Source organism: Theropithecus gelada, chromosome 7b (assembly GCF_003255815.1).
Source record: "Theropithecus gelada isolate Dixy chromosome 7b, Tgel_1.0, whole genome shotgun sequence".
Classification (NCBI taxonomy): Eukaryota; Metazoa; Chordata; class Mammalia; order Primates; family Cercopithecidae; genus Theropithecus; species Theropithecus gelada.
In genome coordinates this window covers 63,057,488-63,129,576 of record NC_037675.1, presented here as the reverse complement: position 1 = coordinate 63,129,576, position 72,089 = coordinate 63,057,488, and the positions used below count along the sequence as shown (strand labels likewise).

The window sequence follows — 72,089 nt, the reverse complement described above, 5'->3', positions numbered from 1 at the left end:
GTAGAACAAGACTGGGGAAGGGCAAATGATAGTGGCCTGGGTCAGGGTGGAGGCAGTGGAGATGGAGAGAGGAGTTTAGAAAGGAGGCGAAGCAGAGACGCATATTTGGGAAGAGACCGCAACAACCATCAGGGCACAATGAAACAGCAGGGAAAGTGCGTTGCCTGCGCACAGGGGAAGGTCCAGGAGTGATGGAGGCAACCTTCGGTGACTGCCGCTCTTCTCAGCACTTCCCAAGTGCAATATCTCCGGGAAGGAGGCAACTTTCTACACCACCTGCGGGCAGGGAGAGGCGGGTGGTGGACAAGAAACACCCACCAGAAGATAGTACCGAACTTCATGTTTCTCCAGAGCTCCGTGAAGGCCTCGAAGCGTACACTGTCCGTCTCCTGGAAGCGGCTGAGCAGCGCCTCGCAGTCCGTCTGCAGGCCGGGAGGAGTCCCCATGGCCCCCGAAGCCCGCACACCTCTAACCGACTAACCAGCGGTGGTCGCCCAGGAAACCAACCCCGAACGGCCCGCCCCCTACGGCGTGCGCACACGCGCTCCGTGTCGTATTATCCGGCACTTTTAGCTCCGCCTTTATCCGGGCTCTTGCTACCGGTCGTCTGCTTAATGCGCGTGCGTGAAAGCGTTCTGCTGTTTTGCTGTCTGAGATTGCTTTCACCCAGAGTGCTAAGATCCACCCTTCTATTGAAGAGGTTTAGTTGAAGAGGTTTACGTCTCAAGTGTTGTGTTTGCTCACGAGCGGTTTTAGGTCTTCATTTTCCGCTAGGTTATGTAACTTGACTTTACCCTTACTAGCACTCTCCTTTAAAGTGACCCTAGTGTGACATAAGTGAACTTTTGAGCTAGGAAAGAACAGTCCCAACCCCACCCACCCCCACGTGGGAAGAGAAGCTAAAGAAGGCTTGCTAGGAAACAAACTGAACTCATTCTCCTTCTGGTCATCGAGAACCCTAATACTCTGTACCCACATAATACGATGCTTAATGTGTGACCCTCTCTTTGTAAACCCTGGTATTCTGCAACCACTCTTGAAAAGAAGAGCTGTATTTCATACCCTCTTGTAAACAGCCACCCTCCCACGCCGCCACGCATTCACCCCTGTGCTACATAGTACTTAGAAAATACCTACTTCTTATATTATTATTTGGATGAATTGCCTTTTTGTGTACACGTTGCCACCTAGCTTCCTTCCTCCAGGAGTAACATTTTGAATTTTAGACCATTTCTCTGATTGAAAGGTATGCTATCATTCTTCAGGAGAGGTATCCTGATATTATAGAAAAACATTGGGCTTTCTGTCTGTAAATGGAGTATCAATTCACTTTACTTTCTGATCCTTGACCTGTTTTTTTGTTTGTTTTTTGGATTTGTTTGTTTTTTGTTTTAAGACGGAATTTCGCTCTTGTTGCCAGGCTGGAGTGCAATGGTGCGGTCTCGGCTCACTGCAACCTCTGCCTCCCGGGTTCAAGCGATTCTTTTGCCTCAGCCTCCCGACTAGCTGGGATTACAGGCATGCACCACTCCACTCGAATTTTTTTTTTTTTTTTTTTTTTTTTTGTATTTTTAGTAGAGACGGGTTTTCACCATGTTGGCCAGGCTGGTCTGGAACTGCTAACCTCAGGTGATCCACTCCCCTTGGCCTTCCAAAGTGTTGGGGTTACAGGCGTGAGCCACTACACCCTGCCCTCTTGACCTGTTTTTTAAATGTTATGTGATATTTTAGGTCACAGAAAAATGTATGTGATGTGTGAGATAAAAAGCATAGCAGTTATAAACACCTGTGCACCTTTCACCTGTGTAGGAACCAGAACATTACCAACACCTTCACATCAATCTGCGATTTCCTCCTCTGACCTATTCCTTTGCCTGTACCCTACTTTAATCACAACTATTGGTTGGGTGCGGTGGCTCACGCCTGAAATCCCAACACTTTGGGAGACAAAGGCAAGAGGATCGCTTGAGCCCAAGAGTTGGAGACCAGCCTGGGAAACATGGTGAAAATTAGCCGGGCATGGTGGTGCACAGCTGCAGTCCCAGCTACTCGGGAGGCTGAGGTGGGAGGATCACCTGAGCCTGGGAAGTGGTGGTTACAGGAGGCAGAGGTTGCAGTGAGCCACGATCATGCCACTGCACTCCATCCTGGGCTGCGGAATGAGACCGAATCTCAAAAAATAAAATAAATAACTACCTTGAATTTTGTTTCTCTTTCTCATTTATATATTTTATCACATATGTATGTATGTTTAAATGGTATATTTTTTAGTTGTGGTTGGTTTTGTGTTTTATGAAAATGGTATTGCAATTTATAATATGTGTTATTTGAATTGCTTTTAAAACTTGTTTCCAAGATTGACTCATATTATTACTCATAATTGTAGTTCATTTTTCAGTGCTAATATTCTATTGTGCAAAAATATACTGCTTATTCATTATTTCCTCAATGGAAATTTAAGTATATTCCAGATTTTGCTATCATAAACAATGCTACTTTGATCACTTGTATATGTCACCTTTATAGGGTTGTCAGATAAAATACAAGAGGCCCAATTAAATTTGACTTTCAGATCAACTAAAAAAATTATTCATTGTTTATCTAAATCTAAAATATAATTTAACTGGGCATATTATATTTTTGTTTGCTAAATATGGCAACTCTACTTGTACGTTGCAGGAATCTAGAGTATATACACCTAGAATTAGAATATATACCTACCATTATCATCACTGTTAAATTATAAGAGGTGCAAGTGTTCAACTTTATAATTTTAAATTGTTTTTTAGAATAGCTTGACTTGGCCAGGTGTGGTGGCTCACACCTGTAATCCCAGCACTTTGGGAGGCCAAGGCAGGCAGATCACTTGAGGTCAGAAGTTCAAGAACAGCCTGACCAACATGATGAAACCCCGTCTCTACTAAAAATACAAAAATTAGCCAGGCATGGTGGCATGCGCCTGTGGTCCTAGCTACTTGAGAGGCAGAGGTATGAGAATCGTTTCAACCTGGGAGGTGGAGGTTGCAGTGAGCCAAGATCGCACCACTGCACTCCAGCCTAGGTGACCGAAAGAGACCCTGTCTTAAAAAAAAAAAAAAAAGGGCCGGGCGCGGTGGCTCAAGCCTGTAATCCCAGCACTTTGGGAGGCCGAGACGGGCGGATCACGAGGTCAGGAGATCGAGACCATCCTGGCTAACACGGTGAAACCCCGTCTCTATTAAGAAATACAAAAAACTAGCCGGGCGAGGTGGCGGGCGCCTGTAGTCCCAGCTACTCGGGAGGCTGAGGCCGGAGAATGGCGTGAACCCGGGAGGCGGAGCTTGCAGTGAGCTGAGATCCGGCCACTGCAGTCCAGCCTGGGTGACAGAGCGAGACTCCGTCTCAAAAAAAAAAAAAAAAAAAAAAAAAAGAATAGGACTGATTTACACTTCACTAGCAGTGCATGAGATTTCCTACTTGAGCCGTATCATCTCACAAATTTGGCTTCTAATTGTGGTCTTAATACACATTTCTCTGATACTAATGTGGTTGTGTATCTTTTCAAATTCTGATTTTCTATTCATATTTCCTCTACTGTGACATGCTTGTTTATATATTTTGTCTGTTTTTCAATTGTGGCATTTGACTTTTTCATATTGATTTGTAGAAGCACCTTATATATTCTGGATACTAAACTGGTGTTTGTACTATGTGTTGTTTATTTCCTAGGTTGTTTTTATTTACTATCTTTATGGTGATTTTTTTATGTATAGAAATTCTTTTTTTTTAAATATAGTCAAATTTCAAAATCTTTTCTAATAAGGGCTCTTGTATCTTAAAGTTATAAGTGTTTTCCCTATATTTCATTATTAGTATAACTAATAAATCTTGAATGCTGAATGACTTAACACAAACTAAGCTTGTTTTTCTTTTACATTAAGTTCAATTAATGACAGGATGGGGTGAGGAGGGTTCTGCTTCAAGCAGTTACCTGCTGACCAAAGCTGATGAAAACTCTGCCATCTTCAGTGATTGACTTTCAAGGTCACCTTGAGCACCTTGAGTGACTTGGCTGGAATGTTTTAGGGAAGACATCGAGCCTGTGGACTGGAGAAGAACGAGAATGTGGAAGATTGCATGAGAGATTTTTATGGGCCAGGCCTGAAAATGGTATGCACTCAAAGTGTGGTTCACTGACAACTACTGGTCTGCAAACTGTTTATTACTTCTCCATCTCACAATAGTACAGAAATTAAGAATAAGTGCTGAGATGGTTTGGCTCTGTGTCCACACCCAAATCTCATCTCGAATTGTAATCCCCACATGTGGAGGGACGGACCTGTAATCTCCATGGTTTGAGGGAGGGAGGTGATGGAATCATGGAGGAGGTTTCTCCCATGCTGTTCTCATGATAGTAGTTCTCATGAGATGTGATGGTTTTATTCGTGTTTAACAGTTTCTCCTACACATACTCTCTCTCCCCTGCCACCATGTAAGATGAACGACTCTTCTGCCATGATTGTAAGCTTCTTGAGGCTCCTTAGCTATGTGGAACTGTGAGTCAATTAAACCTCTTTCCTTTATAAATTACCCAGTGTCAGGTGTATTTCTTTACAGCAGTGTGAAAACAGACTAATACAAATGCTTATTAACTTTATATAGAAATTTGATGGAATAATTTGATATGACTTTTTAGATTTTTAAAAATAATTTAATTTTATTAAAGTTTATAAAAGTACTGGTCCATGATAGATTGGGGGGAAATGGTTCATTACAACAGACAATTTGAGAAGCACTGTTATACACCATTTCAATCCACATTCTATTGGCCAGAATTCAGTCACATGGACTTATTCAGGTGCAAACGTGGCTGAGAAATGTCATCCCTAATTAGGCAACCTTTCCCCAACAATAGTTCCAATCTCTGGAAGAGGTGCACACGTCTTTGTTGGACCATGTATTAGCTCATTCCTGCTGCTATAACAAAATACCATATAATAGATAACTTATAAACAACAGAGATTTATTTCTCACAGTTCTGGGAGGCTGGGAAGTCTAAGATCCAGGTGCTGGCAGATTCCGTGCCTGGTGAGGGCTGCTCTCTGCTTTCAAGATAGCACTTGTTGCTGTGTCCTCACATGGCATAATAGCAGAAGGACAAAAGAGGCCTAGCTAGTTCCCTCCAGCCCTTTTATAAAATCACTAATCCCATTCATGAGTCCTCATGACTTAATTACCTGCTAAGACCCTACCTCTTAATGCTATCACAATGGCAATTAAGTTTCAACACATTAATTTTGGGAGACATTTAGACCAGAACAGACTGCCAACATGTCTGCTGCAATTTTATTCAGAAACTCTGAAAGTATTACCTTTCACTTTTAATTTACTCTCATCCATCTAAAAATTTATTTCTATGTATGGTATAAGGATCCTATTTCACTTTTTTCCATATGTATAACCATATGTATGTATATGTATTTTCCATATGCATAATTTTCCAGCATCTGTTATTGAATAGTCCATCCTTTCCCAAAATTCACTTCTGTTATATATCAAGTTGTATGGGTAATTGCAACCAGTACACAACTGTATGGCTTTGTATCTGTTATTAAAATACCAAATCATAGTGCAGTATTTCCATTACTGTTAGTAAAACAGTTACCACTCTAAGCCGCCTTACTATCCTCAACTCAAACACTTGGACTCCCCAGGCCACAAATCCCTTAACCTCCCAGCCTCTAAAACTGAAGTGGTTAAGCCTGGCACAGGAAGAGACCTTTAGTGCTGGCTCCAGCTTCAGTCTACCCCTAGGGTTGTTACCTACCTTCAAGGCTCCATTTAGATTTCAATTCTCTAACACCCACTCTAATTACTACAGCTTTTTAAGTGAATTTACTTAAGAAAGAAATTTCTCTTATTGTTCTTCAGGAATATCTTGACTATTCTTGAATTTTCACTTGTTCATATAAATTTTAAATTTGACTTGTCAAATTTCTCTAATAGCGCCATTGGGATGTCAGTTGAATTTGGGAAGGAATAACAGCTTTTTTTTTTCTTTTTTTTTTTTGAGATGGAGTTTCGCCTTTGTTGCCCAGGCAGGGGTACAATGGTGCGATCTCAGCTCACTGCAACCTCCACCTCCCGGGTTCAAGTGATTCTCCTACCTCCTCCCAAGTAGCTGGGATCACAGGCATGTGCCATCACACTCAGCTAATTTTGTATTTTTGGTAGAGATGAGGTTTCCCCATGTTGGTCAGACTGGTCTCAAACTCCTGACCTCAAGTGATCCACCCACTTCTGCCTCCCAAAGTGGTGGGATTGCAGGTGTTAGCCACTGAGCCCAGCTGGAATAATATCTTTATTGTATTATTTCTATCCATAAACGTTTAAGTCACCTGTAGCATCTTTACTGAAGTTTTATAATTTTTCTCCCTGAACTGTTTACTTGTCTTTTGTTAGATTTTTCTTATATGTCTTACGTTTTTGTGTAGCTACTGTGTTTAGTATCTTTGACTGCCTTACATTTTCTAACTGCTTTGCTTAACTCCAATATATAAAAATGCAATTGAATTATATATATTTATCTAGTATCCAGTCCCCTTGTTAAACTTTTATAATAATTTTTCTGTTGATTCTTTTAGGCTTTCTATATAGATGATATCTGCAGCTGTGAATAACAATAGTAATGATAGCTTGCTTTTTCCTTTCCAATCCTTATCGCTTTTATTTCTTTCCCTCTTACTTCATTTCCCAGGCTAAGACCTCCCATACTGTTAAAGATAAACCTGAGAGAATGGGTGTGTGTCTGTTCACTAATGTACCATCAGCACCTATAAGTACTTGCTACACAGTAGGTGCTCAATGAAGAATCTAGTGATGTTTTTATTTCAGTTATTTTACTTTTTAGCTCTAGCATTTCTATTTGGCTCTTTTAAAAATATTTTCTAGCTATTTGTATTCTGTATTTGATGAATTATTGTCACCACACATTCCTTTACATCTTTAAGCAGAGTTTCCTTTGATTCTTTGAATATATTTTTAATGACGGCTCTAAAGTCTTTATTAAAAAGTCAGCCATCGAGGCTCTCTGTTATGTAATTTGTCTTGCATCCTTTTTTCCTGTGTATGGATCAAATTTTCCTGTTTCTTTTCATATCTCATGCCTTTTTTTGTTAAAGATTTGATACTTTAGACAACTTATTGTATAATTATGGATATTGATTGCTTCCCCTTCTGGAGCTTATTGATTTTGTTTACTTATTTATTTATTTTACTCACTTGACTGGAGTATTTTAGTGAAGTCCAGTTCCCCAGCTCAGTGTGAAGCTTCTGATGTTGTTCCTCAGAGACTGCAGCCTTGACCTTCCTTACACTCTTCACCCTGGGATGATAGTGGTTTCACCGGTATTCTTTGTCTTTCCCTATCTCTCTGTTAAACTGTCTACCTTTTAGTAACCACTTAACTGTTAGAGTCCACTAATTGCTAACTGATTGCTCTATTGTTTTTGACAATGCTCTGGGGGATTAAATTACTCCATTGTCTAATCAGATTAAATTTAGGCTCCTTTGCAGAGGTAGTTTTTGAGTTCAGTCTTGAGGTTTGCTCTGATCCCAGGAAGACTCTTCTTAGCCATCTCTTCCCTAGCTTTCTCTGGTAAACTCTGGTCTGCAGTTTAGCTTGTTGCTTTTAGAAGGTACCAGCCTCCTCTTAATTGCTTACAACCAAAATATCCATTGTTTTCAAGAGCACATTTAGGTTCAATTTTTCCCCTACTCCGTTCCAAATAAAGTAATTTCTTCTGGGAAGAGCTTCAGAATTTTCTTTTCTTATGGATGTTTCTCCCCCTGAGCAAAATCTCTGAACCACTGCTCCAGCCAGAGCTGAGGATGGGGACAGTCACCTTCTCTCAGAGTGACTCTCCTGCTTTCTGAGCAAGGCTCTGCAAGGGGGAAGTAGCTTCCATTCATTCTTCTCAGCTTGCCTGTCCTAGCATGGAACTCACACCGTATATGTGAGTTGCAATAAGGGCAACTGGGGTTCCACTACTCTCAGTCTGCTGCACCTGGGATAGAGCCACTGCTCTATGAATGCAGTCTGAAAGAAGGAAAGGAGTCCCCAGTCTTTCCATTCTCCACTCATCTGGAATTTAGCCTTTGCAACAGAACATGAGAGTGGGCAGAAATGCCAGCAGCTTGTCCCTCCAGGGAGATACATGATATGGTTTGGATGTTTATCCCCTCCAAATCTCATGATAAAATGTGATTTCCAGTGTTGGAGGTAGGGCCTGGTGGGAGGTGATTGGATCATGGAGGTGAATCCCTCACAAATGGTTTAGCACCATCCCCTTGGTGGTGAGTTAGTTCTTGTTCAGTTAGTTCACACAAGATCTTGTTGTTTAAAAGAGTCTGGGACCTCCTCTTTCTCTCTCTTGCTCCCTCTCTCACCATGAGATGTGCTGGCTCCCCCTTCACCTTCTGCCATAATTGGAAGCTCCTGAGGCCTCACCAGAAGCCAAGCAGATGCTGGCACCATGCTTCCTATACAGGCTGCAGAACTATGAGCCAATTAAACCTCTTTTCTTTATAAATTACCAAGCCTCAGGTACTTCTTTACAGCAACGCACGGGTGGACTAACACAGAAAATTGGTACCAGGATTGAGGCATTGCTATAAAGACGTGGAAGTGGCTTTCAAACTGTTAACAAAAAGGTATCTAGAACAAATCTCAATCAATTTAGAAAGTTTATTTTGCCAAGGTTAGGGATGCACTGGTGACACAGCCTCAGGAGGTCCTGAAGACATGTTCTCAAGATTATTGGAGTACAGGTTGCTTTTGTACATTTTAGGGAGACATGAGACATCAATCAATATGTGTAAGATATACATTGGTTTGGTCCAATTAGGCAGGACAACTTTATTTTGAAGTTTTATTCCTAAATAAGACATTGTTCTCAGCTTGACTTTTCGCTTGGTTTAATGATTTTGTGGTTCTGAGATTTATTTTCCTTTCATAGAACTGAGTAATGGGCAGAGGCTGGAAGAGTTTGAAGGGCTCAGAAGAAGACAGGAAGATGAGGGAAAGCTTGGAATTTCTTAAAGACTGGTTAAATGGTTGTGACCAAAATGCTCATAGTCCTCTACGGGGATCTGGGGCAAGAAGCAGCCCCATCTTCTTGGCCACACTCACCTGAGTGGAGCTTTCCTCAAGGTGGGCAGGGTGGTAAAAGCAGCAAGTCATGACTCAAGTACCACTGACTGCCTATTGCTGTTCTTACCAAGATGTAGTAGATTCTTTTTTTATTTTTCTTTAATTTTTTATTTTTATTTATTTATTTATTTTCTTGAATAAACAGTTCTTCATTTGCTGTGTAACCTTTGGGCAGTTTCAGGAAACTTTAAATGGTTGTTTTTAAAGTGCTTCACCAGTTACAGTTGTTTCATGGGGAGTGAGGCCACAGAGCTCTTTATGCTGCCATTCTGCTAGGTATGCATTTAGAGGCATAACTCCTATCTTCAAGTTGCTCATCATTTAGTACAGAACAATTCACTTCAAGTACATAAGTACAGTTTTAGTGTGATTAATACTGTGCAAGAGTTAAGCACCACACAAAATGGGAACACTGAGGAGAATCTCCTAATCCAGTCCCTGAGAGGATAGGCTTTCTAAAGTAGAAATGAGTTGTGAAAAATGCGAGAAATTAAGGAGATGAAGATGAGATAAGAAGGGTGTTACAGAAAGAGAGAAAGCAAGTACAAAGGTACAAAGAGGGCAGAGGGCATGTTAGAAGGTTACATCACTGGGACACAGGACGCAAGGGAAAGAAGTTGGCAGAATTTGGACAAATAGGCAAGAGATCCCCAGGCCTGGAATGCCTTGAGTTGTAAGATTTTTCTCCCTGGATTTCTCAGTGCTCCCGAACAGTTTGACTAAAGGATAACTAGATTATCAATCTTAAAGAAGAAAATTTGGAAGAGATCTAGAGACTTCTCTTACTTGGAGCCATTTATTTACATTCCAAGGTGGTAAAGGAAAGTTAAAGACCTGCCCTTTCTCTCTCACTATGATTATATTATTTCTATATTTCAAATATTCTCAATGGGAACAGTATAATGAATGTAAAACAGTAGTTGTCCTTGGAGGTGGAGTGCCAGAGGACTTTACTTCTTACATAATTCATTTCTATATCATTATAATATTTTACAGGGAATATGATTACTTTTGTTAACAGGAAAAAAATTTTATTTAAAATTTAGTAGCTATTGGCCGGGCACAGTGGCTCACTCATGCCTGTAATTCCAGCACTTTGGGAGGCCAAGGCAGGTGGCTCACCAGAGGTCAGGAGTTTGAGACCAGCTTGGCCAACATAGTGAAACCCCATCTCTACTAAAAATACAAAAATTTGAGGCAGGAGAATCGCTTGAACCCGGGAGACAGAGGCTGCAGTGAGCTGAGATCGTGCCACAGTACTACACCCTGGGCGACAGAGCAAGACTCAATTTCAAAAAAACCCCACAAAAACCCAAAAACCAAAATAATGGCTATGCTTGTGTGTGCGTGTGTGTATGTAGAGGTGCCGCTGAAAAAAAAGATCATCCATGAGTTGATCCCTGTTAAAGCTTGCACTGTGGGTGACACTGTGATGACACACAGATGTCTCAGGAATGAACCACTTACTCTCCTAGCTGCTGGAAGTGCAGCAGAAGATGGTCTTCCGCTGTCAGCCCTTTTTGGGGATTGTCTCAGGTGAAGAAACCTGCCTTACTAAAGGTCATGTCTCCTGGGGGCAGCCCACATCAAGCGACTGATCAGTGTACGGGTGTAAAGGCCTCCACACTGCCTGTAACTTGGGACAAGTCTCAAGGGCTGCTGCGCTTCAGAGCTCCCCATGTGGCTGCTGAAGGCTTTGTTGGGACTGCACCTCAGCTGTTTCTTCCTCTGCCTACTTCTGCTCTTTCTCTTCCACATGTGTTGAAAAGCACTCCTCAATAAATACATGAAATCTCCATCTCACAGTCTACTTCCCAGAGAACACAAACTGTAAAGACACGTTGGCATCATTGTAGTCTCTTTACTTTTGTACTTTTGTACTTTTTTTACTTTTGTTCAAGTTTCCATAATTATAATTTAAGGAAAGCAAAGGACTGTGACAGACTATATGTGGTAGATAAGGGAATAGTGACAAGTGACCTCTAGGGTTCTAGTTTCAGACTGAATGGTGCCATTCATTGAGCAGGAGATGCAAGAGGAGAAGGCATTTGGAAGACAAATGAGGAGTTAATTTTTGACATGCCAAATTTGGGGTGCCTGCGGGGAGCACCCTGGGCTGGAGACAGAGATTATCAAGCTGGAGACAGCCATGAAAAGGAAAGGTAACAGTGGCTTGGAACATCTCAAAGGGCCAATAAAAATTCTATTTAGATTTCAACTGTGTTTGCACAAGTACAGTTGAATTTGTGAGTACCTCACAGAACTGCACTCTTGATAGGAGGCACCATATTCTAGAATATTCATATCACCTAGAGGTCTTAGAATAATATCTTGTACTCACTAAACACTATTCATTGATTGAATGGATCTTCCTGGAAGAGCTAGAAAATGGTTCTGTTCCCCACTTTGTTCCTCTGATCATAATTCTTCTCTAGTCTCTGTCACCTGACATCCTCTCTCACCTTGGATCATATGTGAGTTGTCTTTGTGCATGCAGAGTGGAAGGTTTTAGGACCAATCAAAGGTGAGTCAGATGGGAACCATGCGCTGAAAAAACTAAGAGTTTAGTACGAGGGATAAGACACACAAAAATTATAAGGTAAAAAAAAAAAAAGAGAGAAGTGAGAAAGCTAAAGAGGAAGTGATAAGGAAGTTCACAGGAGTGACAAATATTTGCAGTTGGGAAAACTCTAAGTAAGAGGCAAAGGCTGATGCAAAGCACCTCCCAGGCTGTATTGGCTCCTTTCTAATTTTCCGTATTTGTAGGTCACTTTCTTTAGGTTTTTGCTTTAATATTCTACCAGCAGATTAGGGAGTCAGGCAACAGTTTATAATGACTTCTGTCCAGCTTGTTTCTGTACCCCTATGAAAGATTTTGTCATAGCAGTTGTATGTAGAACTGTTTTAAAAATCCATTTCAAAGAGCAAATAATATTATCCAGTCATATTTGGAAAGGATCTCTACATAAAATAGGGTTTTTAATGTTAACATTTCAAAGATCTTTAAAATTAGATTTTACTTCACAGAATCCTAATCTACTTGTCTGGCTTCACACAGCGTTTCTCTACTTTGTAAAAAGCATGACCCTTTGTGGTAAGTATTACAGCCCCACTAGCCTGCTCTCATATATGGAGAATCGTCCATCTATAATGATTACGCATCCGTAGGACCAAAAGAATTATGGCATTCTCATTAAAGGGCACCTCCCTAATTAGACACAAACACACACACATATGATGAGTGAGGCTACAGATCAGTTTTTATTAGTAAAAAAGTATCTAAAACAGCTCAACTACTTTTGAAAAGTGTGCCTTCGCTTTCTATGAAATTCTATTTGAGGAAACTCATAAACAATGAATTTTCCTGAAGGAAACAAATGGAAATAAAATACAAAATGTAGTGAGCTGTGGATATGCAGAGGCGAAGTTATTTACTCTAAATACCTGGCTTTGTACTTTCCAATTCATTGTGCAATCTGAACATACCAATTATTACAGAGATTAAGACTCCAAGCTTTTTCCTTATTCTATACACTCACTCCCTTCTGTCCAACAAGATTATCTTCTCCCAAAGGATTCTCAATAGTTGGCATATGATAAAATCAAAAAAGTAAAAAGGCCAACCCCCACCTCTAAAAACCCCAAAATAAAAACAGCACCAAGTGGGATAGCTAAAGTTTCCAGATCCTTAACTAGGCATATCTCAACGTGCTTTATTTAAAATAAACTAACTCTTTGAATGCCTTAAGAGGAATATATTTAAATAAACACAGAACTCCTCTATTTTTGACTAGATGTCTAATTTTTTTAAAAAAGTATTATATAGCTAATCAGGGTTCAATCTGTTAGAACTCAACTTTTTCTATTCTATAAAGAAAAAATCTCATACCCCAAAGCATTTGCTTGGGAATTTCGGGAGAGAGCTCTGCAACACACCAAGTCCCATTCGCCCACGCCCCCCCATCTAAAAAACAAAGTTTGGGGAAGTACTAGGCTTCCGACTTTGACAAGTCCCAGAAGACAAAGCCCAGGGCTGACCCCCCGCGCCTGGCGCCGCCCGTTCGTAGGCCACCAGCGGCCAGGGCCTCCGGCATGCTCTCCCACACGTACGCGGAGCTGGCAGCAGCCACCCCACCGCGCACACGCAGCCACCTTGCTCGGCTGGCGCCCGGAGCCCGGGGTCGGAGCCGAGGGCGGGGTCCCGGACTGCGGTGCTGCGCCCAAGCACGTACTGAGGCGTGGCCTGCCGCGCGCCAGGCGGGGCTCGGGAATTTTCTCGGGTTGGCTGGGGTTTCGCATCCTCATCATGTAGCGCCAGCCGCACCAGGAACAGAAGGGTGCCGGTTCCCTTCCGCATGCTTGGTATTTTCCCCGCAGGGCTCTGACCGCTGCCGCTCTCAGGCACCTGTCTTTCCTCTCCGTCCCAGAATGGAGCCAAGACAAGGGAATAAAGGAAATTCAATAGTACACGGAGATCGGGTGTCTGGGCAGCGTCTTGGAAAAACTATCCACTACAGGTAAGAATAAAAAATGATGTCCAAACCTCTGAAAGGTGTGAACACATCAGATCTCCAGAACGCGTTCATAGGAAGGTTTATGGTAAAGTATAACTTTTATCCTACAGGGAGACTATTTCGTATCGAATTCCACTGATTTCACTAATTCTCTGTAAAATGATCTGGGACGACAGGTTCACCTCTATTTAAAGGAACGGAATACGAGCCAAGTGGTTAGTGGAAAACTTAAAAAAAAAAAAAGTAAAAGTTTTTCTTCTTTACATTTTTGTTGATTCCAGCTAGCAACACGTTTGCAAAGGTTTTATTTAACCAGATCTTAATGTTGAAAAAAAAGAAAAAAGGATTCTTTACTCTGCAACTTGTTTTAGGTATTGCTACTTGAAAATTTTTAACTTTTAGATTGAGTTTCTACAAAGCGAGTAATTTTAAGTTCATCTTTTCTGTACAGAGGTTTCTAGGAGGAAATCAAGATTTGGAATGGTAATCGTGAGGTTATAAAAACTTGTATCTATTATGCCATTAAGTCAAAATAGCTCTGGGAAAAACATACCATACATTAATACAGTCTTTTATAGTTTGTGCTTTCCCATTCACTACCTCGTTAATGTGAGTTAATGTCTCCATAACTGGAGATCTCAACCTCTAGTTCGAATTCAGAACCCACTAAATAGCACTTGAAAACTCATTCATTTCTACTTATGCCCTGCCCCTCCTCTTAGGACATTCCCTCAATGTGTTATGTGATCTCATTACTTTTTCAAGTGACATCGGACCCTTAGTTTTCCACACCTCCATTGCTGCCTTCTGTTTGCTATATAAACACAGTTAATAATGGAGAAAAGCGTATGTTCAACTGGATTGGCTAGCACTGCAGGGTGGTTAGCTCTATGGGCTTTGGAGTCACTGATGGCCACTTCAAAAGCTCTGAACCTTAGATCACTTCTTCAAGACTATATACTCTATAGATATACTCCTCCCTTATCTGGTACTGCTATGAATGAACTATATATAGCATTTAGACCTCAAAGGAAGAATGATGTACCCAAGCTCTAGGAGTAATAGATGGCAAACCAAAAATGTAAGCTTAAGTCTCCTGACTCTAAAGTCAAACTTAGAACAAACTTGTTTTTAATGATACTGTATTACAAAAATTGAAATAGCTTTATTCTTTTTCTCCTGTATTTTAATGAAATAGCTACATTTCTTTTATACTCAGAATATACATTCTCATTTTCTGGGTTGTGAGTATAAAAAAATACAGTTGTTTCGTAAAATAGGGAGGGGAGAGGAATATTAAGGAGAGAACAACTATTCCAGAATTATAGTTGCCAGGGTTGGGTTATAAGCCTTGAATAAAACCATTATGAAGAAATTTGTGACAGTGCATAAAATTGGGAAGGGCTAGTTCTTCTATTCTGTAGCTTAAAGCACTCCAAGTAGCTTGTTTTCTGAGTGACTGAGCAGTAGGTAAGTACTTGCTTCCTTCCTGCTGTACTGTCCTTTAACGTGGCTTTCCCTTCTCAATGCTTTCAGAAGTCATTTTCCTGAACTGCTGGTCATTAATCTACTGATTTACAGATAGTTTTCAACTGAAGCTAATCTGCTACATAAGCATAATTTTTTTGTTTTGTGACCTGTGAATAGTAAGCAACTACTTTATTCTAAAATACCACTTCTAGTGTACTACTATCTGTAACTACATGTTGAAGCACTTTGGGTCACAGTATTTGTGGTTAAATATACGTGTGCCCCTCCCCCGCAATTTTGCACTGAATCTTAGTATTGTTAACTTTTGTTCCAAAATTTTCATATAATTGTAATCACTGTCCTCCATTCTAAGATAAAAACAGCCACCTAAGATATCTGTGGCTCAGTTCCTTTTGTTCAGTATATATACCTCAGGGTACAGGATATAAGGCTCTGGCACTTCCTACATAATTTGTTCATAAAAATAATTTTCTGTACTTGTAGGTGCAGGGAGTCATAGTGATTTTTTGGTTTTAAGAAATATCTTTCTACACTGTCTGATTTTTTAAAATGAGATTGTGAGTATAAAATACAGCTATTTTGTAAAAGAAAAATACAGGAGAAAAAGGATAAAGCTACTTTGTTTTAAAATGCAGTATCATTAAAACAAAAACAAACCAAATTTGTTCTAAGTGTGACTTTAGAGTCAGGAAACTTAAGCTTACATTTTTGGTCTGCCATGTATTGCTTTTAAAGCTTGGGCAAATTCTTCTTCATTTGAGGTCTAAATTTATTAATCTGTTAATGGGAATAGATTAGAAATCTTCAGAGAAACTCTAGCCTTTGTAACATTATGTGACTATAATGCTGAGAACGGCTTCGCTCATCCCATGCATGTTTTAAAAATACTAAAATTTTGTGTTTGAATATTTTAATAGGCTCAGAAACTTAAAAATGACCTTTCTTTTCTAATAACATACTCTTTTCAATGGGATATGATGGTGGTTATTATTTAACATGACATTTAGAGACTCAACATACATTAAGGTGATGGCAACAAGACAAATGTAGAAATAACCAGTACCATGTAATTTTCATAAAGTGCTTAAACTGTTGGTAAACAATTTTATGAGTTGGAGGTGTTGAAGCAAATATTATTTATATTTGAACATAAAAGCTGATCAAAGGGGCCTGGTCCACAGAAGATGTTTATTTGATGTAACAAAACAATACAGTTAGTGTTAGATCCAACCACAAAGAGCAAAAGGAATGAAAAATTTGTACAATGTACATAGAAAAAACAAGATATTTACTGTGACAACTATATATTCCTAAAATAATGCTTCTAAAATTACTCAATTATTGAAATCTACATAAAAAAAAGATGTTAATAGCGACAAAGTGCATAAAATCAAACATTGTATTTTGAGCAAATTAACATACTAGGCAATTTTGCTAAGAATGCATGATTTTTTTTTTTCTTGTTTACAGTCTGCTCAAAATATCTATACCAACAGGGTAGGCAGAACATTTAGGTTTAATATCAGTTACACAATATTAGCATAAACTTCCACAACTACATAGGGTATTGTTTTCTTTTGAGCTGGCAAAGTGACTATAGAAACATCAGATGATTTCTCTGAATTGAGAATTTTATCCAAATAAATGCCACATACCTTCTAGATATATGCATATCTTTCTATATCATGTAAATGGCTTTACCCATTTAAATAATAAACCATACAGCATTTAAGAATCATTATATGATTAACAATGTCATGTTCCAGGTTTAACAATTTCATAGGCCAAAAAAAATTTCTTCTTAAAAACTAGTTTTATAAATGCAGAATATATTCCATGAGTAACTGCTGGTATTTTTTAAGAAAATATATTGTGCAATTGTGGCTACCACGTACTGCTGGCAAAGCATTATTATTTATGTAAAATGTGAAAAAAAAGGTGTAAAAATTTTTCAACTGCCTATGATCATGATGAAAGGTTACTGCCTTCTTACAAAAATTATATTGGCATCTTCTTAAAAATAATTCGAAAAAGGGATAAACTCCCTAGCCAAAAATAAATAAATAAAAAGGTGCATTTTTTTTAAATGATGCTACTGCAATGCAATGGTTTAAATACCAAAAAACTGAGAAAATAAGCTGTGATCCAGCATTAAAGAACATACTAAAAAAGAGCATTAATGTAAATTAAGTAGAAAGGGGATCAAAATTGAACTAACCAAGTTTGTGCAGTATTGTAGCCAGGCTTCTAAAATTAGATGTAGAAAATATAAATAGACTGCTTTAGGTAATGAGCCACCAGTGTCCAAAAAAAGGAATGAAATTATGAAAAAGCTCAGTTAACTTGATCCAAAGCTCTGAGTAATTCTTCACCCTGCAGTAGGTTTCTGCTGCCTTGTATAGGAGCATTAACTTCACAATCATAACTGGTCAGCTGTGGTAATCCACTTTCATCCATTGATTGCCCCAGCAGTCTACATGCTAAATCTGAAAAACAAACGAGATACCTAAGTATACATTCATCTAGTCAATGAATATTTATTAAACACCCACAATGTGTTAGGTATCATAGAAAATAAAGCAAACTTCTAGAAGGGTTTTTAGTCTACCTGGCAAAACAACAACTATGTAAAAAAGTAAGTATAATCAAGTGATACTGTTGCTGTCTCAGAAATGTTTACAGGATACAATAAAGGCACAAAGAAATAACAGTTTGGAAAAAGGCACAAATATGGTGGGCATCGAGGCTGATGCCTGTAATCCTAGCACAGGCTGAGGCAGGAGGATCACTTGAGGCCAGGAGTTTGAAACCAGCCTGGCGATGTAGTGAGACCCCATCTCTACAAAAAGCAGCCGGGCGTGGTGAGGCATGTCTGTAGTGCGAGCTACTCAGGGGGCTGAAATGATTGCTTGAGCACAGGAATTTGAGACTGCAGTGAGCTATGATCATGCCACTGCACTCCAGGCCTGGGCAACAGAGCAAGACCCTGTCTCACAAAAAAAAAAAAAAAAAGAAAAAAAAAAGTAGTCATAAAAATTCACAAATTTCAGCTTCTATCAATATTGACAGCACACAGACATAGATAAGTCAAATAAAATTATGAAAAATGAAAAGCTCCACCTTGAAATGTTAATCTCTGTATTAAGACCATTAAATGAAATACAACTTTACTTTTTTTTTTTTTTTTTTTTTTTGAGGCAGAGTCTCACTCTTGTCATGCAGGCTGGAATGCAGTGATGCCATCTTGGCTCATTGCAACCTCTGCCTCCCAGGTTCAAGCGATTCTCATGCCTCAGCCTCCCAAATAGGTGGGATTACAGGCACCCGCCACCACACCCAGCTAATTTTTGTATTTTTAGTAGAGACGGGGTTTCACCATGGTAGCTAGGCTGGTCTCCAACTCCTGACCTCAGATGATCCACCCGCCTCGACCTCCCAAAGTGCTGGGATTACAGGCGTGAGCCACCGCGCCCAGCCGCAACTTTACTTTTTAATCTTGCTAAGGAACCAAAGTCATTTCTCACTTAGATTAAAGCTCCTAAACAAAAATGTTTCATGTATTTTGTCTTTGTGATGTTCAAGGTCAGAAAGAATAAACTAACCAGAGGGTATTAAAATAATTGTCTTTTGCTCCATTCCATTCTGTTCACTAGATTTGCATCCTTTTACACGTTTCCAAGAAAGTGATGTAGTAGCTGCATGATCGTCTGGCTGCTGTAATAATGTTCCCTATAAACAGTAAAGTTATTTCAAGTTTAGTTTGTTCAATTTTTTTTAAACAACCAAAAACCTTGAAATCGGTGTAAATTTAATAACATTATATAGGCAGTTTCTAAAATACTACCCTAAATTATTTTAAATACTTTCTTAAGTTATTTGCTATCCATTATGACCATAAAGTTATTTGCCATCCATTATGACCATTCTGTCTATAAATACTTTCCAGTTAATTTAGTTTGAAAATATCAGAATGTATTATACCACCATTGACTTACCCCAAAACATAGCAGTTCTTTTTTTAATTTGAGACGGACTCTTACTCTCTCACCCAGGCGGAGTGCAGTGGCCTGATCTCGGCTCACCGCAACCTCCACCTCCCGGGTTCAAGCTATTCTCTTGCCTCAGCCTCCAGAGTGGCTGGGATTACAGTCGTGCACTACCACGCCTGGCTGATTGTTGTATTTTTAGTAGAGACAGGGTTTCACCAAGTTGGCCAGGCTGGTCTCAAACTCCTGACCTCAAGTGATCCTCGCCTCGGCCTCCCAAAGTGCTGGGATTACAGGTGTGAGGCACTGCGCCCGGCCAATACCAGTTCTTTTAATCAGGCAAAGTAACTTAAAGGGAAGAGAATGAGATTGGTGGTGATATTCAGGGTGGAGTAAGGGGAGAACTTCACTTTTTAATTCAAAATACATTGGAATTGTTTGGAATTTTTATACCAAGAATGTATTCATTAAACATTTGTATTTTTAAAAACCAGTGTATACAGAGTAAAAAAAACCCAATGTATAAATTCTGAAAATATAACTTTACTATTTGGAAGAAACGTGGAAACACACACACACAGAAATAGCACATTAGCTAGAAAAGCAAAACCTACTACTCTCATACTTACAATTCCTACTGCTTGAAAAAGTGAACCATCATGTTCCATTTTTCGCTTTCTCTGAGCATTCTGCAAAGCTAGTATCTTTGGATTTAGTTCTTCCTCAGGAACTGTAGTTCTGAAAAGAAAAAAATTGTAAATGAAAATATAGCTCTTTTATTTTTTAAAAATATATCCAGTGAGCTCTTTTAAAGAAAATACATAATTCCTTAGTTCTCCAATATTAAGGAATGTAATATATGTAACATAACTCTCCTGATTACTAAAGTTTATCACCCTAAAAGTCAAAGCTTGTTTTTTTCTTGGGTGAAACAGGGTCTCACTCTGTCAGCCAGGCTGGAGTGCAGAGACATGATTTCTGCTTACTGTAACCAAGCTCTGTCTCTGGAGTCAAGTGATCCTCCCACCTCAGCCTCTCAAGTAGATGGGATTATGGCTGATTTATATATATATATATATATTTTTGTAGAGATGGGATTTCACCATGTTGCTCAGGGTGGTCTCAAACTCCTGAGCGCAAGTGATCTGCCCACCTTGGCCTCCCAAAGTGCTGGGATTACAGGCGTGAGCACCTGGCCTTCAAAGCTTAATTTAACAGAAAATTTTCTACAGTATGCATATCCCTATTTTATAAAATACAGCTGAACACAACTAAATTGACATTATTGTAGAGTCAAAACAGTTAAATATTGTCCTTTTATTCCACCTAACATAACAACGCAGTGATACTGTTGGGACTATTGAAATATAAGATCAATTTCACATTCATATAGCATTTTCAGTTTATAAAACATTTCAAGTTCATTAGTTCATTTTAATCTTACTTAAGTTCCCAAGATAGATAAGGCAGGCATATCATACCCATTTTATAAATGAGAATCCCGAGGCCTATTGGGTAACTTTCTCAAAGTCCTACTGCTCACCAGTTGTGATATGGAAGTACACTCTAGGTCTCCAGATCCCTACCTCCCCTCCCCTGCTCTTTCCACTATGCTATTTTTCACTCAGTATTGATCTGGTTATCAAACATGAACTATGTATATCTAAAATTAATGTTAAATCATGAAGAATTGTTCTAATGAGTAAAGTACATCAGCTTTGTTATATTATTTTGACTTTTCAAGACCCCGCCATAAACCAAATGCATAATCATAATGGCTCCTTGTTGTTCCAGATAGTTGAGAATGCCAAATAGGTAAGTGATCTAACTGCTCTCTTATTTTGCAGTTTTCTTTGGTTTTTAAAAAATTTCTGGCCGGGCGCGGTGGCTCAAGCCTGTAATCCCAGCACTTTGGGAGGCCGAGGCGGGTGGATCACGAGGTCAGGAGATCGAGACTATCCTGGCTAACATGGTGAAACCCCGTCTCTACTAAAAATACAAAAAATTAGCCGGGCACGGTGGCGGGCGCCTGTAGTCCCAGCTACTTGGGAGGCTGAGGCGGGAGAATGGCGTGAACCCGGGAGGCGGAGCTTGCAGTGAGCCGAGATCACGCCACTGCACTCCAGCCTGGGAGACACAGTGAGACTCCGTCTCAAAAAAAAAAAAAAAAAAAAAAAAAAAAAAAAAAAAAAAAAATTTCTATAAAACTTCTATCATACAGACAGGCAAGTTTAAAAATTCTTATATAGATATATTGTCTTTATGAAATGTACACTCAGTCTATCATGTAACTATCGTTGTAGTAGTAGTAGTACTTAGTAGTTATGTTTTTAATGGTTTAATTTTTGAAATTCCTTTCATAAAAGTTTTCAGTGTACACTACATTGGAACTAATGTTTAAAAACAATTGCTAGCTGGGTGCAGTGGCTCACGCCTGTAATCCCAATACTTTGGGAGGCTGAGGCAGGCGGATCACCTGAGGTCGGGAGTTTGAGATCAGCCTGACCAACATGGAGACACCCTGTCTCTACTAAAAATATAAAATTAGCTGGGTGTGGTGGTGCATGCCTGTAATCCCAGCTACTCGGGAGGCTGAGGCACGAGAATCGCCTGAACCGGCGAGGCAGCGGTTGCGGTGAGCTGAGATCCGTGATCACGCCACCGCACTCCGGCCTGGACAACAAGAGCGAAACTCTGTCTCAGAAAAAAAAAAAAAAATTGCTAAAGTGATCTGATGTGTTACCCTTTGGCTTTGACAAGTACAAGAGAACAGTTGTTCAGAAAACTGGATATCCCATCCTCTGTAGCTGATTGTAAACTGTAACTTAGAAGTGATTTTCATTTTTATTACTGTATTCATGCATCTGTCAGTCCAACAACCTTTCTTTTTTTTTTTTTTAAACGGAGTTTCACTCTTGTTGCCCAGGCTGGAGTGCAATGGCCTGATCTTGGCTCACTGCAGCCTCCGCCTCCAGGGTTCAAGCAATTCTGCTGCCTCAGCCTCCCAAGTAGCTGGGATTACAAGCGTGTGCCACCATACCCAGCAAATTTTTGTATTTTTAGTAGACAGGGTTTCACCATGTTGGCCAGACTGGTCTCAAACTCTTGGCCTTAGGTGATCCACCCGCTTCAGCCTCCCAAAGTGCTGAGATTACAGGTATGAGCCACCGCGCCCTGCCCCAACAACCATTTACTGAGGAAGTACTACACATTAGGTCATGAGCTAAGTATTAGTATCACTAAAATACCCAAGACACTATGATTGCCCTCGTGGAGCTCAGAGTCAAAAGTGAGTTAGTGATACAGTAAATAAAGTAACAGAAAGTACTTCTGAGTTCATCTAAAGCCCCAAGATCTTTTCCAAGCTTAGGGAAAAGACGTCTCCCAGCACTCTAGGTCAAGGTGGGAATGCTAGGCAGGGAAAAAAGCCTATGTGCTCTGGCTACGACAGTGGTTCTTTCCTATTGCTATTGATAGCTGGCTTAGTCTAGACATAGTGGAGGAGGAATCATTCCCCTCTTCCACACACTTATTAGATAAAAATTTCTTCTAGCTATAGCCTCAAACTTAAAATATGTGAAATCCCCTTACAAATTCTATACAGAAAGTATAACTTAAAAATTGGGTCGTGTCCATATGTTTGAACTAGCTCCACAGAAGTAATGTCATAATTCATGCTTAGATTTCTGGTATAGAGTTAGAAAACCTATGTAGCCTGCAATATATATATAACTAATGTTCTACAAATATGTAATGAAAAATAAAAGCAACTTTAATACAAGTTAACTGTAATAAAATTTTAAAAGAGGGGCTTGTAAATATCTATATTGAATGCTGAAGATGGAAGGCTCAATTTGGAATGTGCAATTGGAAATAACCCTTAAATTGGAAGGGCTTTCCTTCAGATAAGCTTAAAAAAGAGCTCTAAGAAATGGAAGCATCTAAGTAACAAGGGTAGTTAACTAGTCTGATTTAAACAACTGCAAGAAGTACATCTGAGCCAACTCTTACATATTTACAGAACTTAACTGAGGTGGATTTTATTTTAAAGGTGTTGAAAGACCCTCCCACATTTAGATAGATAATTTTAGAATTTATAATTATTTTAGAAAAAATAGGGCTGGGTGTGGTGGCTCAGGCCGGTAATCCCAGCTCTTTCGGAGGCTGAGGCGGGGGGATCACCTAAGGTTGGGAGTTCGAGACCAGCCTGACCAACATGGAGAAACCCTGTCTCTACAAAAAATACAAAACAAATTAGCTGGGCGCGGTGGCACATGCCTGTAATCCCAGCTACTTGGGAGGCTGAGGCAGGAGAATGGCTTGCACCCAGGAGGCGGAGGTTGCTGTGAGCTGAGATTGCACCATTGCACTCCAGCCTGGGTGACAGAGCAAGACTCTGTCTCAAAAAAAAAAAAAAAAAAAAAAATATATATATATATATATATATATATATGAAGTTAATTTAGAAAGTTTTTTGAGTGCTCAAGAATTTGCCTTAGGGCATATATATCAGAAAGTTTGCTATAAGTTTAGAAATCATGTACTATCACATACATTTATCTCAAAAATAATAAAAGAACTGTAACTTGAATGTTACACATAAATACCTTTGACTCAAAGTGACAGATAACACGTTAGGGCTTCTTGGATGAGATTTTTCTGTCTGTTCTATGACTCCTTTTCCTGCTCTGTTTGGTGAGGCTGTCCGACTTTGAGTATCTCTATATGGTGATGATGTGGCACTTGTAGTTTCTTTATGTATGTGGGTAGAAGATGGAGATGCAATCAATATTTTAATGTCTTCCATACGGTCTTTTGTCACTGTTTTTAATTCATCAGTGGTGGCAGTGGTAGTGGTGGCATTAGCAGTAGGTTCTTGTATTTGAGTCTGCTGGAATACTGTAACTGTGCTTTGAGGACTTGCGCTTTCAGGGCTTGCGGAACTGCTTTCTAATGGTGACAACTGATCGAAGGAACGTAACTGGAAGTCATCATCCATTGGGATATAGGGAGCTAACATCTCCAAGTCTAAATCTGTGTCCTTTAAAACAGCAAATACATGAGTTTTTACAATGGCCACACTTTATAAATAAAAAACAAGTGAAACTCAAAGTTACTTCAGACTAAAAATTAATGAAATTTAATATAAAACAAGTTCATATACCTGAGTGGAAAATGGGTTCTTTGCTTCTGTGTCTTCAGCAAAAAGTTTTTCTACCAATTCCAACTTGAATTCATTGACCATATCACTATCCACATAAAAACAATATTCACTGGGACTATTAGGCTGTAAAAAGAAATACGTTTACTATTTCCTGAAGAAGCCTCCATATACTTTGCTAGTTGTCAGAATTTTCAAACTAGATCTCAGAAAAACCAGAAAACACACAACCAAGTCCATCGTGTTTATCAAATTTTATTTAACTAGGCCGGGCTTGGTGGCTCACGCCTGTAATCCCAGCACTTTGGGAAGCCAAGGCGGGTGGATCACGAGGTCAAGAGATTGAGACCATCCTGGCCAACATGGTGAAACCTCGTCTCTACTAAACATACAAAAATTAGCTGGGCATGGTGACATATGCCTGTAATCCCAGCAACTCAGGAGGCTGAGGCAGGAGAATCACTTGAACCTGGGAAGCGGAGGCTGCAGTGAGCCAAGATCGTGCCACTGCACTCCAGCCTGGTGACAGAGTGAGACTCCATCTCAAAAAAAAAAAAAAAAAAAAAGTGAAAATAGGGACATTTTGAAGCTTATACTGGTAACTAATTTTGCCAATATACATATTTCTGACTACGTAATATAACATCATTTATAAAATTAAGATGAAAAGAAACACCTTATTCTAAGAATAAAACCTATTTGGTAATTCACATTCCACAATGGTACCTAATTGACCAATTAACTAGATGCTACATTCACTGGAATTTATCTTTGAACTGAGAAGGCACATTCCTGTGGTGACTGAGCTACGTAAAAATCTCACAGCTATTGTCAGGGGTGGGAGTAGAAACTTAAGTTATTTTACCTGCATATACCTGAACGAATGTACATTATTACTATTTTAAGAGTTCTGGGCAAGAATTTTAACAAAAAACTATAGCTGTGTATTCTAAACAAGAAATTTTGCTTTCCTCATTCTAATGTTTTTGTTAGATTTACTTTTGTTAGATAAAAACCAAGATGAACCAAACTTTTTTTTTGTGGTGGGTAAATTAAGCAACCAGAGCATAGGATATATATTCATTCACCACAAGGCTATGAGATGTCAAATCTCCTACTCTTAGCTTGTCAGTTTTATTCAATAAATATTCAATGTAGAATTATTTACCACTTATTAAAGCTTATTTATGCCTCATTTATCAAGTTATAATGTTCGGATCTTAGTTGTCCTACTCCTGAGTATATTTTTAGATGTACAAAGCCCTAGAATGGAATCATTCTAGATTTAGAAATAGAGCCCTGTGTGATATCTCCAGTCTTGGCCAGCCTAGCCTTTAAAGATTATTTTTATTGTGTTTATAGGACAATTAATATCAAGACAGATCCAGAATAAAAAAGACCAGTTACTAAGTATTTTATGTAACACTTGTTATTTTCATGTTATACTTATCCAAAATTTCAAAATAGTGATGGAAATTGGACTAAACTGGGCAAAGAATTTATAAAGTCCTTTCCCATTTAAACCCTGTTAAGTCTATTGCTACCAGACAGTTCTCCAACTCAAAGGGGTAATGGGCCAGGCATGGGAGCTCACGCCTGTAATCCTAGTACTTCGGGAGGCCAAGGCAGGAGGATCACTTGAGCCCAGGAGTTTAAAACCAGCCTGGGCAATATAGTGAGAACCCTGACTCCACCAAAAAAAAAAATGGTTAAAAAATCAGCCAGGCATGGTGGTACGGGACTGTAGTCCCAGCTACTCGGGAGACTGAGGTGGGAGAATCATTTGAGCCTGGAAGGTTGAGGCTGTAGTGAGCTGTGATTGCACCACTGCACTCCAGCCTGGGTGATAGTGAGACTCTCAAAACAAAACAAAACACAATAAAACAAACTAAAAGGGGTAACAGGTATAGGCTGTGGCTACCTTGAGCACACTTAGTACTATTCTCTTTAAATGTCCAAATTCAGGATGTTTTTGTCCTACTGATATAGAGAAATAATGTACATTTCACCTTTTGGTTTGTATTAAGCTAGTTTCTTCCCATGTTCCTGACTATCTTTGAGCCTAAAACATATGCTCAGGTCTAAGTTAGGCAATAGCTCTTGCAATAATTTTAAAGTGCTAAAATTCAAACACACACACAAATGTAATTTGTGGTTCAAATGAGTGTTTGAGTCAAACTTATAAATACATTCTTGAATGTTAAAATCTGAAAGTTGTCTCTTTCTGATTATATCATGACACCTACCTCAGGTGAACTTTGTCTAGTGCTTCCATCAGAAGGACTAGGTGGCTGATCCTGAATTTGGGGCATGGTAAAAGAAAGTTCCAGTGACTCTGGATTTGGTTCTAATTTTAATGCAACTTCTTGATTGAGTGCAGGGTCAGCACTACTCCGAAGTGGCTTTGGCGTTTCAGAGGTGGGTAATGGAGACATTGCCAAATTTATATTCTGTAATTTTTCGTTGGATGAGGGGAGCATTACATCATTATACAATGGTACTTCCTCAAGTTGCTGGTCATCAGTTTCTGTGTCTGTGGGGAAAAAATATGAGTCAGTCTAAAGTATACAAGGATTTTTTTTTTTTTAACCCAAGACAGTCTTGCTCTGTTGCCCAGGCTGGAGTACAATGGCGCAATCTTGGCTCACTGCCACCTCTGCCTCCCAGGTTCAAGCAATTCTCCTGCCTCAGCCTCCCAAGTAGTTGGGATTACAGGCGCACACCACCACGCCCAGCTAATTTTTGTATTTTTGGTAGAGATGGGGTTTCACCATGGTGGCCAGGCTGGTCTTGAACTCCTAACCTCAAGTGATCCACCCGCCTTGGCCTCCCAGAGTGCTGGGATTACAGGCGTGAGCCACTGCGCCTGGCCACAGGGATTTTAACATACAAAAAATTTGTGTTCCTTTTCACGAAAAGTTTGTCTAATTCATCAAACAACAAAATGTTAACAAATTTTCCTTCATCAGAAAGTTTACATATAATAGTATAGTATAACCATAAGTCTGGGTTATCTTTACAATCCACTATTGATACCTCCTCTTAATCTCTACAGCATAAAAGACAAAAGGCAACACCAACCTTTTTATACATTAAAATGTTCTCTACTTTAAAATTGCAGTTTTCATTTTCAATGCTTCATGTTATAGTATGACTGCCTTTTTATCCTTTAATGCAACAATGCCTACTTCCATGTAACTCTGCTAAACTGTGGAGAAAATCTGACAGCAGGATACAGAAATAGAGCAGCCAGGAAAAATTTATGTGGGAAGAAGAAATACCTTAAGGACACTTTGAAGCACAATTTCCAACAATATAAAAAAGCAAGAATGGTAAGAAATTACAAGGGCAAAAATATTTAAGCAAATACATTTAAGAAAACTATAAAAATATGTTAGCTTGTAATGTCCAAATGATTACCAACAAAAAACGTCAAAGTAATGTTTAGTTGAAATGAGGCTTGTAGCAACAGACACAATTTAGGGCATTAACAAAATAACTACTCACCGTTGCTGCCAAAATCTAAAGATATGATTGTGTCTCCAGCGGCTGGGGCCAGCAAAGTTAAAGCATCAGGTTCCTTCTTAAGTTTGTCAAAGAGGCTACTTGTATCTTCTGATTCAACTTTGGTGAATAGCTGAGTCATTTTCATATCTGAAGATTCAACTGGTTTAAGGACACATTCTGTTTGTTGAAGGGAGAAAATCAAGTCGTGCTGAATAATACCACTGTCAAAACAAGAGAAATTAGTAATTCACAAATGAGCACTTGACACAGTGAGGGGAAGGGGGACTGTGAAAAAGTCTTAAAAAATTCTGCTTTATGGACAGGAACATTTTAAGATTTCTTGAGATGCATGATCACTCACGTGTACTTTGTCACATTTAGGGTTTTAAAATGCTATTACAAAATAAAGACCCAATACAATGCACAGTATGCAGCCATAAAAAAGAATGAAATCATGTTCTTTGCAGCAACATGGATGCATGTAGAGACCATTACCCTAAGTGAGATAACCCAGACACAGAAAACCAAATGCTGCATGCTGTCACTTGTAAGTGGGAGCTAAACATTGGGTTACTTGTGGACATAAAGATGGCATCAACAGACACTGAGGACTACTAGGAGAGAGGGGAAAGGGTTGAACAACTGTTGGGTATTATGCTCACTATCTGGGTGACAGGATCAATTGTACCCCAAACCTCAGCATCACATGATATACCCATGTAACAAACCTATGTATGTATCCCCTGAATCAAATATAAAAGTTGAAATTAAAAAAAAAATTCCCAGTACAAGATAATTCGACTAATTTCAGTTAAGAATTTCAGATATCTAGGCTGGGCACAGTGGCTCATGCCTGTAATCCCAGCACTTTGGGAGGCTGAGGCAGATGGGTCGCTTGAGCCTGGGAGTTCAAGAGCCTGGCCAACATGGCAAAACCCTGTCTCTACTAAAAATACAAAAAATTAACCCGGTGTGGTGGTGCACGTCTGTAGTCCCAGCTACTTGGGAGGCTGAGGCACGAGAATTCCTTGAGCTCAGGAGGTGGAGTGAGCCAAGATCACGCCACTGCACTCCAGCCTGGGCGACAGAGTGAGACTCCGTCTCAAAAAAAAAAAAAAAAGAAAGAAAGAATTTCAGATATCCTTTGGGAAGAGTGATGATGACAAGGCAATTTGTAGTCAAGTACATGAAGGACACCAACAAATCTTCAGAATTGTTGTGCTGACACACGTTATAAAATTGGCACAAAAGAACTCTTTGGCGTCAACATATGAGGCATGATCTAAGGATAGTCCTAAGAGAGGGGCCATATTTTCTTTGGTGGTTAAGAACATAAGGTGATACCACCTACAGGACAGGGTTGAAGAGGGATGATGAGCAGCAGTTTATCTTCACGAGTGGCTTAAATGTAAATTACTCCTTTAATTAACATATTAAATGTTCACTATCTGAAATGAACTGAGAATGCAAAGATTAACCTTAAGAACCAAAGATTGATCTTAAGAAATTTATAACCCAGTGTGAAAGTAGATATATAAACAATTAAAATACACTGTGATAACTGCTAAAATAGAGAAGGCTTGCTTCATTGAGAAGCTAACGAGCTGGTACTTGGGATCAAGTGGCATTTGCTAGGCAGACTGGGGTGTGAGGAAGAGAAAGACATTCCAAGTGGAAGATTCATACATAATGGTAAAGTCACAAAAGAACTCTGTGGCACTAATATAAAAACATTAAACGATGGTGTCAGAAGTGGCAAAAATAAAAACTGGCCAAAGTCTTCCTAAGAGGGGTGACCCTAGATTTTAAAGGGAAGGCTAAATCTCTGATGCATGAGTATGATGGTAAACAAGGATGCTATACACCTAGGCAAGTGTTTATCTTGGAAGTGATAAAAAGATCAGTAAAATTCTAAGGAAAATAAGATGATGAGATATCCACACTAGAAAGCTTAGCCTGGCAGTAATGGGCAAGGTGGACTAGAAGGTGGTAATAATGTGGACAGGTAGACTAGATGGGGCAGGAGTCTAGTAAAATAGATCAAATTAAAGATTAAATTGTGATGTACATAATAGTCACAAGCCAAAGAGCTAAGTGAAAAGTTCATGAATATATAAGAGCCATGTATTACATCATACAGCTTATTAATCTCATAGAATTTCGTTTACTTTTCATTATAACCTTCTGAACGATTATCTACATAGATGAAATTCAGAAAAATAAAGAGACTTCCCCAAGGTCAGGGAGCTAATGAGTGCTAGAGCTATGATACAAACGTAGGTCAGTATTCTTCCTACAAAAAGAACAGAGCTGTCTTGAGATAATATATGCCGATACCTGTATAAGTAGACCAAACCAGTCGATGGATCTGGTGTTTTTTTCATGGTCTTTTTAAAAATAGGAGTGAAGGTATGGGGATAGACAACTACTGACAGTATTTAGTGGTATCACTGTAGAATCGCTGGACTGGAAACCTAGGTCAGAGTACAGAAAATAATAATTTGGTAGAGATGTAAAAGAATTAAAATTTGGCCGGGCGCGGTGGCTCAAGCCTGTAATCCCAGCACTTTGGGAGGCCGAGATGGGCGGATCACGAGGTCAGGAGATTGAGACCATCCTGGCTAACACGGTGAAACGCCGTCTCTACTAAAACATACAAAAAAGTAGCCGGGCGAGGTGGCGGGCGCCTGTAGTCCCAGCTACGTGGCAGGCTGAGGCAGGAGAATGGCGTGAACCTGGGAGGCGGAGCTTGCAGTGAGCTGAGATCCGGCCACTGCACTCTAGCCTGGGTGACAAAGCGAGACTCTGTCTCAAAAAAAAAAAAAAAAAAAAAAAAAAAAGAATTAAAATTTAATTAATATTTATAATCTTATCTTCCTATAAATGAACAGAGTATCCAGAAAGAATCACTATTTATTCCCCAAAAACGTTTATTTCTCAAACTTACCTCACAACATAATTCACACATACAATGCACTGTGGTTGAGAGTTCTTGGTGTTATATATAACAGTTGCTTGAGTTTCAACCCAGACATATCCACCTCTTTTGGCAAGCATCCTGTACTGTCCTGTGGTGACTTGTCCTTTAGTAAACACTAGGGGGAAAAAGGAAAAAGAATCATGCAAAGAAAATATTGTAACTTTGAATTTTCAATTAAATGAACAGATGCTGAATGTTGATCATTGTTTTAGAAAACAAATGTTTATTTAGTGGAATCAGTTGTAACTGCTTAAATTCAGACAGTGTGTCCCAGAATAGCTGAAAATATACCCATTTCCTTTTTCAAATCCCCTAAATAAAACTCCTTTGCTGCCAATGAGCTAAGTGAAGAGTTCATGAATATACAATCTTCAGTAACTAAAATTCTTTTAATGACTTAGGTTGAAAGTGTAAGATTAGAGAATAATCAGTAGCCTTTTTCAAGAAAATGGTGCCACAATAACTTCCTTAAATTCTGACTAAAGTTTCCAGAGAACCAAAGATACTTTAAAAAGCTGTACGTAGCATATTTAAATATAAATTGATACCACATTGTAAGTCTTTTGGCAATTTAGGCAATTTAAATTAAATATTGATTTGGGAGAAAGTACTGAATAAATCCTAATGATGGTATTATTTTGAGGATTGGGGGGTCCTGACTGCAGACTTGGATTTACTCTTGAGTTCAAGGCTCATCAATCACACAAACTCAGTGATATTCAGGTATCCTCAATCAGTCAGAAGTCATGCATAGGTACAGATTAAACAGGTGAGATAGTCCAAAGTTTAATTTACCTTGGGATCTTAACATTCATTTGAGTAAAATTCAGAATCAAATCTTATGTCAAAGGTACTTGTTAAGGGTGACTATAGTCAAAAACAATTTAATCGTACATTTTAAAGTAACTAAAAGAGGCCAGGTACCAGGGCAGGTGGATAACCTGAGGTCAGGAGTTTGAGAACAGCCAGGTCAATATTGCGAAACCCGTCTATACTAAAAATACAAAAATTAGCCAGGCATGGTGGTACACGCCTATAATCCCAGCTACTTGGGAGGCTGAGGCAGGAGAATCTCTTGAACCCAGGAGGCAGGGGTTGCAGTGAGCCAAGATTGCTCAACCGCACTCCAGCCTGGCCGAGAGTGAGATCCTGTCTCAAAAGAAAAAAAAATAAAATAAAATAACCAAAAGAGTATAACTGGATTGTTTGTCACACAAGATAATGCTTGAGGTGATAGGTACTCCATTTATCCTTATGTATTGCATACCTGTATCAGAATATCTCATGTAACCCATAAATATACACACCCATAAATATACACACATAACTATGCACTTACAAATATTTTAAAAAATGCTACTTATTATCAAATGTGATGTTCACTACCTTCACATTCATTGATTGTACAAATATTTCCTGAGTGCCTTTTACATACCAACCACTGTTCTGAGTATTTATGTGAATTCTGAAAATTATGCTATTCAATACTCTATAATATATGGATTTTCAAGTCTTTGTATTTAAAATGCCAGCAAGTTTTGTCAATGATTCAATGATTCAATTTTTACTGATATTTGTTGCAACAAATACAAAACACAAAATGGTCAAGATCTGTACTGAATAGGCCTGTTAACACATTTAGTCTGGGAAGACTGGTTCATTTTAACCAGAGAATTCGATGGGTAGCCAAACTGTACAGAGGTTGCAACAGTTAAGTAATTAGAATATCTCTGAGTTCTTCCATTGTACTTACTATCATGATGAGTTTTGGTCAGATGATCAGAGTCCAAAGCATGATAATATTCATAAATTGAGCGGCCTAAAAGTTCTTCTGGCTCATATCCCATCAATTCGGTAATTCTGTTAGTAAAAAATACAAGATTTAAGAAAAAAAGGGAGACTAACTGATAAAAAATTTTTCTCCTCCCAAGTTAACTGATAAGCATTAATCTTATGGACAAGTGAATTTTCAAAAATAAAGAGCATCCTCCTTTGCTTAGAATAAATTTACACCTCACCTTTAGGAACTACAGTTATTAAATGCAATACCACACATTTCTTTAAGTCCTCTATGTTCGTTCTGTTATTTAACTCTTTTATCCTCTTCACCCAGACTTGTTACCTATTCTTTTTTTTTTGAGACAAATTTTCCCTCGTGTTGCTTAGGCTGGAGCACAATGGCATGATCTCGGCTCACCGCACCCTCCACCTCCCGGGTTCAAGTGATTCCCCTGTCTCAGCCTCCCGAGTAGCTGGGATTACGGGCATGTGCCACCATGCCCAGCTAATTTTGTATTTTTAGTAGGGACGGGGTTTCTCCATGTTGGTCAGGCTGCTCTTGAACTCCTGACCTCAGGTGATCTGCCCGCCTCGGCCTCCCAAAGTACTGGGATTACAGGCATAAGCCAACGTGCCCGGCCTACTTGTTACCTATTCTTACCACATCTCATTATACATACTTTTGGTAACAAGGCAGGGTATTAATAAACAAATAAGAAGTACTACTAAATTAAATGGTAAAAGTTATAAAGGCAGTCACTGACACTTATTTTAAAATATAGATAAAATCTATAACATTTTTTCATAAAGCCAAATGCTTTATGTAGTAACTTTTAAGCCCCTAGGCAACACCTCACTCTGAGAAATCAATAGCCACTACACAATTCTATTATCATCAACCAAAGAGCATCTACACTAAATGGGAACTAAAGGAATTATGTTGGTTTTAGAAGATGCTCTTGTACTCAGTTTAGTTTTTGGCATCACGTGAAATTATGGGGGTAATTTCAGATAAAACAATATTTCAAATGACAACAGATTGGAAAACAATCCCATTACCCTATCTATCTCGCTGGCAGAGAGTAGACCTTTATTTAAGACACAGACTAGAGCTTATTCTCTGTAAGCACTATGTAACGGCAACCATGACATGAGAAAGAGAAAGCTATCTTCTTAGTACCATGCTGAACAGAAATACTCTCTTCTCAAGTCTTTCTAGGGCAAAACGTGAGTTAAGCTTTTAGATTCTCAGCCTTTAGATTTCAGAGGACTTTCTTACTGAGGTGCAAGCAAACCTTATATAACATGCTGTGTGTGAAAAAAAACCCCACTTAACTACAGGAAGGACATAGCCAAGATATCCTATAAAGGTATAAAAGTAACATTGCTTGTGTTCTCACACTTAAAGGCAAGATCTTCCATAGTTTATTACAAAATAAATACATAAATGAAAAGCTGATCTGTCAAAACCCAAACCAAACTCAGCCCAAACCCTCAATTCTTTACAAAGGGCCATCTCTAAACACAGCAACACCAGGTGGCAGCATTATAAAGGAAAACATGTTTTTAAACAAAATCAGTCATATTTCTTGAAATTATGCTTTAAAAATAATTTTAATTGGTCTTATATTTTTCTGTTTAAATAAAATCCCCATGGAATTAAAGACTTTTTCACTATTCAAATCTTAATATGCCCATGTGTGCCTGGCATTATTCTAGGTATGAAAATGCAAAGACAAAACTCAACATGTGGCTAATCTTCCAGTAGATGTACTGTACTACTTAGGAAATAATGTGATAAATGCAGTGATGAGAATCTATTCCATGGAATCCTATCCATGCAAAGGAATGGTAGAATGAGGAACAGCCTCTTACAGGAGACTTATGACTAGAGAGAGACAAAGGAAAGGCAAAACCACTTTCAGGAAAAAGGTACGGCATAAGCAAAAGATTTTTTAAAATGTTTACTGTGGTGCGGGTAACAAAGATTCTATAATAAGGTTAGTGGAGAGAGATATGAGATGATGCTGAAGAAGCAGGTAGGGGGATCAGATTAATGAGGGTCTTGTTTATATTGTCATAGGAAGCTGATTTAATCTAATGTCCATCAGTGCTTCTCAATCTGAGGTGTGTCTATCACTAAAAGATACCAGAAAGTCAAAAATATCAACTGTATATGCTTTCCTAGAAGGTCAGTTTTACACATATTGAAGCAAAAAAGGTGAAGTTAATTTAACTTTAGAGAATTACATAGGTTATATTCTATACCAAAGGGGTCGGGGTGTCCAGAAAATATGACCAAAAAGTGTTTTTAATGGACTAGGAAACCCGTGATCTAAAGCAGTATACAACTCATTTATTTTGAGGTAGGAACTATTCATCTTCATTTCTACTTTAGTCCCATGAACACAGTAGATGCTCAAATAAAATGTTGAATAATTTTAAATGATTATTACTGAGTATAGTAAATAGCAGCTATTTGTGGAATATTTTGGAATTTTGGAGCTTGATATGTTAGATTTTCTTAAAATTGAGTAAAATTTTTTCCATAGCTTGGTTCTCAGGAGTTATAGATGTGAGAAGTTCTTGGAAAGAGCTCTAAATCAGAAAATAACAGTCTGTTGGTCAAACTCAAAACTGTTTTGGTTGATATATGAGCTGACTGTCTTTACTGTTACCTCCTGTCATGATCATTTTGCTAATTTTCTGCTATAACTAAAGGGTAATGTCACTCCCTTTCTCATTTTTGCTCCATTACCTTCCTTTCTCCCTGGCCTCCCCTCTACTTTGTTACCTTAAGTTTTCAAAAAAATAAAAAATAATTTCTCAAAATAGGATGGAAATCTCTGTTCCATCATACATTTACATGAATACTAGTAGTAAACACCTTAAAATCTTAGCTTTTCCATATTCATTTTCTTAAAGTTGACACCAGTAGTGAAGCATTCACTGTGCACACTAGGCACTCAACAGACTTCTTTAATCCTCATAACATCCTTCTGAGGTATGTTTTTTTTTTTGAAATGGAGTCTCACTCTGTCTCCCAGGCTGGAGTGCGGTGGTGCAATCTTCGTTCACTGCAACCTCCGCCTCCTGGATTCAAGCAATTCGCCTACTTCAGCCTCCCAAGTAGCTGGGATTACGGACACGTGCCCCCATACCCAGCTAATTTTTGTATTTTTAGTAGAGATGCGGTTTTACCATGTTGGACAGGCTGGTCTCAAACTCCTGACCTCAGATGATCCACCCGCCTCGTCCTCCCACAGTGCTAGGATTATAGGCATAAGCCACCGCACCCGGCCATGATTCTTATTTTATAGATAAGGAATGTGAGTTTTACAACGGTTAAGTACCAAGGCCAAGGCCACATTGTAAGTATCAGAGCTGCAAGCCATGAGTGAATCTAACATGTGATTGTAAAGACAGAGTTCTGTCATATTTCCTTATCCAATGGGGTGGGGTTTCTTGTCTACTTTATATTATGGCTAAGTGCTTAAACTGGTTTTCTCATATAATCTTCAAGTTAGTATTATGAAGAAACTGATGCTTACAGACAAGAACTAAGAACTAATGTGTCCAAGATCATTTGTATATAGGCAGCAAAGCCAGGATTTGGCAGTCAGGCTACAGAACCTATGTCCCCTTTAGCTACGATACTATACTATAGCCTTATAGTAAAAAATGAGACAAGCAGTACAATAGTAGAATAAATGCTAACAAAAGAGGTATGTACAAGGAACAGTGCAGCTTCTTCTTGAAGGAACAAGGAAAGCCCCACAAAGGAGTAGATGCACTTGGAAGGTAAGTATGTGTTAAGAAGTGAAGAAAATGTCATTACAGAATAGGAAAGAAAGTATGTGCAAAGGCAGTAAGAAAGTGGTCCCCAACCTTTTTGGCACCAGGGACAGGTTGTGGAAGACAATTTTTCCACAGATGGGGGTGGGGATGGTTTCAGGATGAAACTGTTCCACCTCAGATCATCAGGCACTGGTCGAGATGGTTTTCATAAGGGGCACACAACCTAGATCCCTCACGTGCAGTTCACAGTAGTTTGCCACTCCCATGAGAATCTAATGCTGCCTCTGATCTGACAGCAGGTGAAGCTCAGGTGGGAATGCTCACCACTCACCTGCTATGCAGCCGGGGTCCTAACAGTCTGCGGACCAGTACTGGGGGTTGGGGACCACTACACTAAGACATTAAAACACCATGGGGAGCTCTCTAGCTATAGAGCGGTGGCGGCCACATCAGAATAAGTAGTCCCTCTTCCTCTTGATTAATCTGGAGAAGTAGGCAAGGGCCAGAGCATAAATATCTTTGTTTGCCATGCTAAGTTTAGATTGTATTGTGTAGGTCTATTTTTTTTCAGTCTTTTAAAATGCACGTCTTCTTTTGATAAATGAAAATTTACTTCCCTCATCTAGTATTTTTATAAACAAAATATTTTTGTATGCAAAGATGAAGGGAAGCATTTGAGGCATTTTCAACAGAATGACATGATCTGATTTTCACATTAGGACACCCACTTTCTGGCAACTTGGATGAAAGATTACAAGGGTACAAATCTGTTGGCAAAAAGGCAGCTATGCCAACAACTCAAGTCAAGGGTAATAATGAGCTAATGAATTCAATGGCAGGAGTGCAAGGATGGAAAGGAGGAAATCGATCAATGTAGATATATGTAGATAGTAAATCTGTAAGATTTAGACATCAACTGTATGTAGCCAATGAATGTAAAAGAAAAGTTAAGGATGACTTCCAAAGTTTTGTTGGAGTCATGGGCATATGGTGGTGTATTAACCATGATAAGCGTTATAGGAAGAAAAGCAGTTTTTGATGATGATGTTGTTTGGGGGCAGTAGTGGTACAGTTCACTTACAGAAATACTTAGTTTACAATACAGAAGAATATCCAGATAGAAATATTAAGTTGGCAATTAAATAGAATTAGTTACAGAAAGAAATGTGGGAAATAGTGATAGAAACCATGGGCAAGATTGAAGCTTCTCAAGGAAAATATGTAGGATGAAGAGATGTACAAACACTTGGCTTTCTAGTCCCCAACCTAAGGTAATCTATCTTTGCTCAAAATACACACTGCATATTTTTGAAATTCTCTCTTTAAGTAAGCAGAGCCCCTACTGGGGAAAAAAAGACTCATCTTAATTTCTGGATAGCACCTAGTAAAGTAAGCGTTCATAGTACAGAGTAAGTGTTCAATAAATGTGGCTGAATTAATTTACAAAGTTAATCTAATATTATAGGATGTATTATTCTGTTTAATTTAGTGGAAAGCATAGTTTAACACTGAGTAATTTTTTTTTTTTTTTTTTGAGATGGAGTCTTGCTCTGTCATCCAGGCTGGAGTGTGGTGGTGTGATCTTGGCTCACCGCAACCTCCACCTCCCAGGTTCAAGCGATTCTCCTGCCTAAGCCTCCTGAGTAGTGCCCGCCACCACGCAGTGCTAATTTTTGTATTTTTAGTAGAGATGGGGTTTCACCACATTGGCCAAGCTGGTCTCAAACTCCTGACCTCAGATGATCCATCCTACCGCGGGCCTCAGCCTTCCAAAGTGCTGGGATTATAGGTGTGAGCCACCATGCATGGCCAACACTGAATCTTTGCTACGGTGAATATTCAATAATGCTGTAGACTAATTAAAACTTTCAAATTCACATTTTAGATCTAATTTACCTTTCGTCACAATAAGAAAATTTCATATCCAGGCTGTGTCGACTGAGAAAAGTCTTGCTATCTAGAGGAATTTCAATATTTGATGGGTGAGGAATGGGTTCACAAATCAGCACCAAGCAGGTCATAGGTGGTTTCTTATACCCACACTGAGGTTGGTTACTGTTGGTATCATATACGTGAATATGGCCTGTGCAGTGCAATACCTGTGTATGAAGAAGAAAACAAAGCAGTTAACAAAAATTTTACAATGCTAGGGAAAAAAAAAAAAAAGCAGAGATGTTGTTGAGTGTGATATGGCCAGTAAGCTTTGATAAAATTTACTGTCACTAGTGGATTAACCAGGTTTTTGAAAATCAATGAACGTTTTTCCACCACCCATGACCTACTTCCTGCCCAGGGCCTATACATTACTGTTTAAAAAATTCCCCTCATATAAAGTCTAGGCTGCTTTTTCATTCATCTCATCATCCGGGCTGGTTTGATTGTTATTTCTTGCACTGATGACTATGTCTCAACATTGAACAAAGATACAAAACCATGATTAATAGAAAATTAAGCCCTACCAGGATCCAAATATTGTGTGGTTGGTAAAACCAACTGATTAAGTAAGCCTAGTATACCAGTGCCACAATTCACCTAATTTAAGTTTGTGCCTCAAATTGGCAAATTACTACACGGTTCTGGATTTTGGGAATCATATGCAAATCAGTTGAAGGTATAAATGTTACATAACCAAACACCAAGGAACTGTAAACCTTCCCTCACAATTCTAAAGTTATCTTAATACTGCAATGCCTATGTATAAATAAAGTGTATCATCAATCACAAATAATTTTCACTTACCTTCCATGTTGCAGACTTTATGTTCATAGTTCTTCCTCGGCTAGTTAGGGTACACTTCATTCTGAGAAAAAAGCTTCGCTGTGTGTTTTGTTCTTTACCCTTTTTCACAGGGCCTAATGAAAGCATGAAATAAAGTTTTAAAGCAACTAAATATACAAATTTGTTACAATGAAAGTAGCAAAGTGCCCATCACCTAGATCAACTGAATACCTGTTCAATTAAAAGTCTCAGCATGAACACAGTAATTCATTCCCCTTTTACTCACTCCAGCACACCCAAGAGATCTGACACATACTACTCAGTAGCTCTGATTCCCTGAGTTGACTGAAAGATAATCCGTATTTGGGATAACAGTTAATCATTCAAGCAAGTAAGTTTAGTCAAACTACAGAGAAATATAAAAATGGTATGAGTTTGCTCTTTAACTGTGCTATTGGTACACAAGAATCCCTAAAGAAAGAACTTCAGCAAACTCTTCCTATTCTTTCCTGAATGTGTTAGCTCAATTTCTAATAAGCACTCTGTGTATTTACAGAACCTTTAAAATAGCAACTTTCTTTTTAATAACAGATAACATTTTTACATATCTTATTTTTTCCCCTTAATTTATCTAGTAAAGCAGGCAGAAAATTATTTCTACTTTGTTACTATAAGAAAACAACAACAGATCAAATGACTTATCAAAAGTTACAGAAATAGGGCATGGTGGCTCATGCCTGTAATCCCAGCACTTTGGGAGGCTGAGGCAGGAGGATCACTTGAGGTCAGGAGTTCGAGACCAGCCTGGCCAACATGGTGAAACCCTGTCTCTAAATACAAAAATTAGCTGGGTGTGATGGTGGGTGCCTGTAATCCCAGCTACTCGGGAGACTGAGGCAGTCGAATCACTTGAACCCGGGAGGCGGAGGTTGCAATGAGCTGAGACTGTGCCACTGCACTCCAACCTGGGCGACAGAGTGAGAATCCATCTCAAAAAAAAAAAAAAAAAAAAACTACAGAAATAAAGTACAGTCAGAATTAAGTAAAGTCTATTCACTCCTATTTCAAACCTTCTATAACTAAAAATGAGATTATATTTAGGTGACTAAGGAAATAGCATCCTGCTGGGCATGGTGGCTTATGCCTCATGCCTGTAATCCCAGCACTTTGGAGGCTGAGGCAGGAAGATCACTTGAGGCTAGAAGTTTGAGACCATGCTGGCCATCATGGTAAAACCCCATCTCTACTAAAAATATAAATATTAGCTAGGTGTGGTGGTGCACGCTTATAATCCCAGCTACTCGGGAGGTTGAGGCGTGAGAATCACTTGAACCCAGGAGGCAGAGGTTGCAGTGAACTGAGATTGTGCCACTGCACTCCAGCCTGGGTGGCAAAGTGAGACACTGTCTCAAAAAAAAAAAAAAAAAAAAAAGGAAATAGCCTCTTGATTTCTTATCTTCATTGGTCAATGTACTTCAAAACGCATATAAAAATATTTATTATTTAGAACCTGGACTAGAGATTGCAGGCAATACAAAGATGAGTAAGACACACCACCTTTCCTGAAGAAGTTAAAAATGTAGTAGATATAGTAAGGTCAACAAAAACACAATGTAGAGTTGGTACTTGAGACTTATAAAAATGCTTTAAGGGAGGATAGGGAGAGCTTAGAGGAATAACTTCTAGTCAAGGGGAATCAAGAAGTCCTGCTTAGAAAAGGAGACATTAGAATGTCAGTAAGTAGAGATGGGTTAGAAGGTTCCAGGGAGAAGGAAGAGAATGAAAAGCACAGAGGTAGGAAAAATAGGACATGTTTGAAAAACTGCATATAGTAGTTTGTCCACAATGTAAAGTACACATAGAAGAGTAGGAAGGCAAAGTCAGAAGGGAAGGTTAGGGCTGTACTACGGAGGCCTGTGGATGTCCACATGGAGTCCTGCCTAAATATTCAACAAGGGGCTTTTAAAAAGCACAATCAGTAACTTAAGGAAAATTAACTTAGCAGCAATATATATGTTAGAATTACGTGACTGTAATGAGAGGGCTGAGCCAGTAGCAGTAGTATGAGTGAAAAGAATGGTGGTAAAAGACAAATGAAGAGGTAGATCTTAATAGACTTGAAAACGGATGGAAATAAGACAGGAGAGAAAATCAAATCTAGAAATTGTAATGCTAGTATATTGGAAGAACACTGTCAAGTAGAAAAGAAATGAGAGTAAGTTTAAATGTAGGCATGGTTAGCTAGAAATGCTGGACTCTTAAGGAACAAGATGAATTCTAGCCTATACTCATTTAATAATGGAACTAGGCAAGATGGGCAGTCCTGGTACTGATGCATGCCACTTGGGTTTACTTAGGTAAGAAGTGAATTTGCCCTCCCTGGAAGGATTCAAGAGTATATTTTTAAAAGATGCCATGAGAGCAAAGGGTGGGGGTGGGAGGCGAGGGAAAGGGAGGGAGTGTGGGAGGGAGAGAGAGAGAAAGAGAGAATGAGTGTGTCGTGTGTGTACGTAGGTGGTGATGGTTGTGGTAGTGGCAGTAAAGATCCACGTGCAAAATCCTTTGGGTATGTTCAGTCCTTCATAATCTAAGCTTGAATTATACTGACCTTTGAAAAGAACCCAAGGCCTTTGAATGGGGACCTGCAGATTAATTTAAAAATCAAGGTAACTGAAAAGTACTAGTGTTTTCCTAATGAGGAAAAAAACAACAACAACAAACCATTAAAAAAAACCCTAAATTTTAAACTCTCTAAAAATAAGTCTTATTTTGTAATAATTTATAAATTCTAAAGCATTTTTCTAGAATTTATACGGAAGAATAATAGGACTGTTTGTCCTATTATAAACACACCACTGGCTCTCAGTGTATCACTAAAATATGATGCTTTGCAACAGTCCCTAGTTTCTAAAAGAGAAAAATCTGCATTTTAGTTTCCCAATGGAACATCAATAATTCATAACCACATTAGGAATGATTTCAAAATGTTTGTGTGCTTTAAAAAAGAACATTTGGTTCGAAACATACATTTAAACTATATTAAGACTATCTGATTTAGAATAATGCATTAACATCATTACCAAATCAGAACAAGACTTCCTAATATCCATCCATTTATAGTCTAGCCCCAGGGAAGCACTGAGCAGTCAATATAAACCTCAACTCTGCACATTAGAACTCATATATTAAACTCACTGACAGCCCACTTAGGTCCTTGCTCATCGCATATTTACTCCTCCTTTATACAGAATTCTAAAAAGTATGCATTTGTTTTCCAAATTAACAGTAAAAACACAATATGAAATTTAAAAACAGGAGTCAGGTCCCGCTGACAGCATGAAAAAAGACAGAATGTGAGAATTCAAGAATATGAAAAGCGCTCCAAAGGACTAATGAGCGTGGACTCTGAAGCCAGTCTACTGAAGTTCAGCCCAAGCTCTGCCATTTACTAACCAAATAATGTTGGGAAAGTTACTTAGTAACTCTGTGCCTCAGTTTCCTGGTAAAACAGAAATTGTCTAACAGTGAACTTCACAGGGTTGTTGTGAGGAATAAAGGAGTTAAAAGCATATAAAATAGGAAGAACAGTGTCTTGGCACAGAGCATTCTCTCAATGGAGGTTAGCTATTATAATAAATGATATGAAAAAGAAAACCTCAAATATTATACAAAAAATAAATTTGAGGTTGTATAATATAGAAGCAAACGTATGCACTTAAATTGGAGAGCAACAAAGGACAGCAGAACATAAGAAATTTTCCTTGTGGTATCTTTCCATCATGAAGAAAAGTTCAATTATGATCAGTATACACTGCTTAAGAAGGTACAAATGTGGAATGACTTGCTTGAATTGTTTTTGTAATTCAAGAGGTACTTTCCAAAAATCTTAGAACACATGATTTTTAAAATAATTACGATTAGTATACACTGTTTAAGAACACACAAATGTAGAAAGACTTTAATTTTTTAATTCACGAGGTACTTTCCAAAAATCTCGGAACACTTGATTATTTTTAACAATTCATTCATAAGAATTAGCGGTCTTACTGTCTATTTTTGTTAATATGTGGGCCTCCACAATGTAATACTTATAATCTAACTACATGGTCTTGAATTATTGAGAACATCCGAAGAAGTCAGATAAGCAGTTGTTTGTCTTAAAATTCTGGTGAACTTTTTTTTATTGGGCCTTAGACTCAGACTGGCACCTCAACTTTAATGATTCTCTAAAGTCCTATTATCTGCCATTTGTATTATAATTTCTCCATGCCTTAATGGTGTATTTTAATTTTTAACTCCACCAGGTGTGGTGGCTCATGCCTATAATCCTAGCACTTTGGGAGGCTGAGCCGGGAGGATCACTTGAGTCCAGGAGTTCAAGACCAGCCTGGGCAATACAGCGAGAACCCCCATCTCAATTTTTAAAAAAATGGTAGCCTGGGTGATGGCTCATGCCTGTAATCCCAACACTTTGGGAGACTGAGATGAGAGGATGGTTGAAGCTCAGTAGTTCAAGACCAGCCTGAGCACCACAGTAAGACTTCGTCTCTACAAATGATTTTTAAAAAATTAGCTGGGCATGGTAGCATGCGTCTGTGGTCCCAGCTAACTTGGGAGACTGAGGTGGGAGGATCGCTTGAGTCCCAGCAGTAAAGGCTGCAGTGAGCTGATTGTGCCACTGCACTCCAGCACAGGCAACAGAGCGAGACCCCATCTTAAAAAAAAAAAAAAAAGGTTATTTATAACTCTCTTGGTCATGATTTTAATTTATTTTTCCATTTTATTTCTCACACATGCACAATTATTTATGCAATTAGGTGGGCTTTCAAAATGAAATTCCTAAAAACTAGAATAATAGTTTTAATGAAGAATAGACTTAACGTTTTATTAAACATGAAATAACATTCTGCCTTAGGTAAGTTACAATAGCAAAGTTTAATAATTAGCAATAGTATCTGATTATGTAAAACCACCTGTCACATTAAATCAAACAGCAGACTTTTCTTACCATTTCTGTGCGTAAGCATTTCTCTCATTTCCTCATGGTCACATGGATGAGTAAAATCAAACACACTGTGTCCAGTTAGTTCAAACTGTAAACACATTTTTAAAAATTAGGGCTATATCATAAAATCATAAAAACATATAGGAGGGCTCTTAATATGCGTGCATTTTACCTGAGTTAATCCCATGTATTTGTTCACATTATCAGAAATGTAAATCATGTCACCATCATCTGTGAGAACCATAACAAAACCATCCAAGGCTTTCAAATAAAAGCAATTCATTTGTGCTTTCATTTCATCTTCAATATCCAAATCACCTAAAAAGGGCACAAGAAGAGGAAAATAATTAGTTAAAAAGTTGTACTTAAATGATATAATATTTAGATGTTTTTATAAAGTTTTCTTGCAGATACTTTAATATATATAGCCATTTTAACACAGAACAGTGAAGGCCAGAAGCTAGAAAGACTATAATTAGATGTGCCAGCTGCTTTTTATGATTATTTAAAGTAATGCAGCAAGGCAAACCATAGAAGAAAGAAGAGTCATGTTTTTTATTTACTTATTATTATTATTATTATTGAGATGGAGTCTCACTCTGTCGCCCAGGCTGGAGTGCAGTGGCGCGATCTCGGCTCACTGCAAGCTCCGCCCTCTGAGTTCAAGCGATTCTCCTGCCTCAGCCTCCTGAGTAGCTGGGATTACAGGCACCTGCCAGTGCGCCCATCTAATTTTTTGTATTTTTGGTAGAGACGGGGTTTCACCATTTTGGCCAGGCTGGTCTTGAACTCCTGATCTCATGATCCACCCACGCCGGTCCTCCCAAAGTGCTGGGATTACAGGCGTGAGCCACCGTGCCCAGCCTGAGTCATGTTTTTCAAAGAAAGAAAGGTAGATGGAACAGGAGAAAAAGGGAAAAAACAAACAAACAAAAAGCCAGTATCTTATTCCTGACTAAAGCTTTAAAAGCAGGTAATAAAAAGGATGTTATATTAGAAAAGAATTGGGAGTATGTTTAAGAGAATAAAGCAAAACAAATTACAATGCAAAAAAAAAGATTATTTCAAAGAATAACTGATAAGAAAAAAATGAAGCTTGATAAAAATAGTAAGAATTACAGAAAAAATTTTAAACATGTACATATCACAATATAAGGAGATATGCAAAATCAAAACATTGCGACCACCTTCTAAAAATAATTTCTATTTACTTCTAACTTCTAATTTTCAGGCCTATTTCTACCCTTGTAAAATAACTCACCAGCATCCAGAAGTTTCCTCACACGCAAATAGCTGATGGTAAGCCTCATAACAGAGGCCTTATCAAGATGCGAGCTCACATTATGTGGAAGTGGCAACTGATGAGCAAGCTCATAAAAAACTTCAGATTCTTTACTTCGCCGAGATCTGGCTGCATCTCGAGACTTTTCTTTTCGACGTTCAGAACTTATCCTACTTAACAACAACAACAACAAAAATAAGAGATGGAAAGTGTATACAAGTTAGTTTGCCTTAACTTGAATAAAACTACATTTCTGCTTATCACAGAAGGATTAGAAGATGCCATGTAATTAAGTTACATGGAGATTTGTCTATGAGATTAATGTACTTTTATAAAGGACAACTATACAAATTTTGGATTACTGCACACATAAGGAACTCTCACAAAAAGTCCAAAACCAAGCGTTAAACCTGTCGGAAGCAGGTGTTTCCTCCCCAGCATGTGTAACTGGAGAGAATGTTTTTATTTTAGGCAAAAACTTAAAGTAGCCTGTACATCTAAGGCTGTAATTCATAGAATTCAAAAGTAGTCTCAACACAGAGAAACCACGACTAAGGCTAGATAAACTGCCTAAAGTTGTACATAATAACTTGAAAACAGGAGTTGTTAGCAGGTAGAATGGTAATAGCTACAAACTGATTTCTACTCAAGTTTCTTTAGACTCCAGTACTTTCTCACCGTTTACCTTACCACATGAACAACACTAACAATAAGCTATAGGAACTGATATTAGCAGCTGTAAGCCAGTGCAGGTTGTCTCCTCCCTTAGCAGCCCCTTATCTATTACTGGCACAACAGGTGCCAAATAAATGCAGGAATATGGAAGAAAAAAAGCTGTGGCACACACAATACCCAGAATTTAAAGGGATAGGTTAGCAAAGATAAAGGTGTCAATACAATGACATATCTTCAGGGAACTCTTTCAAGAAGGATGTCAGAGTCAAAGATTTTCATTGTCACACCAAGCAAATCTGTCATCCTTTGCTTAACTGCCTAGTGACATCTAATAGCTTCTTGAATAGCGACAGTTTATGTATGACAGGTTACCATGTGCCAACATTACCCTGTACTAGGTGCCTAGTTCTCTCACAACAACCTGTAAATAGGTTAAATATTGTCCCTATTTTACAAATGAAGAAACTGGCGTTCAATAGGTTAAAAGTAGCCATTATGTAGCAAATAGGATTTGAATCCAGGTGTTTTTTCACTCTAAAGTCTTTGCTCTTCCACTGTATTTCTCTTCTTAATGGGGAATGCTGCTTCTACTTTAAACATACACATGATCTCCTATGCCCCTGAACTCACTCCTGTTAAATAGGTTCTTCACCAAAAGTTAAAAACCGCTATTATGATTTCGTGAGCATTGGGCAGTATGCTAAATAAGGACTTTTAGCCAGCATTATTTTACTTAATCCTCCTTACATCCTGTGAATGAAGTACCTAATTGTATCCACCTCAGATCTCTCCTCCTTCCAAATGATCTGCAAAGCTGAAAGGTACAACCACAGAAGCAACATTCTGGACTAACAGGCACAGTTCTCAGCATATGCTCTTGTTACAATATAACATGTTGTATTGTGACAATAGCAATACTAATTTTAGCACTTAAGTTTATGTGCTTACAGGACTTTTATACTTTAATGAGGAATGTAAGCATGTTATTGAACTTTGATACAAAAAAACTTCAACTCAAGCATGTAGATCAATTTAACTTGAGTACCTTGAAATTTAAGGTGAGCTATTAAAAACTATTATCTTCATCTGGTTAGATAGATGGTGGAGTAAAAAAAGGAAGAAACTATTATTACTTAAAACTGGTTATATGAATCTATATGAACTATAACTAGTTATATGAACTAGGATTTTCTCAATGCTGTACAATAAAAAAAATTAGTCACTGAGGCTACATGAAAATGCAAATGCCAGCAGTCTATTTTATTTTTCATTTCGCTGCATTGTTCTCTGTAAATGTGTTCAATTTGAACTTAAAAATAAAATGTTATGACTTGATCTGTATAAGCAGAAGAGTAAAATAAAAAAAAAGTATGACAATAATAATTCCAGCATACACTGGAGTTCCATACACCATTCCCAGGATGGGGGGTATCTAGCAGGTCCCTATTGGCCCTAACAGAAACTCCCTCACTTCCTCCCCGACCCCCTTAAGTTGTAGGTGAGAGGCAGTGATAGCTGTGGGAAATAGCTTTCTATTTGGTTCAAATAAAGCCTCCAAAGTAGAGTGATGATCAATTATCTCATGTTAAACCTGAATATTAGTTCAAATGCCAAAATCAGTCCAGGTGTTATTACCTAGGCTGGTCTTGAACTCCTAAGCTCAAGCAATTCTCCTGCCTCAGCCTCACAAAAGGCTCAAATTACAGGCTTGCGCCATTGTGCCTAGCCAAAGTATTCAGAATTTTATAAGCAACTTACCATATTTTTTCTGAACCACTCAACTGATGTAAACTACCAATAAATGACTACCCAAATGAAACACTTGGTGAAAAATTGAAAACCTTATAATACATGCTATATATGCCTTTTTTTTTTTTTTTTTTTTTTTAATGGAGTTCTGATCTTGTCACCCAGGCTGGAGTGCAATGGCAAGATCTCGGTTCACCGCACCACTTCCCAGGTTCAAGCAATTCTCCTGCCTCAGCCTCCCGGGTAGCTGGGATAGCTGGGATTATAGGCATGCAGCACCAAGCCAGGTTAATTTTTGTATTTTTAGTACAGACAGGGTTTCACCATGTTGGCCAGGCTTGTCTCGAACTCCAGACCTCAAGTAATCCACCCGCCTCGGCCTCCCAAAGTGCTGGGATTACAGGCGCGAGTATATGCTTTTAAAGGGTATCCAAGCAAGCTAACTATGGTGATGGAATGTCTCCAGTTCCTCTGAAATACATGTGTTGTCCAGAACTTTGAAGATAGCAATGACTATCCAAGGAGTGGCAATAAGCGTCTAAGACAAATCCATTAGAAATGTGAGGTTAGATAAAGCATCTAAAGGACAGTATATTTAAAAGCTAGTGTAGACTGAAAATAAGAATTTGAGCATGAGCCTGAATTTTGGAAGAAAACCAGCCTTCAAGAAAACAACTAATATAGAGTTGACAAACCTATATTAGATGAAGAAGGTGATAAAAATCATTAGGTCCTTTATCACACAATGAGTCTAGACATAAACCAATCAGGGGATCTATAATAAAGATTTAATGGAGAAATTTTTATGATAGTCTTCATATGTGACTACTAGAGGTCTTGTAACATTTCTAAGTAAGCTTAAAGCTAAAGCTTCCGAAGTTCTTATGAGTTTCAGCATCTAAACTGCCCAGCTTCTTGTCTAGTCACAGGAAGGCTAATTTTATCAGTTTTATACCACAGAATTACAGTACTGACCAATAATTATTCTGTTAGACCAGGGGGTCTAGGTCCCACAGAGATGAATCCTGTACTATCTGTTTTATTGCTTACATTGCACAACAGAAGATGTATAGATCAGAAAGAAGTACATCTTCTGCATGCAAATAAGGTCACTATATTTCTCTAAATTTTATAAATTGCATCTATTTTGTTTTTAAGTATAGGTCAAATGAAGTTCTGCTGCTGCTACGTTCTGCTACTGCATAAGGTACTGTTTCTGTTAAGAGTACAGTCAAAATAGTTTGTTTCCCCATTTCTATGACTGTTCTAATCTAAAGCTGGGAGTATACTACTGGCAAAATAGCTCAATCTTTGTGGTACTGTAGTTTTTACATGTTTACTATTTTATTATTTAATATACAGTATTAGACACAAAAGTAACAATTATATCTTGAAATTATTTTGTATAGGAAATATATTTAGAAAAATAATTGAGCCCCTGTCTTATGAAGATTCTTGTGTACAAAGTTCATGAATAAGCAATAGCTGTTTATAGAGAATGTCTATTATTCTTCAGATTAAGAACACAAAACATTTGGTGCTTTGTAGTAGCTCAGTAAAAATTAAAAAAAATAAAAGGACACAAAATAATAGTAGGCATTTAAAGTCATCTTTCCGTATTGCACAAAAAGCCTGTTAGCATTCCTAATTGTAAAAAGATGTGACTTCGAGAACTGAAGTTAAACCATAACTATTTAAAATGTTAGCAGATTATCAGATTTATTTCTAATAAAGTTAATGTACCTCAATTCTATTATCTGGTGAAATAACTCTTTCTGGCCTTGAAGGTACAAGTTGGTTTTTGTTGTTTTTGCACTTGTGTCAGTATTTCTACAGGACTGACATTCTGAAGTGAAATTTCATGATATAAAAAATGGGCTACTGAAATTTTTAAAAGTACATAATAGCTTTCCAAATGGTTCTGTGCCCATTTTTGTCTCTGCCAGTTCATGAATATGTATATCAATTCCCCCATTGACTCTGCAATATAATATATTATGCATCTTTTTAATCTTATTAATTTCTGCTGAGTTGATAGGTGAGAATTACATCTCATCGTTTTAACTGCCCTGCACTTTTTAAAGTTTCAGGCCCAAGAAAAATACAAAGAAAAGTTCATGTTCACTTTCAGTTGGCATTTTTGCCTGCAGTTTTATTTTCATTTTATTTTAGAGACAGAGTCTTGCTCTGTCACCCAGGCTGGAGTACAGTGACATGATCGTAAGCTCACTGCAGCCTCGAAATTGTGGGCTCAAGTGATCCTCCCTCTCTCCACCTCAGCCGCTCAAGTACCTACAGGCACACACTACCATGCCCAACTAATTCTGTTAAATTTTTTGCAGAGACGGAATCTATGTTGCCTAGATTGGTCCTGAACTCTTGGGCTAAAGTGATCCTCCTGCCTTGGCCTCCCAAAGTGCTAGGATTATAGGTGTGAGCCATCCAACCTTGCCTTTGCCAGTATTTTTAAATCTAAACACCTATGCATGGTGCTTACTATGTACACAGTGGTATTCTAAACATTTCTCACCTATTATTTAACATTTATTATTATCACCATGTTACAGATAAGGACCCTGGCTAAATAGCTTACCCAACGTTACTCCGTTAATAAATGGCAGAACCTATATTCCACTCAAGCAGTCTGGTGTCCATGCGATTAAGACTATGCTGTCTCTCAAAAACTCATCCTAATTACCAAGGCAAGTATTTGTAAGTCTAGGCTATTATTATAAAGTTCGAAATTTGCCTACTTCACATACCAAAGACATAAAGGAGGAATTATAGAGGTTGGCTTCAGAATTTAGGACTTGACTTAAGCTATTCAGAGGGATTCAGAACCAGGCTCTTTCTTGGAGTTTGCTTATAAATCCAGAATCCTAACTGAAAAGCACCTACAATGGTGATAGATGCTCTCTGCTCTACTGTCCATCAGCTCTTCAAAGCAAGGCAATCCCTTCCGGTAACGCCAATCATTGCGGGGAAAGAATCAAAAGATGGTAATTTAGTCTACCCTATATACTCCCAGTAGACTTTATTTGTACAGAGCAGCTATTTCAATATCTAAGTTCAACATTGTTGGTGTTTTACTTGCTCAACATTTGTCTGGCAGTCACAGAAACTTTCTTGTTTGTTTGTTGTGTTTTTTTTTTTTTTTTTTTTTCCCTGAGATGGCATTTCACCCTTGTTGCCCAGACTGGAGTGCAATGGTATGATCTCAGCTCACTGCAACCTCTGCCTCCTGGGTTCAAGCAATTCTCCTGCCTCAGCCTCCCGAGTAGCTGGGATTACAGGCATGTGCCACCACGCCCAGCTAATTTTTGTATTTTTAGTAGAGATGTAGTTTCTCTGTGTTGGCCAGGCTGGTCTGGAACTCCTGACCTCAGGTGATCTGCCCGCCTCGGCCTCCCAAAGTGTTTGGATTACAGGCGTGAGCCACTGTGCCCGGCCCTTCCTTGTTGTTTGTACTCATTTTTAAAGTTCTTCTAACTTGTATTAGGCCAAATTAATGAAGAAAGGCTGAAGTTTTTTTAAATATTAAAAACATTTTAGATCTCTACCTAAAGCTAATACACATACTATAATGATGCAGTCTCCTCACATGAGGTGATTTTCTGAGACTAACTGGTTTTTAAGTGGGAAGGGTTTTGTCCTCCAGAATTTTGTATGATGGTGGCATAATCACTGGAAGGTTAACTCTCAAGGTCTAATCCTCAAGGTTTTGAATTCCATCATTTTCCACAGGAAAACAAAAGGAAAATCCACCAAGTTCTTGGTTTGTATTTTGCAGCACATTTGAAGGAATTTTAGGAACTGAAATACCACCAAACAAATAAACAAAAAGTATAACACAATCAGTACTTAGTAAAACAACATCTCACATTTCCATAAGAGAATTCAGTTACTGTTCTTTTTCCTTAAATGGCTTTGAGCATTGTGTTGCTGTTTGCATAAGACTGTTTACTAACCTGATTGTTTTCACAGACTTGGGACACTTAGATCTTTCAATGTTCCAGCAAACATTCAATTTGGTGTCAGTGTGACATTAAGATATACTCCTTACACAGCTCTACTCTATATTTCACAGTGTGCTCAGTTAATCTACTTTGATTCTATTTTTATAAATCTAAATAATCTCCCTATTGTTTTAGAAAAAACTCTCCAACAGCTTTTTCCCCCGTCTGCTCCCACACCACAGCAATCAACAAAAGAGAAGACAACTTCTGTAACCAAATCGGGAGGGGAGGGGTTCTCTCCACCACCAGGTGAGCAATCAGTTCTGCAGCGGACACCAACTGGGTGTCCTTCAATTCAATTCTAACACTGTCTACCTGGAGATAGTGTCAGGTTGAGGGCTCAGGCCTCAAGACTGCCCCCTCAACACCAGTTGCAAGTCTGGGCCTCAGGAACTTCTGACCAACAGACTTGAAAAGTTGGGATTCTCACAAACCCGTCTTTGCTGGAGCAGCTCACAGAACTCAGGGAAAACATGTTCACCAGTTTATTATAGAGGATAATACTAAGGATACAGATGAAGAGATGTGTGGGGCGAGGTATGGGAGAAAGGATGCATCTATCAAGTACCATGCACTATGCTAGGTACTAGAAATATAGTGAGAAGTAGAACAGTCTTTGAGCTTAAATGGCCTCCCACTCCTTAGTCTACTGAAATAGTCACCTAATGCTTTATTCCCAAATGCTTGTCTAGCTGCATCATGAAGGGCATTCAACATTTCAAATTCCTAGGCCTCACTAGGAATTTGAATCTGTAAATTCTGATTCAGTAGATCTAAGTCAGGATCCCAAAAATCTGAGTTGTTTTTTTTTTTTTTTTTTTTTTTTTGAGACGGAGTCTATGTCTGTCGCCCAGGCTGGAGTGCAGTGGCCAGATCTCAGCTTACTGCAAGCTCCGCCTCCCAGGTTTACGCCATTCTCCTGCCTCAGCCTCCCGAGTAGCTGGGACTACGGGCGCCCGCTACCTCGTCCAGCTAGTTTTTTGTATTTTTAGTAGAGACGGGGGTTTCACTGGGTTAGCCAGGATGGTCTCGATCGCCTGACCTCGTGATCCGCCCGTCTCGGCCTCCCAAAGTGCTGGGATTACAGGCTTGAGCCACCGCGCCCGGCCCCAAAATCTGAGTTTTTAAAAACTCCCAAGATGCATATGATACATAAGTTTGGGAACCACTAGCTGATCATTATTGCCAACCACTGTTACTTTGCTTTAATTTCTTTCTGAAACCATCACCATAAAGATCCTTCTAAAGTAAAGAAATTTGGTATTATGGCCTGATTAAAATCCCATTAAATGTACACAGGACAACGTTTAATTATTTTAAAAGAAAGCCCTCCCTTACCTAGTTCCCTGTCCACCTCTTTATCCTCATCATTTTCCACATTCTCCAGTCACACTGCAGTTACTTAAAAGCACCAGTATTTCCTTTCTGGCTTGCTTACTCTACTCCTTCTGCTTGGGGTACCCTTCCCAATATCTGGCTTGGTAAATTTGTGAGAGAAACTTTTAAAGATTTAATGCAAACATCATTTTGTTTCTGGTTTTTTCTTTCCCCTGTCTTCCAGAACTGGTCCTCTCTGGTAGAACTGATCACTAGTTATTTGGCTATATTAATCTTCCTTTACAACCCTTAAAGGTTCTTGGGGGCAGGACACTGTCACACATTCATCTTTGTCTTCTCAGTAGTGATGTGCGTAAGTTTGACTTTGACATATTTGGCCCAAATCTGCTATGACTTTGATTTCTGGCACAGGACAAGTTGACTGCCCTTTCAACATTTTTTTTGGAGAATCTCTGATTTGTGCTTTATTAGTGTTCCTAATCATAATTAACCAGCATATCAATGTTAGTACTATTAAATAAACATACTATTTGAATTTACTACAATTATCTGGATATGCATTTTCAAGTGTAAGCAAGCATACTAGATATAAGTTACAGTGAAAATCTTACATTCTTTTGTCTCCCTGTTTCTTTGCACTGCCGTAGTCTTTTCCTGTAACAGCAACTAGAATAATCCTTTTAACAAGAAATCAAGTCATATCACTCCTCTCTGCTTAAAATGGTTTTTGTCTCATTTAGAGTAAAAGCCAAAGCCCTTCCAGTAGTCCATACGGGCCTCCACAATGGCGTCATTACCTCTTTGATCTCATCTTCTACCACTTTGCCCCCTTTGCTCATTCTATTCTAACCAAACTAGCCTCCTTACTGTTCCTTAAAACACTTCAAACACACTGTCTCCTAGGGCCTTTGCACTAGTTGTTTCCCTTGCTACCCTAAATACCTAAGAGGCTTGCTTTTCCACCTTTTTCAAGTCTTTGTCCCAGTCTCACCATTATTGAGATTCCCTGATCACTGCCTCCATCTTGGTCCTCTTGCCCTGCTCTATTTTTATGAAAGCCTAAGTACGTATCTTACTTGTTTACTCATTTTCTACCCCACCAATCCACACCTACACTGGAAAGTAAGTTCCACAAAGGCAGAAACTTTTGTCTATTTTGTTCAATGAACATCCCAAGCACCTAGAACAGTTTCTGACACATAAGAAGTATTCAATTATGTGCTGGCTAAATGTATGAATTAATAAGTTGAGATTCGATCACTGGTTGAAATACAAATATATATTTTTGCAAGAATAAATGCTACAATAACTGATTATGACAGCTAATTTTGTGTACAAAAACAACCATTTATTCATCTAGCCAAGTTCCTGGCACAGAAAAGCAGCTTAGTAAATGTTAACAAATGAATCGTGGAATAAATGTGAACATAGGGAAACACAGGCATTAGCCACAAGGTAAACATCACAGCCAGCAGTGCCATCTTCCCGAAGTAGAAAAAAACAGCTACTAATTAAAACAATCACCCAGCAGTATAACAATGAAAAGTATCACCATAAACCAAGGCAAGTAAGTGATCTTGCTAGGAAACAGATTTAGAGGTGTAAAGAGAGAGCTGAGAAACTAGAATGCCAATTTGCTGAAAAGAGGTTCAGTGTTTAAGATTAGTTCCCTTATCGCTTTCATCTACACTCATGTCTTTTACTGTTTTGTCCTAAGCTAATGTGGTCAGGAAAATGTATGAGTTATAGTTAATGTTCTTAACCATTAAATTATTAGTCGGGTGTAAGGGTGCACTCCTGTAGTCCCAGCTACTCAGGAGGCTGAGGCAGGAGGATTATTTGTGCCCAGGAGTTCAACGCTGCAGTGAGCTGTGATTGTGCCACTGCACTCCAGACAGAGCAAGACACTGTCTCAAAAAAAAAGAAAGGAACACTTAAACATCTTTATCATCTTTACGTCTTCCAAACCCAGGCAGAAATAGGAGTTTACTAACTTTGGTTTCCACAGTCTTTTTCAAGAAAGTGCTGTCATGAAGTTTTCATTAAGTTGATACCTAATCCTATTGCCTTTTTTTTTGAGACAGAGTCTTGCACTGTCGCCCAAAGCTGAAGTGCAGTGGCGCGATCCGTGATCTCCGCTCACTGCAACCTCCGCCTCCCGGGTTCAAGCGATTCTCCGGCCTCAGCCTCCTGAGTAGCTGGGATTACAGGTGCCTGCCACTACGCCCAGATAATTTTTTGTATTTTTAGTAGAGACGGGGTTTCACTATGTTGGCCAGGCTGGTCTCCAACTCCTGACTTCGTGATCCGCCTGCCTCGGCCTCCCAAAGTGCTGGGATTACAGGCGTGAGCCACCATGCCCGGCCAGCTTTGTTTTTACTTTTAGACAAGTATTTTATATGTATTATTGGAAGTAATATTAGTAGGATCTGTTGTTACATTTTCTACGTAGTAATTGTTACAAAACCAGAATACTTAAAACATCACATGTAATTTTTTTAAAACCCTATCTCTACTTAATGGAAAAAATAGCAAAAACTTGACATTTCAAATTAAATACAAACTACATTTTCAAGACAGCTAGCAATCTATATTATTTTGTCTGGGAAAATATCTTCTGAATTCTAATCAATAAACTTTAAAAATAAACCTTTAGGATACCCACATGTTAGAGAATGTTACTGATGTATTCAAGAAATATTTCTTGATCACCTTCTATAAGTCTAACACTGTTCCTAGAACAGGACATGGTGCAATAAACAAAAGAGACCAAGCCCCTACCTTCACGGAGGTTATCTTATGGAACAAATGTATTTTTACATTGCTTGTTGTTATCCAGCAATATTTTACCAGGGTCAATCCCTAACTGACAAAACACGTCACAGAAATTGTCTTTCCATTAAACCAGTTACCATAAAATTTCAGGATAAAAGCAAAGTCTATAAAAATTAATCTTTGCTTATACTAGATGCTACAATATAGTAGTATATGAAAAGAGCAGGCTATACAAAAAAAAATTGAGTATGATTCCACTCCTATGTGTAATGTATGTGTATAAATATAACCATATGTAGCTATACACACATATATTTAACTCATAGATACACAGATAAAACCAGAATACAGTGATATACAATGTTAGTAAAGTTTACAAATATTAACAATACTAGTTTCAAGAAATCAGGATCACAAATTTTTTGTAATTTCTTTTAACAAAAATTCACCATGAACTGACCTATCACTGTACCTGCATTTGTCAAAAAACTCTGAAAGAAGTAGTAATCTAACTTGAACTATCATATTTCTTTCCTACTGTATATCCTAAAGAAAAGTATAGACTGAACAGATAATATAATTCAGTATCTTCAGTTTCTCATGTTAACCTAATTTTCAAATTTTGAAAATTCTGTATAATTTGAAATTCAAAAAAACAGATGAAATGGTTTGTTTATAAAGAAAAATGTTCAGAATGTATATACTTATTTTTGAAAGCAACTAAATTTCTTGCCTTAGATCATCATTATCTGAATGGCACGGCAACATCTCTCTTAAATATCTATAATTAAAGAAAAGATGGATTTATTCACCTTCCAATAACCTCACCAAAATGCTTATTTTAAATGTGATTTTCTAATGCAGTAAAATAAACAGGGGGAAAAGAATCACTGTTTTAAATTGGAAGGCTCATTCTGAAAATGAAAACTATATCACATCTGAAATAGCCATAATGTGTAAATTTTTCATTTACATGTTAATTACATTTATTAAGTAGCTAATACTTTTCCATGTGTTTACATTAACGTGTATTGAAATGTTATTTGTAAGAAGAATGTGCTTTTTGTTTTTGGATTATTCCTGACTGGTGATATAAATAAAATCTTTCCTGGTCCAGAATTGGTGTTGAGCCTCTCAACAAATCTTTGAGCCCTGATTATATATATTATATTGTGCCGGGTGCAGTGGCTCATGCCTGTAATCCCAGCACTTTGGGAGGCTGAGGCGGCCAGATCACCTGAGGTCAGGAGTTCGAGACCAGCCTGACCAACATGGAGAAACCCCATCTCTTCTAAAAATACAAAATTAGCCTTGCATGGTGCCACATGCCTGTAACCCCAGCTACTCGGGAGACTGGGGCAGGAGAATCAATTGAACCCAGGAGATGAAGGTTGTGGTGAGCTGAGATTGCACCATTGCACACCAGTCTGGGCAATAAGAGCGAAACTCCGTCTCAAAAAAAAAAAAAAAAAGTATTGTGCTAGATAAATAAAACAACAACGAAAATGTGTATGTAAAGCTTTTACTCTAAGATGAAGGTTCTCAAACGTCAGTTTGCATCACAGTTCCCTAGAGGAATTCTCAAAACACAGAATGCTAAGCCTTACTTCCAGAGTTTCTGATTTACAAAGTCTGAATGGAGCCTGAGAATGTGCATTTCTAACGAGTTAGTAGGTGTTACCAATGATGATGATCTAGGGGCCACTCTGAGCCCTTTGCTCTAATAAAATACTTACGTGTTCTTCAAAAATGCCCGAAGAAGTAAAAGAGCAACACTCAAAACTAGTTTGTTATATACTTTCCTCTTTTAAAAACCTACCCAAATGCTTTACAAATACAGGAAATATATCCTCCTCCTAAGACATTAATACTACCACATACTTAGAACTTAGTAATTATAAAATACATTAACTACACTGATTAGACTATTGAATGGTTGACCTGTGGCATATATCCATAATCATCAATAGAACTTCTTCCCCCAAATATAGAAGGCCAAATCCCAACCCTGGAAATTCAAATTATAGGCTTGGCACATCTGTTTAAAAAATAATATCAACATAATCCTGATGAGCACTCTTAGCTGTTTAAAGTCTATGTTTCATCTGTGAGTGCTTGTAAAATTTACAGATCCCTGAGTTCCACCCCAAAATTACCAAATCAGAATCTCTGAGGAATGGGTCCCTGGGAATCCATAGAGCAACTAAACACTCAGGTGATTAAACCACAGAAGTTTGAGAAACATTAGCACGTCTTAAAGCAAAAGCTTAACAGGTAGGCCAGCAAATTTTGAAAAACGAGAATAATTTATTTTTATCTATAACTGAATACACATCCTATAATACACCATGTTTGTCAGGCGAAACACTGAATATAGTGGGTTTGACAATACTATGTAATGTGAGGTACAATTGCTAAGAGTAAGAAGCTAGCAGTAAAACTCGATAAGCTAGCAAGAACAAGTGTGTGTTTAGTAAAACTTTGCCTTAAACATGTAAGTGCATGAGTAGAGTTCAAAGATGACCTAATGAAGAATGTGGCAACTCAATTTTTTTCAGTTATCTGAAACAATTTTTTAAAAGTCACCTTTTAATACCTTCATGAATGCCACAAACATTCAAGAGTTAAGAATCATTGTTCATGGTTAAGAGCTGTGTATCACTGACTTTTCCCAAATTACCTACTCTATCACTCTTCTATCTTTGCATTGCTTCCTTCTCAGCTTGTAAATCCTTTTCTTTCTGTTTCCCTTATTTATATGCTCTTAGATGGTAACAGATCTAAGACTAGAACCTAAGAAGGTCGGTGACCCTAAACTTTGCGTGTATGCAGAAGAATGTGTCCTTGAAATAATTATTTGCTTAAATATAATAGAAGATGCATAAGTAATAAAAAAGCATTTACATAACAGGAAAAAACACACATGTCGAAATAAGGGTATGTAATAGAAAGCATACCCTAAAGACTTCTTCTATTAAATATTCAGCTCTAAACCTTGACCATGATGAAGATTCTGGAAATAACAAAAGAGCAGCTCTCCTAAAGCAAGAGTCTCTGTTTTCCAACTATACTAATCTACCCAATATTACCAAATAAATTTTCCCAAGTGACCTTCTGATCCTGTTTCTTTGTCTTTAAAAAGGGTTAGGTAACACTATTAGTATGTGGCAGATCTCAGATTCCACCTGAGAATCTCCACCCTTTCCCCATTTTAATATGAAGCCCCATTTTTAATATGGCCCACGCCTTTCCACAAATCAGATGTTCAATATATAATTTTTGAATTAAAAGATTCAAGAAATTTGGGACTTTTTAAGAATAGAAGGAGAAATATGATATCTACCCTCAGATATTTGAAAAGGATATCACACAAAAGGCAGATCTGGTAACTTATGCAACTCCAGAGAGTAATAAATAGGAATTACAACATGGCAGTGCTTTGTTTAATAGAGTTAAAGCAGTGTCAAAGTTACATTCTATGAGAATTTTTAAAACTGTTTTCATTTTGATGGCATCGTAAAAAAAGGCATATTCTAGATCATCTAAATGATCTCTCCATAGTTCTGTATACTTGCTTCAAGCCTTCTGTGTTTGAGGCTGCATTTGTTTATGATCAAACTGTTACCAAATGACCACTAAAAGGAACAAGGTTACATTTTTTAATGCAGTATATATACTGAGACTGAGGTCACTGGGTACATCTCAAAAATTCAGAGGATTATTTTGCTCCAAAAGAGATCTGAACATTAACCCTGTGTTAAGAAACACAGGAATAAAAAAGAAAATGAGTAGACTGTCTTGTGAGAATGTCGTGTGTGTGTATGTCTACGAAAATTCTAAAAGCAGATTGGCCAATGCTCCTGTGGTGGTTGACATTAAATAACAAAACTCAAACCCAAAAGTCTGTACTTCACAAGAACCTCAAACTTTAAAGTGCAGTGAACTAAAAATTTTTAAATGGAACATGCTATGAATGAATTAATTAACATCAAAAATGGAATGTTCAACTGTGGCCTAAGCCATCAACCATTCAATGCTATATCAATAAACTGGCTGCACAAATACCTGTTGAATAAATGAATGCACAATAATCTGTTATAGGACATAGTATAATAGTTACGTGCCTGAGTCGTGGTTAAGGGTTGAAGAAATTTTTTGAACCACTGAAATAAGTCAACTTAAATTATTCAAGAAAATATCCCTTCCTCCATTCACAGCTTTGGGGCTTTGACTACTCGTTTGACACTATAACCATTTAAATATTTTAACTATGTTAGCTACAAAGGCAGGCAATATCCAACTTTCCTCTGCTAACAAGTTAAAAGACATTTAATGAGATTCTGGACACAAAGAACATGGAAATGTAAGCTTTCTTAATTTCCCCTCCTTTAACATCCCAAATAAATAGCTTTGAGAACATGTTTCTTCCTTTAGTATTACCACTATGGAAAATTATTTTAGAATAACATGTCTATACATAAACCAGTATTTAGTCTGCAAAGGCCAGATTTTCATGGAAAAAAAAACAAAGTAAAGGAAAAGCATCAGTAACTATTCTGCCACTATTATTTACTCACTGATGGTGAATAGCCTTCATCAGATTATCCCAAAGAAGGCCTGAGCGATTCTAAACCATGCTGAAAACAACAAATATTATAATATTATGAATATAGGGTTAGTTTCTACCTAATTAAGCCCTTACTTTGTGCCAAGAGCTGTTCTGAGTGTTTCATATGAGTTGATATATCATTTCATTCTCTTAACAATCCTATAAGGCAATCATTCTTATCATCCCAATAAAGCAACTTATATAAGATCACACAGTAGAGCTAAAAGTTCTAGAAAAATGTGCGATCTTAACACTTATTTAGTAAAGGATCTTTTTCTTGAGATGAAAACCCTAACCCATAGAAGAAATACTCAACTTCCCAAAAGTCATGACAAGAATAGTTGCAGAATGACTACACTTGGTAGAAAACTATAGAATATGAATTCAAATGACTTGCAACAAAAACTCATTCCCCATTAATTACAATGGTAGCACTGATCAAGAGTTCTGTGTATAATAAGATAATATTCTACAAGACAATCAAATATGCTACAATAAGACATATTTGACTCATGTAATCAGGGAACTCCTTTCACATGGCCAAGTAGGGCAAACAGGTATTCTTCCAGGAAACTTGATACACAGACACTAGAAGAGAGAGGGGTTTTTTTACTTTTTTTTTTTTTTTCCATTACAAACTGTAAGGCTGCAGGTATGGGGATGCTAGCCGTCCTCTTCCACACCATACAGACAGCCTGTCAGTGGCAGAATAAGGCCAGCATGCAAATACAGCAAAGGTATACAAGCCAAGTAATATCAAGACAAAAGTCAAGGATTATTACACTCTGAGATCATTTAAGACTCTAGATTTGTCTCTTAAACCAAAACTAGATTGTGTTAGCCAATGACTACATTTTCCCCTCTTAAACTAGATTGAGCTGTATTTTGTTACTTGCAATAAAAAGAATCCTAATATACTTATCAAACTGCCAGTGTTTCAAATTTAAAACTTTAATGATGATAAAGTTCAAGAAAATGACACTCTAAAATACAACTAGTCAAACTTTCTAGAAGATAAACAGGCAATTATATTGAAAGCTTTAAAATGGATACTTTCTGACCCTGCAATTCTACCTCTTCGAATTTATTATTAAGAAAGAACCATGGGGCCGGGCATGGTGGCTCACGCCTGTATTATCCCAGCACTTTTCTCACTTTTTTGAGAATAGGTTTGATAAAAAGGCAATAATGGTAAAATATACTATATCCGAAATCTAGAGAGTATTAACAGCCATATACTATGTTAAGTACCCAACATTAATATTCTCTAATTTAACCATCACCACAATCCTACAAAATTCTGAGACCCTCACTATTTAGACGGAAAAAAATGTAGATGCAAATGTTTAAAAAGCAGGTTAAAAACAGTACTCATTCCCTAATCCTACAGTTATTAACATACATATGTAACACAGAATTGAGAAACAGTAGACAATGGTCTCTACATAGTGAAATAGCAGGTGATTTTTATTTCTTTGTGCACCTGTGTAGTTTTTAAATTTCTTCCTCCAAAATTTTTAAATTTTTAAATTTCATTAAACATTTAAATAGTTTAGCCAAATCAAATGATTGTAAACACACTCAAGGAACTCCTATTTAAATGGTATTCTATTATAAAGCAAAGAGAATAATCAATGCTCTTCTATTATAAAGCAAAGAAAATAATCAAGCCCCAACCTTGCTATAAAGTAATAGAATTTAAATATCTATATCAAGAAAAGTCAAGGGAGATTCTATAACTTTCTTCTTACCAATCAATGAATCTCAGAGAGACAAGGAACTAAAGAATTAAAACATTCTTTTTAATTTTTTTGTTTTTTTTGAGACAGCATCTCACTGTCGTCAGGCTGGAGTGCAGTGGCATGATCTTGGCTCACTGCAACCTCTGCCTCCCAGGTTCAAGAGATTTTCCTGCCTCAGCCTCCTGAGTAGCTGGGATTACAGGCATGTACCACCACACCTGGCTTTTTCTTTTTCTTTTTCTTTTTTTTATTTTTAGTAGAGACGGAGTTTCTCTGCGTTGGTTGGGATTGTCTTGAACTCCCAACCTCAGGTGATTCACCTGCCCTGGCCTCCCAAAGTGCTGGGATTACAGGCAGGAGCCACTGTGCCGGGCCGACAATATTTCTAAAGAAACCTTTTAAAAACCTGCATTCTCTTTGTTCATCCAATTATTCAATCATTGTCTCATTTGTTAATTCAAATACTTATTAAGAGCTCACTGTGTACACCAGGTACCAGTATTCACACCACAGATTTCTTTTTTTATTTGTTTGAAACAGAGTCTTGTGTCACCCAGGCTGGAGTGCAATGGGGCGATCTTGGCTCACTGCAACCTCTGCCTCCCGTGTTCAAGCAATTCTCCTGCCTCAGCCTCCTAAGTAGCTGGGATTACAGGTGCCCACCACCATGCCTGGCTAATTTTTGGTAATTTTTAGTAGAGATGGGGTTTCCCCATGTTGGCCAGGCTGGTCTCGAACTCCTGACCTCAGGTGATCCATCCGCCTAGGCATCCCCAAGTACTGGGATTGCAAGCGTGAGCCACCGTGCCCAGCCCACAAATTTCAAATTCAGTCTACTTGGGATTTTGTCCATTGAAACCTACCCAGTTTTATAATGGAAACGGGGAGGGTAAAAATCATTTTAAAGAAATTTGCTAAGCATCTGAATTTACAAGACTCTTAAGAACAGAAACATATCCCAACCCTCAAAGACTTCAACTTTCACCTTTAAACCTTATGTTTCTTTTTAACCATAGTATTTTTCAGCTGGAAAAACAAACCCTTCCAGACTACTTGGAAAAAAAAGGGCGGGGGGGAACACAGGGGACCTGTCCTTAATGAGTGAAAACTGCAATATTAAATACTAGACACTTTTAAATTAATTTGCCTAAATATATTGTGACTTTTCAAACAAGTGAAGAACTACATACAGTAAGCTATGTTCCATCACTACATTTTCACATTTATAAGACAATAAACTCTCAAAATCATATGTTGAAATAATCCTTATGGTTAAAACTGTAACCGGTTAAGGTGAAATTTTAAAATAAACACTCATAAATAACAGTTGAGATCACCAGAACAGCTAAAAGCTAACATCTTGGGAACAGTTTTAATAAAAATACATTATTTCAATTATTGTTTTAAATCTTAGAGAACAAATTTCCTAATTAAATTGGGCTTTATCAACAATAGAACAGGTGTACACTATTTCACCCAAAAAGTGTTTCTGTGAAAAAGTACTGGCAGAACAAATCTAAGTCACTAGAAAAATTGAATTCTCATTTTAGAGGTACTTAATCTTCTTTCTGCTAAAGCTTCCACTGGCAAACTGTAGTTAGCTTTCAGCTGGTTATCCACAAACAAGCCCTTAAAAACGATCACTTCAACATATTAGATGGCTGAGAGAGAGAGAGAAAGAGAAAGAGAAGGAAGGAAAGAAAGAAAACAAGTGTTTAGAAGGATGTGGAGAAATAGGAACCCTTGTGCACTGTTGGTGGGAATGTAAACTGGTGCAACTGCTATAGAAAACAATATGGTGGTTCCTTGAAAATTAAAAAGGGTTACCATATGATCCAGCATCCCTCTTCTGGATATATATCCCAAAAAAGTGAAAGCTTAAGAGAGATTTGCAGACTCATGTTCATAGCAGCACAATAACCAAGATGTGGAAGCAACCCAAGTGTCCATTGCTAGAGGAATGGAGAAACAAAATATGGTACATATAATGGAATATTGCTCAGACTCAAAAAGGAAGAAAATTCTGACACATGCTACAATATGGATGAACCTTGAGGACATTACACTAAGTGAAATAAGCCCATTACAAAAATATTAAAACCCTATGATTCTATTTATATGAGGCATCTAGAGTAGTTAAATTTGCAGAAACAGAAAGTAAAATGGTGGTTGCCAGAGGCTGAGGAGAAGGGGAAACTGGGAGTTGTTTAATGGGTATGATTTCAGCTTTGCAAGATGAAAAAGTTCTGGAAGTTAGTTGCACAATGTGAATGTATCTAACACTACTGAACAGTACACTTAGAAATGGTTAAGATGGTAAATTTTATGTTAATATTTTTAAACTACAATTTAAAAAAACAATCAAAAGCTATAAGAAAAAAGCCATGAGGTAATCACAATTTTCGTTTTTACGAAACAAACATTTTTAATTTTGTTTTAGAAATTCAGGTTTTAGATATTAGATTTCTCTAAAGGGATGTCTGGCAAATAGATAAGGGTTTATAAATTTCTACTGCAGAAAACATGAACATTAATACTCAATGCATATACAAAACAGTTAATTATTGATGTGTCAAGAGACCAAGAGATATAATTATTTTTAAAATTCCAAAGCCTATCGTTAATTTAAACATTCTCACCATATTTTTACCAAAAATACTGAGCAACAAGAAGTTTGGCTTGTCTTAGTTTCAAATTATCTTTCTAACCTTCCAGAGTTAAGCAGAAAACACATACACACACTGGGTAAAATCCACCCACTGGATAACTAGTCACAAAGTTTAAAAAATCAATTTCTTGATCGGAAACTCATCCAACACCACATTTAAATTTAGATTATTTTCTCCTGGTTAAGAAACAGACTTGTGTTAATCTTAGATAAAGGGATACAGTATTTCAAGTATCTAAATTTAAAAAAATGATATATTAAGAGAAGGCATCTATGAACACACGATTTAACCCAAATCTTTAACATCCATGCACATCAATTTTTAATTTCACCACCAAACATAATAAACTATTTTGAGTTCTTCCAGAAAAAAAAAAAAATCAGTCAAGAGACTAATTAATCCCCCTCAGCTTTCTATACACCACTCTTGACATACAAGAATAGAATGTAACCACAAAATCTAAACCCTGAGCCCAGACACCATTAGAGCCATAGACAATGGCATTAAAAGGAAAGACAATGGAAGTTAACAGGTAGAAAAGCTGACATTCTCCAAACTGCACAAGATGCTCTAAAATAACTTGATAGTTCAGTAAATATGCACGTGTGGAAGAGTGCACTAATATAGACTTCATACAAATTGAGCCACAAAACAGACCAGTAAGGCAAGCTTTAAGTCTTGCCTTCAGATGGAACTCAATGGTCTTAACTCTGGAGAAATTCATAAGCAAAGGACAGTTTTTCTATCATGTAGCTGCTTTACTGAGAATATTTTATCAACTCATTATCTTTCACAAAGGTTAATTTTTACAAAATTGTCTAAACTTTGGCATCAAGACAAAAAATGTTTTAAGTTACTGCCAGTACTAAGACTGCAGTGTCTTGCACATATCTTGCTTAAATCAACAGTAAGACTAGAATGCTGTGTATGTTTGACTCTACATACACAGTATGTAAGTCCAGAGTAAACTCAAAGTTTTCTATTTGGGGAGAAAACACAGGGGTGAGGAATTGTGAAGGACGAGGCCTGGAGTAGAGAGTAGATCAGATGCTCAAGAAAAATAACTGATACTAGGTGCCAATATAACCCAAGGATGCACTCTTGCCCATTTTAACAGGAAAAAAAGCCCTTTTCAAGCTCTGGATCCAATGTTAGTCTTTTCACTTTCAGGAGATAGAAAAGATGCATGAAGACACAGAAAAGAAACTAAAGGAAATAGCTGGAAGGACTAGCAAAAAAGAATTTTAAGAGTTGTGGAAGTTCAAACAAGAATTTTAACAGGTAACATCTATTTTCAAGTACACAGTGTCACCAAGACTCCTGCAATGGGCTAAGTGCTTCACAAGCATTATCTCATTTAACCTTTACAATAACTGCTCAGATGGCTGCTATTCTTATCATCACTTCAAAAGGAGGAAAGAGGCTCAGAGGCATTCAGTAACTTGCTCAAGCTCACAAGTGAAGGGCTGGGACCCTTAACTCAGAGGTATCTGCCTCTACATCCTATGCTCTTAACCACTATATACTGCTTCTGCAAACAAAAGGACAATCAAAATAGAAATATAACGGGAAAAGTTTGCTAATAAATGAGAGAGCTTCTTGACTTTTAATGGCCAAAGTTAATGAAAGGAAATTAAGGAATATCTATTCTCAGAAATTTTACTTTAATGATTCAGTAATTATTTGTTTTGGAAAACTTTGAAGGAGTCTGGCCTGAAGCCTGAAACAGAATCATTACTCTCTTGACATTCCCTTAAAAATCTAAAAATCAAAACACATGTGCTATTAAGTAAGTTCAGTCCCTATAACTAGGAGGCAACATGAAATGTCCTATCTTAAATCTAAAATACCATAGCTATACCCATTTTCTATTCTGATTTCTTCCAATTCTTCAGGTTGAGTTTCCTAGACCTTCTTTTAAAAAGACAAATTTGTTTCCCAAACTCTGACATTGGGAGCTCATTTAAAATGAAAAAAAAAAAAAAATTGCATGAAGAAAATCCCCATCCCTTAAACTCTCAGTTATCTTTCAAAAAACTGTAAATTAGTTAGAAAAGGTCATCTATTATAAACAGCATCTAAAAATGCTGAGTAACCACCACTTATTAAGTGTTTAACTTAATTTTTCAGTTATATCAAGAACTTCCATATTAAGAAATGAATCCATCCAACCCAAGGTTGCTAAGTTTTCAAATGAGAAAATTTTGAAAGTAACAGATGAGCTGAGGAAAATCTAAGAACTCATTTAGAATTGGGGCTGATGAACAGCAGCTAATTTATTCATTCATTCATTTCAAAACTGCTTCTGATATTCTGAACTGATGAATGGCAAAGAAATGAGTTCGATACTGTATATAAAAAGGAATTGATTGGTGCATAATTTAATACATTGTATTAAGTATGATTCAATATATATAAGGATAGAAAACTGGCACTACACAGAGGTAATCTGCCGCTTTATCATTTCATCAAAAGCACTGTAATCACCTCCGCAAAATAAACTGCAATTAATTCCTGGTAACTCTTGGAATGAATTTAAACCTGTTTGCTCACTTTCTGAATTTTGTAAGTGCCTTCTCTGGTGTACACAAACTAAGAATTTAATATTCTATTGAAGAAGGACCAGGAGAAGGGATCTACAAAACAGCAAGAATATAAACAAGTTTATCTTCTGCTGATACTGATTAGGGAAATTAATCTCTCTGCCAGAAGAGTGGAAGGATTTAAGAGCAAAGCCAGTCTACCGACCAAAACTCTTACTCTAAATCTTCAATTCCTTAAATGATTTCCTTAAAAGAATACCAAAGTGGACAAAATTGTGTGTGTGTTGGGGGATGGGGGAGTCCGCTCTTAATACCAGTGGTCCAACTCACAATTCTTAATCTCTAATGTACCCCTTAGGCTCAAACTTCAAGGTGATTTATAAAACTTGCATTAAGTTCTAACCGAGTGATTAACTTACTTTGGATATATGTTGAAGGTTTTCCTTTAATATACTTCAGTTTCAGGAAAATGAAAGAGTTCGAAAATTTTTGCAACATTTTAGTGCCGCATTTCGTTCACTCATCATATACTTTTTTCAGTATCATTAAAACTGTCTGCCTACATTTAACCAGCCCCTACATTTTCATTATTTGAAGAATGAGTGAGGCATGTATTCATTTATAATATCTGCGTTCTCGTGACAGGTGATATGAACTCAAGTATCCAATTCTAAAGTTCTCTTTAAAATGTTGCTATTTCTCTAAATTCCCATTACTCTGACTCTCAGTCTAGGCAAGTTTTTTAAGGCGCTTAAAACGAAACAAAACCTGCACGTGCAAACTAAAAAGTTCGCATCTTAAGGCCATCGCGGCAAATCCCTAGGATGCACAAAGGCAAAGACACCCGCGACGGCTGGACAACTACAGGACAAGATCGCATCCGACCACGCTAGTCCCTCAGTCGGGAACTCAGGGCCCCAAGCCCACTAGGAAGCCAGGACCAGCGTGCAGGGTCCGCCCCAGGGCCGAGTTTTCAATGGAACCGGAGAGGATGGGGGCGGGAAGGAGCGGAAGCTCCGGGTGCAAACCGCGGCTACCGAGCTGCAGCTCATTTCTCTTCCCGGGGTTTTCGGGCTGGGTAAAGTCCCCTCCGGATGCGGCCACAGAGCAGGCTGGGTTTCTGAGGCGGGTAGGTGGGCGGCGCGAGGCCCCCACGGCCGGCGGGGAGGGCAAGCAGGGCTCAGATCCCGGCCCCTGAAAGCACTTTCGAGGCGTCTCCCACCCCCCACGACAAGATGGCGACGTGGACAGCGGGGGAGCCCGGCCGGCGAGGTTGGGGGAAAGAGAGGGGAGGGGAGAAGTCGCAGAAACAAAAAGGCTGCCCCCCCACCCCCAGGAGCGCCGAGGCCGGCCCGGGAGCCCAGGGCGGGACGGCGGGCGGGGGCGCCGGCGGCCGGCCGAGGGAATGGGCTTACTTTTTCTTGTCGTTCGCGCCGCCGGCGCCCTCCATGGTGAATCGGTCCCCGCGATGCCTTCACGCCGGGCGGCCCCCAGGCTCGCTCCGGCCTAAGCGCTGGCTCCCTCCACACGCGGAGAGAGAAGGCAAGGCAAGTCCAGAGGTGGGGGTGCGAGGCGGGAAACACCTCGTGAGACCAGAAGCAGGAGAAGCGGGCGGCAATCGCCGGGGTCCGGGCCCGGCTCCGAACCTCTCCTCAGGTGGCTTGTCAGGGCCCAGCCCGACGCACTGGCCGAAGCGACCGCGAGGGTGATCCTCTTGTCCCCTCAGACGAGGCAGCACTGTGCACTGAGGAGCTGAGGCAGCGTCAGGGGGCGGGCAAGGGCGGAGGCGCGCTTGGGCGCGCAGGGAGGGGAGGGGGCGGGAGCGCGCCCGCCCGCCTGCCCAGGCCGGCGCGCGCTCCCGCAGGCCCGCCTCACCTGAGGTGGAGGCGGGTTCCTCGAGAGCCAATGGCGAGCCACGCAGGCGGCCAGCCCACGTCGCTCTCAGCCAATCAGGAGGCGGTCAGCTGAGGCACAGCTGGGACGTGCTGCGGCGCTCACGTGGTAGTCTGTGTTTAGCGGCCGAGGAAAGAGAAAGGAGCTGGGGGCGCGGCTCAGCGCGGGTTTGGGGACTCTGCAAGGCGGTGCCCAGCTTTGGGAGGCGCTGCTGAGAAGGGATTTCGGTTGCCTGGTCCCAAACCTGCATCATATTTTCCTACTCTTCGTGCAGCAATGTAATGCTGCCGCTCTCTTTCTCCTCGGCCGCAGTGCTGAGCGTGACTGCCGCCCAACTCTGCTGAGCTCTCTGTTCAAAAAAGCGGACTTCGCCTCGTGGCTGCAAGCCCTTCTTTGGTCTCGTTGCTCAGATGTGTTACAACGGGGTCTTTCCTTGCCGGGTTACCTAACCATGGGTCAATGTCACCCACTGCACCTTTGCCATGGGACACAGGGGAACTCACCTTGTCCACTAAGTTTTTCTGTGGCGGAGTTTAATAACTGAATAAATGCAATTTAAAATAAAAATTAACTCCTCTTGCTGTAAACTTCAAGGGAAATAAAGTTGCAGGGAAATCTTAAAATCTGAAACTATGTTAAGCATTCACAAATAGGTATAAATGACTTTAATAAGCATATAAACCAATTTCGGGGAAAGAGTAGAAAAAATGGTCTTTGGCAACTTTGCAAGCTACTAAATAAAACGTAATCATTTTTGTCTTTGGAGGCATAATGGATATAAAAGTGTCTTCAAGACTGTCAGTCTTATAAAACAAAAGAATATATTTTGAGCCCAATAAAGGAGCATTGCACATATATCTCTACTTGGCGCTAAATTATTTTACTTCTCACCTTTGCGTTACGAGTTTCTTGTTAAAACCTAGCTTTGGGTTGTAAATATAAATATCCGTAGTGGCTTTCAATTGTATTAGCATGTAAAAACAATGGTCTATATAAAAGCATCAAACTCTGATAAGACAACAACCAATGTATACAGCACCTCTTTCTAACTGGTCGGTAGACCTACAAAGATACGATTCAACATTGACCTTAGCGGACATCGTGGTTCCAGCTACTCAGAGGGGTAAGGCTGGAGGATCCCTTGAGCCTGGGAGTTCCAGCCTAGAGAACAATAGCGAGACTCCATCTCTTTAAAAAACTTTTGGTCTTCACGCTACTTTTGTTTTTTCAGATCTACAACACTAAATGATATGTATTATGTCTTGAAAAGAACCATGGGAAATGCCTGAAGAGAAAAAAGAACTCAAAATAATTACTCCTAATTTATTTTTTAATTGTGGAAAGAATAATTCTGTAAATTAAAAAACTTTTAGTTTAACATTCTGAAGATACTGTGTTAAGAACACTGGCTCCAGAATCAAGCGTGAGCTTGTACACAGGCTTTGAAACTTACTGCCAAGTCATTAATCTCTCCATAACTCAGTTTACTTATTTATAAAATCGATCTAAAGGTGTCTATACCACAGTATTATGGATAGTTAGATGAGATAATACATGTATACTTAGAACAACATCTGGTGCCTAGTAAGCACTCAGTAAATGTTAGCTCTTAGTATTGTTGGTGGCATTATTATTATTATTATCATTATTATTATTATTTTGAGACGGAGTCTCGCTCTGTCCCCCAGGTTCGAGGGAAGTGGTGCGATTTCGGCTCACTGCAACTCTGTCTCCCAGCTTCAAGTGATTCTCCTGCCTCAGCCTCCCAAGTAGCTGGGATTACAGGCGCCCACCACCACACTTGGATAATTTTTGTATTTTTAGTAGAGACGGGGTTTCACCATGTTGGCCAGGCTGCTCTCAAACTCCTGACCTCAGGTGGTCCGCTCACCTGGGTTCCCAAAATGCTGGGATTACAGGCATGAGCCACAGTGCTGGCCTGTTATCATTATTATTGCCCTCAAATTTATTCCTCTGTTAACAGTAATTACTCGGGCTTCTCCTACAGTTTAGCCATTTTTAACTATCCAAGAATACCAATTATGTTAATATAAATCCACATATATTCTCTGTTTTCAACTTGGGAACTGCCCATAGTGTTCCCACCCTCATTTATGAGGATAGCTGCAGAGATCTTCAATCATTTCCCTTTTCATTATACTTATAGCAATTCTCTCTGGCCAGTGATTACAGTATATAATGTTTGTGACATCAAAAGACAAGCATTTTGTAACAGTAACTCTAAAGTCATTTAAAAATTTTTTGGATCATTTCAAAAGTTTAAAACACAGTGATAATTTGATCAGCAAAAAATATTTTTGAACATTCATTAAATTTGCCCTAAAGTTAATTTTCCTTTTCAAAAATGTATAAAATATATATATATATATATATATATATATATATATTTTTTTTTTTTTGGAGACAGAGTCTCGCTTAGTCGCCCAGGCTGGAGTGCAGTGGCGCGATCTCGGCTCACTGCAAGCTCCGCCTCCTGGGTTCACGCCATTCTCCTGCCTCAGCCTCCCAAGTAGCTGGGACTACAGGCGCCCGCCGCCTCGCCCGGCTAATTTTTTGCATTTTTAGTAGAGACAGGGTTTCACCGTGTTAGCTAGGATGGTCTCGATCTCCTGACCTCGTGATCCGCCCGCCTCGGCCTCCCAAAGTGC

General features: G+C 38.5%; 2 protein-coding genes and 1 long non-coding RNA gene across 7 annotated transcripts in view; 1 reads left to right on the top strand and 2 right to left on the bottom strand.

Annotated features, from left to right (window-relative positions):
* Positions 1-533, bottom strand: part of SNAPC1 (small nuclear RNA activating complex polypeptide 1) — a 34,133-nt gene extending 33,600 nt beyond the window's left edge. The window contains exon 1 of the mRNA XM_025392655.1: positions 319-533. Within this exon, the coding sequence (XP_025248440.1) occupies positions 319-446 (128 nt within the window). The 5' untranslated portion in view covers positions 447-533. The remainder of the gene's footprint in view (positions 1-318) is intronic.
* A 12,961-nt stretch (positions 534-13,494) lies between these two features.
* LOC112629177 lies at positions 13,495-50,791 on the top strand. The gene is made up of 3 exons (XR_003120545.1): positions 13,495-13,707; positions 48,994-49,042; positions 50,178-50,791. It is a non-coding gene; the product is annotated as an uncharacterized LOC112629177 (long non-coding RNA).
* On the bottom strand, positions 16,365-69,431 carry HIF1A (hypoxia inducible factor 1 subunit alpha). Of its 5 annotated transcripts, none has more exons than XM_025392651.1 (15): positions 68,943-69,431; positions 45,391-45,581; positions 44,302-44,447; positions 44,133-44,217; positions 39,146-39,258; positions 38,303-38,505; positions 32,583-32,689; positions 30,797-30,944; positions 27,850-28,070; positions 26,589-26,875; positions 24,346-24,468; positions 23,789-24,222; positions 19,811-19,919; positions 18,798-18,924; positions 16,365-17,681 (listed from the first exon to the last, which is right to left on the bottom strand). In XM_025392651.1, the coding sequence occupies exons 1-15, from the start codon at positions 68,975-68,977 to the stop codon at positions 17,530-17,532; spliced, it is 2,481 nt and encodes an 826-aa protein (XP_025248436.1). In that variant the 5' UTR covers positions 68,978-69,431; the 3' UTR covers positions 16,365-17,529. The 5 variants fall into 5 exon arrangements, with proteins under 5 accessions (XP_025248436.1, XP_025248435.1, XP_025248439.1 ...); XM_025392650.1 differs by having other exon boundaries at positions 45,391-45,584; positions 68,943-69,384; XM_025392654.1 differs by lacking the exon at positions 68,943-69,431 and adding an exon at positions 46,763-46,790 and having other exon boundaries at positions 45,391-45,582.
* Positions 69,432-72,089: the final 2,658 nt, after the last annotated feature.

Coding starts and splice junctions, on each gene's coding strand:
- HIF1A (XM_025392650.1), bottom strand. CDS start 68,977: ATGGAGGGCGCCGGCGGCGCGAACGACAAGAAAAA. Junction 24,223..24,345: donor AGAACCCATTTTCCACTCAG/GTATATGAACTT, acceptor GCTGTTTTAAAG/GACACAGATTTAGACTTGGA. Junction 19,920..23,788: donor TCTGTCACTTTGAGTCAAAG/GTATTTATGTGT, acceptor TTTTCTTTTCAG/AACTACAGTTCCTGAGGAAG.